At 42.9% G+C, this 70,428-nt stretch overlaps 4 protein-coding genes and 1 pseudogene across 6 annotated transcripts in view; 4 read left to right on the top strand and 1 right to left on the bottom strand.

The window, feature by feature from the left end:
* Nucleotides 1–8,327, top strand: part of DUXB (double homeobox B) — a 39,639-nt gene extending 31,312 nt beyond the window's left edge. The window contains 6 exon segments of the mRNA XM_024735713.1: nucleotides 3,973–4,130; nucleotides 6,026–6,131; nucleotides 6,503–6,619; nucleotides 6,622–6,653; nucleotides 7,746–7,958; nucleotides 8,112–8,327. Of these exon segments, the coding sequence (XP_024591481.1) occupies nucleotides 3,973–4,130; nucleotides 6,026–6,131; nucleotides 6,503–6,619; nucleotides 6,622–6,653; nucleotides 7,746–7,958; nucleotides 8,112–8,327 (842 nt within the window).
* A 5,102-nt stretch (nucleotides 8,328–13,429) lies between these two features.
* On the bottom strand, nucleotides 13,430–21,303 carry TERF2IP (TERF2 interacting protein). The gene is given in 3 exon segments (XM_024735617.1): nucleotides 13,430–14,647; nucleotides 15,961–16,085; nucleotides 20,509–21,303. Coding segments are annotated over 3 exon segments (1,197 nt in total). The 5' UTR covers nucleotides 21,185–21,303; the 3' UTR covers nucleotides 13,430–14,251.
* A 26-nt stretch (nucleotides 21,304–21,329) lies between these two features.
* On the top strand, nucleotides 21,330–35,769 carry KARS1 (lysyl-tRNA synthetase 1). Of its 2 annotated transcripts, XM_024735615.1 has the most exons (15): nucleotides 21,345–21,469; nucleotides 22,987–23,166; nucleotides 25,072–25,231; nucleotides 26,156–26,321; nucleotides 28,689–28,782; nucleotides 29,125–29,311; nucleotides 29,618–29,743; nucleotides 31,150–31,269; nucleotides 32,305–32,467; nucleotides 32,575–32,748; nucleotides 32,906–32,991; nucleotides 33,315–33,400; nucleotides 34,014–34,140; nucleotides 34,802–34,945; nucleotides 35,484–35,769. In XM_024735615.1, exons 2-15 carry the CDS (start codon nucleotides 23,021–23,023, stop codon nucleotides 35,580–35,582), a joined length of 1,878 nt encoding a protein of 625 aa, XP_024591383.1. In that variant the 5' UTR covers nucleotides 21,345–21,469; nucleotides 22,987–23,020; the 3' UTR covers nucleotides 35,583–35,769. The 2 variants fall into 2 exon arrangements, with proteins under 2 accessions (XP_024591384.1, XP_024591383.1); XM_024735616.1 differs by lacking the exon at nucleotides 22,987–23,166 and having other exon boundaries at nucleotides 21,330–21,469.
* A 4,099-nt stretch (nucleotides 35,770–39,868) lies between these two features.
* On the top strand, nucleotides 39,869–62,294 carry ADAT1 (adenosine deaminase tRNA specific 1). Of its 2 annotated transcripts, XR_003001915.1 has the most exons (12): nucleotides 39,869–39,979; nucleotides 41,303–41,420; nucleotides 42,047–42,237; nucleotides 42,505–42,573; nucleotides 43,538–43,592; nucleotides 44,263–44,393; nucleotides 47,281–47,884; nucleotides 49,650–49,795; nucleotides 50,327–50,426; nucleotides 58,540–58,626; nucleotides 61,470–61,831; nucleotides 62,182–62,294. XR_003001915.1 is itself a non-coding variant. In XM_024735645.1 (9 exons), exons 1-9 carry the CDS (start codon nucleotides 42,069–42,071, stop codon nucleotides 61,600–61,602), a joined length of 1,494 nt encoding a protein of 497 aa, XP_024591413.1. In that variant the 5' UTR covers nucleotides 41,448–42,068; the 3' UTR covers nucleotides 61,603–61,702. The 2 variants fall into 2 exon arrangements, 1 of the variants encoding a protein (XP_024591413.1); XM_024735645.1 differs by lacking the exons at nucleotides 39,869–39,979; nucleotides 41,303–41,420; nucleotides 62,182–62,294 and having other exon boundaries at nucleotides 41,448–42,237; nucleotides 61,470–61,702.
* Nucleotides 62,295–69,939: 7,645 nt separating this feature from the next.
* Nucleotides 69,940–70,428, top strand: part of LOC112393409 (growth hormone-inducible transmembrane protein pseudogene) — a 1,133-nt pseudogene continuing 644 nt past the window's right edge.

Raw genomic sequence — 70,428 nt, 5'->3', positions numbered from 1 at the left:
TCCTGCCATGATATGGAAGAAGAGGAGGGACACCGCACCCATTGAAACGTAGCAACAGCAAGATTCAGATGGGGGGATGTTTTGAGGAAGAGCTCCCTTTAGCTGAGAATGCTTTTCCCCCTAGTTAGGTCAATGTCTGATCCTAGATGAAGTCCCTACACCAGATACTCGGATGTCTTCTATGTTGCTTGGCCTCATTTGTAGGGGCATTAGAGGCTATAGCTCTTTGAGGGTTTTACCATCTGGATATAATATGAGCGGGTGCAGTTCACAAAATATTGTTTTTATCCAAGCTAAGTTTCTTTTAGTTAAAGCATGTGAATTTTCTGGTAATCCCACACGTATATGTCAACAAAGGAAAACACACACAATTAAAGATGAATTAACCTATCTAATTATATCTATTTCCAGGTGCAATTAGCCCATCCCCCAATTCATTGTGCCTAATTTTTCTGTTTCTCATCTTAAATATCTTGAGCTTATCAGTGTCTGTGGCAAAAGCACATACCATTTTTTTTCTGGTGACGGTTTATAGTAATGCTGTCTTAAATAATAGAAGAATGATTGGTAGAAGTTATAATGCAATCACTGCTTTAAACCAAAGGTTTTAAGCCACAACCCAGGTTTTATTTTTGCTTTTTTTTAACTGTGTAAACTTTTTGTTAGAAAATATGTCTCCAAGTTCGTATTTCCTCATATAAATGATACAAAGTCTGCTTGCACACGTTATCTTGCAGTTCATACAATCTTTCTATCCCCTTCCATTTTTCCTGTTAAGGAACACATTTCTTTCTGAGCTCATTTCTCTCTAGCTGTTCCCAAGGCAATAGTAGCCAAGAGCACATGAGTCTTGACAGAGATATTCTGTTGTCTTTAAGTCAAGGCATAGAGTATTTGTCGCATTTCCTGCCTTCCAGTTTTTTACAGCTGAGGTTTACCAGAAAAAATTTACAGCAGCAAAATTTACAGTTGCCATCTTTTCAGGATTCAATAAATTTTTCCATCACCCATGGTTTAGCCCCACGACAAATCCACATATATATTTTTTTTCTTGTTAAAGTCATCACTTCAAAGTAAATAATTTAATAATTGTATCAGATGATTGTATTCAACCAGAGAAGCAGAATCAGTGTGTATGTGGAGATTTATTGCAAGGAACTGGCTTATGTGACTGCAGAGAAGCCTTGGCAAGTCTAAAATCCGTAAGGCAGGTTAGAACTCGGGCAAGAGCTGATGCATCTATCAATAGGCAGAATTTCTTCCTCTCAGTGAAGCCTTCACTCAGTCCTTCTGGCCTCTCAGATGATTGACTTAGGCCCACCCAGATTATATAGGATAATCTCCCTTAGTCAAGTGATTATGAACTTTAATCACATCTACAAAATACCTTCACAGAAACTCCAAGTAGGTCAGTGTTTGAATTACTGGGCCTGTAGCCTAGCCATACTGACACAAAACTGACCAGCTCTGTCCATACCTTGTCAACCTGGAAACCATACACATCTCCTGAAACCATAAATAATTTCCAAATAAAGATAATAACGAAGTGGTATTTCTGCCTAATACGGTGCAACTATCATGCCTACAAGAGAAACATGCTAATCCTTTCCCCAAAGAGGATGCAACATCCTTGGCTGATGTGAATACTTCTCCTTTGATGCCCCTTAAATACGGTGATTTAATGTTAACTATTATTAATACATCTTATATTGGATCATCAGGGAATAAGAGCAGGAAGAAAGCAAAATATTTTGTTAATATTTATACAAACATATTCATAATGCAATCCTCATAATTAGTATATCCTCATTTATGCAAATGGTCACATGGTAATAGCTGGTATTGTAACTTTTCTTCTGTTAGGGAACCGTTGACCAAAACTGCCCGCCTTGGCCAGGTATGATGATAACCGCTTACCTGAGTTGTCTCACAACAGGAGGTCCTGATAAAGAATGAAGTGCAACTAACCAGAATTCAGGAGGGGCCAAAAGGAGGAGGGAGGAGATGAAGTGTCCTGCCAACCTCCCAAAAGCCCTCACGCTGAAATCCATCTTGACTGAGAGATGGGTGCGCCACCAGGAAGGACCCTGAGTCAGACGAAATATGGGCCAATCAAGATGACTGGCCAGAGACAACCTGGAAACTAACCCCATTACCATAAAACCTGAGACAGTGAGCCCCACAGGGTCCTGCTCAGTTTCAATACCAACATCTGTATCATTTAGTGTTCAATCAGAGAAACAGTAGCATTCTGAACTCAATTCACATAGGGAACTTGTGAAATTATATACATACTTGTGTGTGTACATACATACATACACATACACAAATAAAGACATTTATTAAATGGAAATGGCTTATACAATTGTGGGGACTGGCTAGGCAAGAATGAGATTTCTAGGGTAGGCTCTTTGGAAGGGCAGGCTGAAAGCCTCTGGCAGGAGATGAAGCTGCTGTCCATAGGCGTGATTTCTTTTCCTTCAGGAATGCACCCAGATTTGCTCTTAAGACTTTTCGCTGATTGCAGCAGCCCCACCCAGATTATCGAGGATAATCTCCTTTACTTAAATCCAACTGATTATATAATTCAATTTATAGAATACCTTCACAGCAACACCTAGATCAGTGTTTTTTTTTAACAACTGTGGAATATAGAATAGCAACAATAATGGAAAGAAATTTGTTTCAGTAAGGGCTAAGGAAAACAGGGAGCCTACAAAGTGAATAGGAATATCGATCTAATATTAAAATAATATCATCAAGCCAAAATAATTAAGAAACAGGAGTACTAAAAATTATAGAGAACAAAGCATATAATATATGTTGATACATACATATGTACCATGTAAAGTAGAAAGCACAGATTCTAAGTCATATTTGGGGAGATATTATAATAGATGCAAAATTAGAATCTGGTAGAATCTGTATTTCTTCTTAACCTGATTACTTGAAGTCTCTTCTGAAAAGTGTTAAATATTTAATGACGGGATTAAATAGGAGGGTATTTAAGAAATGGGTGGGTCACTCTGGTTGTTTTATAAATCCTGTGTCTTGCTTAGTTGTCCACTCATCTCTGCAGAATCTGGATACCTCTTCCCAAGATGGATTTGAACAGCACTGCAAGTGGTAAATTCTCATCTGTGTTTTGCTCTCTTCTTTGATAATGCCACATGCTTTGTTTATTTTCCAGAGTTTATAAAAAGTAAAATCCCAATTATGATTAGAGGAATAGGTTGTTGAAGCAGGGGCTGTTTTGCAGTGATAAGTTATCAGGGGATTGATGGGTGCTTTGAAGTGAGAGAATGCAATTTCAAATTTAAGAGACAGCCGTGAGTCCCATATGTGGGTTTTCAAAAGTCTTAAAGTTAACACTTTAAATGGAGAAAAATATATATGGAATACATAATATTTTACGTTTAGTTTATATCTAATAATTTAACATTTTATATTTATTTAAATGTATTTTATCATAAAGTATCAGTTTTGTGTATTGTATTTAATTTATCCTTTTAATGTTTTTCTTGTTTTTGTTTTAATGTTTTACTTGTTTCATTTATTTCCATTTATTTTCCTAACTCCTATTTTCTTTGCATGTAATTTTGTGGATTTCTAGTAACTTCTTCCTTTGGTAACTCAGAGATGACAGACTGTCATTTTTTCTATTATATATATATTTGACCTGTATGTCTCCAATTTTTTCTTTTGGCCACGCCTGGCTGCTTGTGGGATCTTAGTTCCCCAACCAAGGATTGAACCCAGGCCCTTGGCAGTGAGAGCATGGAGTCCAAACCACTGGACCACCAGGGAATTCCCATGTCTCCAATTTAGAATGACTTTAGGTATATCCCTAAAGTAAAAATACAGAATAATCATTGGATCGACAGACTTTCAACCTGAAGTAAGATATATGCTCACCCAGTTTTTAATCCATAAACATATCCTTCATAATTCTCCCCATTTTCTCTTCATCAGACATACTATTACAAAAAGAAACCTGGCAAGGCAAGATTATTTACAACCAGAGTCAAAAGAATATCCTCCAAGCATGGTTTGAACATGACCCTTACCCTGAAAAAGCTAACAGGAAACAACTGGCCAAGGAAATTGGCATTCCAGAATCTAAAATTCAGGTTAGTATCAGGTTTCTATTTCATTATCTGTCAGGTTCAAGGTAAAGAGAAAGGCCAAGCTTAGCACTGGCAGGTGATTCTCTTATGTTGGGTATGTTTCCTAAAGGTTTTTCCTGTTAAATAATATTTAAAACAAAATAAAAACAAGAATTACCTCTTTTACCAATGGTAGAAAACTGTTACTTCTTTTACCAATTGGTTGGGGGCATTCACTCTTGGAGAAAAGAATATACTGGTTGAGGCTCTCCAATAGGAGATAATTAAATCAACTTTTGAGATTTAGAGATTATAGGAAATTGGATCACTATGATAATGATATGGTATCAAGTACTGGAATATATACTGCAGAATAATGATTAATATATAATTATGAGGAAACTGTGGGGTAAGCACTCATGTAAATTCCCAATTCTCAAGCTAGTTTTTATTTTTTCACTGATATCTGAAATGTGATTCATTCACAGGAGTGTATGAAATAAAATCCCATATTGTATCGTTTTGAATAGAACTACTGATGTAAAAATAAAAATAAACTGGATTTCTTCAGTCAGCAAAGAGATAGCTGTAAATAATACAATTATACCAACTGAAACAGTATTGAAATCAATAAAGGTCAATAAAAAAGGTGCTTTCAGAGGAGAATAATGAGTTCAGATTTTTGTTATCAAAAATAGTCTCCAGGGGCTTCCCTGGTGGCACAGTGGTTGAGAGTCTGCCTGCCGATGCAGGGGACACAGGTTCGTACCCCGGTCCGGGAGGATCCCACATGCCGCAGAGCGGCTGGGCTCGTGTGCCGTGGCCGCTGAGCCTGCGCGTCCGGAGCCTGTGCTCGGCAATGGGAGAGGCCACAACAGTGAGCGGCCCGCGTACCGCAAAAAAAAAAAAAAATCTCCAATAAGTCACTATATATAAGGGCATCAGTCTGAGGGGACGCTGGGGAGAAGAAAGGTTCCCCTTTTCTTAATGCATTTGTTTTAGGTGTAGGAAACAGTTTTCCCAAATCCCAGAATAAATTGCACTTTGGGGGACTATCTAGTGATTAGCTGCATGAGAGGTACTAGGCCCATTTGAACTGAGGTGGAGGATGGCAAGTCCAGGAAACAATGTAGGATGAGGTTGGTTCTGCAACTGTGTTCAGTAACTTACTCATTAGTTTCCAGTTTCCACTTGGGTTTAAGACTTCTTATTGGAAAATATTTTTATTAATTAATTTAAAGAATAGATATAACCTTTTAGCACAATGCCTGGGATATGAGTGCTACATCAGATATTGGTTATAACTGACACCCTAATCTTACCATGAATTATCAAATTATCAAAATAAAACACTCAGAAATACTTAGAAAGTACCTTGCAATGTCAACTCCAGTAATGAGGAAACAAGCAGAATACAATTGGCTATGTTAGTGATAATAGTTTTAAAGCAAGATATATGGGGTCCCTAGGAGTTTCATTATCTATTGCTGACTATGGAATGAAATAAGTAAAAGTGTAGGTGAGTTAGCCCTGCTCTTGACTATGGCTAATTCTACTGCCCTACATAAAGAAATTCTTTTCTAAGATCAATCCCATATGTACTGTGTATTATGAAATGGTATTCTAATGAAAAGTTGATACAACACAAGGGAGAGAGAGAGATTGATTTCCTTTGAGAGAGCTACACTGTTTTGGATACCCTGAGGATGACCGTACAAGAAATGCTAACTTGAGTTGAGAGCAGATTGTATACCATCCTGAATTGTATGCTAATAATAGCATCAATCCCAGGATAATACATCATCTTTCTCTTAGGGATTTCATCCCAAGAGCAGTTGATCAATTAGTTTTAACTGCATTGATATTTGGAATGACACAGACTGAGTTACATGACTTTCACGTCGTCTTTTCCCACTCAGATTTGGTTTAAAAACCACAGAGCAAGACAGAGCCGATTGGGGTTCAGCTCCTCCTTAGGAGAAGACCAAACCCATGGACAGAACCAGCCTCAGCCTTATACTCAAGGTAAGAACCCACCAGTCCAAATGCAGCTAGCTCATCAGTGGGTCCCATTGAGAGGGGAATCAATTCTGCATGTTGTGCCCAAATTCTCCACAAAGATTCCTTAGTTTTGGAGCCACTTACAGCTTGTTCTGAGTAACCTAAGGTCATCAATATAAGCATGGTCCCACAGTGGCTGGGATAGACAGGTTCTGAGCAAGAAAGGCTTTGGACTTTTTGGTCCCACTGCTCTAAGCAGGGCAACATCCTCCTCTTCTGTCATCTCAGGGGGATTCAGAGGGTGTAAGAGGTCAGCACTATCTTCCCAAGTTTGAGTTTCCAGCTTGAATGCAAAAATGTCCTAAAAACCCTTTTGTCCCTGCATTCTCTTTTAGAATACTTACCAAAAGGAGCCACACAAGACCACACATCTATTCCAAGATCTCAATCAAACATTCTAGTTCAAGCCTTCAAGAGGAACCAATTCTTTGATATTGCAAACAGGAAAACACTAGCCAAACAGGCATTCCAGGATCGAGAATTCAAGTAAGTTTTATGTCTATGGCAGCAAATATCCCTAACCCATTAAACGATGTTACCCCGACTGGTTGCTGGAAAACCTTGACTAACCTAGATTACCACAGCAATCAAGGACAAAGGCCTGGGATAGCAAACACCTGGCATTGCAAGTCACATTCCTGCAAAAGGAAGAATTTTCTAATCAAATTGTCAGTGGTGCATCTATTCAGAATCACCAGCAGCAAAACTGTGGGAAAATGTGAAAGTTGATGTCTATTTTGAGAACACTCTTGTTAGGTTTTCTAAAGCTTGGCACTGCTGTCATTTTGGGCCAGACAATTCTTTCTTGGGACGGGCAGTCCATGCCAGGTATAGTGTTTTTCAGCATTCCTCGCCTCTACCAACTAGATATCCTGCCCATCTCTCCTTAGCCCACTTTTAACACCCCCCAAAAAATCTACAAGCATAGTCAAATAGGGGAACAAAAGCACCCTCATTAGTACCTTCTTCTACCTAAGCTATGGGGATAGTGGTTCCGTATACGTTCAACACTCATGACTAGGAAGCATGTTCATAGGTCTATCAGCACAATGACCCTCATAAACACTTATCTGTGTTTATTAATCCTTATTCAGATTTATACACGTTTACAAGGTATGTATTCCTGTGCAAACACTGATTAATAGGAGGAAAATGTCAACCTCATCAAGAGACCTTGTTCCCTGATCCATCATTGAAATTGAAGGGTGGATCCTAAAGCATATGCCTTTTTAGCCAGAGTTTCAATTCATCTATAGTTGATTGCTGAATGTGCTATGACTTAAATCTATGTGTTTGTATGTATGTATATGTATACATATACATACATAAACACATATACACACATACTTATGCATATATACGTGTCCACACACATATGTACATATATACACATACTGAACACATGAACAAGGGCAATTAATTTCATATATATATATATAAAATATATGTGTATAGACACACACAGACACACCCCTCTTGAGATTTGGGCCTATATAATAGCCGCTTTGCTTTACACAGTTTGAGAACAGCCAGAATCGCTTGTCTTATGATATCCATGTCTCCGTTTTTCTCACGGAGATGTGGTTTCAGGACCCAAGATCTCTGTACCCTGGGCAGAGCACAAGTGAGCCTGTGAATTCCTTGGTAGATGGCCCAAATGGGAGACCTGGTATGACAGCTCAGCAGCACGAAATTGACCTATGTACTCTCCCAGGCAGATCTCATCATTTTGCTTCCTCCAGTTCTTTCAGCAGGAACCAACCATTTCTACCTGTTCTTCTCCCATCCCACGTATCCTCTGTCCCTTGTGTGATCCAAGGACAAAGTGTCATGATGCAGCCCATGCAGGCTGTGCAGAGAGGAGAGAACTCTCCCTCTACTCTAACAGTTGGGAATTATGTGCTAGTACTGCTGACTATGGGAGGAGACCCAGACACTCAGTAGCCCTTCTGGCCCCAATACCAAGAACGCCAGGATCACCAAGAACAGACTGACATGGGAGTACTGCAGTTGGAAGACTATTCTCAGCCTCAAGATGAGCACAAAAAACCACCACCACAGGATCTGAGCCAGGTGGACATATCTTACTTTCTGCAGTGGTGGGATGAGTGCTGCCAGGCTCTGATTGCAGAGCGGGATCCTCAAAAAGGGACCCACTGAGACAGACTGGTGGCCACAGCACAGAGTCAGCTGGAGAACCATCTCATGCCCTCAGCCAACCGCACCAGCAATATATAGAAACCTCAAGAAGGCTTTAGGTCAACTCCTGCCATTCACAGATTGTCAGTAAAAGGTACAAACTTTTTTGAATCCTGATCCACAGGAAGAGGACCCTCCAGGATTTTCAGGTTCTTCCGAACACTTTGCAAAGCTCACCAGGACTTGAGCTTCAGGAGGAAGAAGATAGCATTCTGAACCTGATCCAGTCCTCCTTTCTTTTGATGCAGATCACAGCAATTTAAAGAACAATGAATAAGGAGGTCATCCTGTCAGAGGCAAAACTAAAGCAGGGGGAAGGAAAAACCACTTGGAAACCCACATGGAGGTTGTTTTTCTTGTGGGCAGTGGTTATCTTCTCTACTCCACTAAGTGAAGGATTGTTTCCAAGCTCTACACTGCCTATGGAAGCACCATGGGCACTAGGTAGTGGACATGTCTGCTGAATTCTTCCAGAAAAAAAGTATTTTACTCAAGAATATGACCTTCTCTCTGTAATCACCATGTCCTCCACGGTCTGGAAAACCCACAAACTGTAACCTAACTCAGGTGAGAATAGATCTCTGAGGGACATATTAGAACTTCTTTCCCTCCTGGCATCATGAGAGGGCAAACTTGAAATTAGTTCATTGTGTAGAAAACGAAGGGATGCTGTACTTCCTGATGATGTGAGCTCATAAAAGTGAGCTTTTCCCCAAAGCTCCGAGGGTTTAAACTGGGAACTAGATACTACCTCAGCATCCATCATTACGGGAATGATTAAATGGATTAGGACAAATCCATAATACTGAGTAATCCTCACTTAGAAGTGTATTTTTACTTTGACTATTTAAAACATACAAAAAATTACAAGGAAATTATAATAGCAATACCATATCATCACTGAACATAGTCTAATGATGCTAATATTTCCACTTTTTTAGTTTTTTGTATATATTTGCATATATGTATATATATATGTCCATAATATTTCTCCTCTTATTATAAATACATTATACATTCATCTAAAACCTGGGATAACCATTCTCATTCTCAGTCTTCCCCCTTCTTTTGAAAAGGTAAATTCTGAAAACAGATTTTGGTATATGTGGGTTTACCTTGGCAATAAAAATGTCTTTAAAAAATATCACTTCTGGGCTTCCCTGGTGGCACAGTGGTTGAGAGTCCGCCTGCCGATGCAGGGGACACGAGTTCATGCCCCAGTCCGGGAAGATCCCACATGCCGCAGAGCGGCTGGGCCCGTGAGCCATGGCCACTGAGCCTGCACGTCCGGAGCCTGTGCTCCACAATGGGAGAGGCCACAACAGTGAGAGGCCCGCGCACCGCAAAAAAAAAAAAATCACTTCTTTGTTCATTTTAGCAATTTGCTTTCTGTTTCGTCATATTTGCTTTGTTTACTTTCCATATGAAGGTGCTGAAAGAAGATCAGTACGCATACATCTAGTTCTACAAAGATACCAGTTTTGCACAAATATAGTCGTGAGGTGGACATCCTTCTGGTATCTGGGTGCGTTACATGCAAGAGTTCTCTAGATGTTTATACACTGAAACACAAGTGCCAGAATATTCCAACATCAGTATTTATGGCCAAATAACACTCAGCACAAGTTATTTTTCCTAATATGAGCTGTATCTTCATTAACCACATAGGGAAATAAAAGTCACATGCGTATGTGCAGGTATTAGTGGCACAAATCTACAAAAAGAATCTGATATATTTAACAGTGTTGATACCATGCCTAGTTTGATTTTTAAATTTCTCCCCCACATGATTCTCATGTGGTCAGAGATGAGAGGTCCTAGTGTCTTTCCTGTACTTCAAACACATACGGGGACAGAGTTCTCCAACTTATGAAAACAAGTCTGATTATTTGTGAAGGGAAAACTATACATTTGTGTCTATAATCTACTTCTTCATTTATATGCATATCTGTATCTCCATGTTTATATGTATGGATCTATGTAAATATATTATCTATTGTTCATCTACATTGTCTCTACAGCTCCCCTCCATACTCTTCTCTATGCTTATCTCTATATCTACACTTCTAACTATAGCCTCTGGAGGGAGACAGATGGAATGACCTTCTCTAGAGAAATACGTAAATTTTCACTTCTGAAGCAAGCAGTGGGATTAAGTCTCTAGAGAAAAATGTAAGGAACAGTATCTGACCAAGAGAACCACGTTGACCAGTTCAGAATCTCCTGTAAGTCAAATGTCCCTTTCACGGATTGGGTGACCAGACATCCTATTCTTATACCAGATTGAGGTGACCATGAACGTGCACTGGGCTCACAGCCAGTGGAGGCCTTAAAGGTTGTCATGGTTGAGGCCTCTACAGCCTGAAAGCAGGGCTGAGAACATGGATCCTGCAGGGTTTTGGCACAGGGTGGCAAGTCCAGTGGACCTTGCTTGGTGCCCAGGGCTGGAGCATCTGATTGCCCCATCCCAGCTCTGCCTCCAATAAAAGGCACCTGCCCTCTTCCTAGAGGCCCCTTGGGTCCCAACAACCTGGTCCCTTAGTTCTTGGACCCCTTGGGGCTGAAAACCTTTGGACGGGAGGGGCTGTGGATGAGGTCATGCATCTCGCAGGCCAGTCCTGGTCCAGGTTGTGTCCACTGTTTGGGTGATGGCCAAAGTGCAGACTTCACCTCTGGAGCAGAAATCACTGTATATCCTCTGGAGGGGGCATTGGGGATTTAGTCACTAGCTGTGCTGCCTGCTCCTGGGTAGAATATTCTTGCCCCTGAAGAAGGTGACTTGTCCGTACAATGGAAGTTCTTAGCAGACCCTAAACTCCCTGACTTTTATTTGGGTATACACCCTCCCCTTTCAGGCCACATTCCCAGGGAAGGATACACAATCCGCAGCCCAAGGAGTATAGATCTTAATCACTCTAAGTCAATTTCATTTACCCTGCAGAGAGTGGAGTTAGGAAGGGGCACGTGTCACAATTCTGGCCAGTGAGATGTCTATGAGGGGCTTCTGAGAAAGGCTGCCCACCAATAAAGGAGACACTTAGGAGGAAACCCTCCCTCTTCAGCTGTTGGAGCTGTAGCTGCCACCTTTCAACCACAAGGGGAGAAGCTGACAGAACACGTTAAGGATGGCAGAGCAGAAAACTAGAACCTTATAGCCACCCAACCTCAGGGCTTCTTGTTATATATACAAAATATAAATCCCCTTATTTATTAAAGTCCTTTAGAGTTAGGTTTTCTGTTACGTTCAATGAAATACACCTTATTGCTATAGCCAGGTAGGCATGATTCAGCCAAAAGCATTAGTCCAAAAGCAAGAGGATCAGAACAATTCAAACAGCAGCTTCAACTTTTAAAACTCAACTGCACCCACTTAAATGGAATAGGTAACAGAGGAAAATAATGAATAGCCTTATTGTTGCAGAGAAAGAGAAGACAGAATGTTTCTGCCACTAATGAAGTTTTATGGAGGTTATTTAAGGTTTAGAAAGATTTCAAAAGCTGGAGTAAGGGGGAGCCAAGGGGGAATAGTGAGGAAGGCCTAGAACTCAAGAGCTAAAATGAGTAAGAAATAACATATCCGACATCATAAGCAGAAAAGCCAAACTCACGAAGTCAAGGAAAGAAAACCCAAAGAACAAGAATCTGGCAGCACAAAGCAGAAGTATCTCAATTCAAGACTTGAACTGCTGGTCTCTGGAGTAGATACAGCCACAGCTCAATGCCATTAACCATTAAGATCCAACTCATTTTCCTTGCTTAGTTTTGTGCTCCCCAAAATATTTCTGATTAATTTGTTTCCCCACATATATCCCAGCCCAAGAGATGAAATGACCAGAGAAATTACAAAACCAGATATTTGAAAATTACTGGTTTATAATGAGCACTAGAAGTTGGTGTGTGTTTTGATTTAAACATGTCTTCTGGGAGTCTGGGTATAATAAATCAGACCCTTTTGCACATGACTGACAAAACTGGAATTTCTAGCTCTGTAAAGCCAATAGGCTGTGGTAACTTTATTGAGATACAGACATGCTAGATGACATTTCCATTTCATATCTAAAGCAATGATTTTCAACCACTCTAGGGTCACATCACAATGGAGGAGAACCCATTTTAAACAAATATCCACCACCCAACCCCTCCCAAGCCCCATTTAAGAATCAGTACTGTGGGGACTTCCCTGGTGGTCCAGAGGTTAAGACTCCATGCTTCCACTGCAGGGGGCGTGGGTTCGATCCCTGGTCAAGGAACTAAGATCCCACATGCCGTGCACCACAGCCAAAAAAAAAGGAACACTACTGTAGTGAGCTACGTTTACTGCTGGGTGTGTGTTGTATCCTTTCAACATTCTAAGGAGGAGTAAAAGGTTAAATGCTTTGCTTTAGGCTGGGTTCTCCCAGAAGCAGACTCTAAGGAAAAAATGTGAATTTAACTGATGATTCCAGGATGCACTAGTAGGGAAGTGGGTATGTAAAATAAGAGGAGGTCTATGCAGGTGCATTCATACCACTGTGGGCAACTATGCTTTCTTCTACTGGCGGCCTCGGATGGTATGGGGTAACTCCACTCGAGGGGTAACTCAAATATTCAGCTGTCATTTCTCTGGTGAGCAAGGAAGCTGGGATGCATCCTCTGATTCCTATTCACCATTAGCTGAAAGCTGCTCTCAGGGGCATTAACTCCACAGCACTTCAAGCAGAGAGGGAGCCTTAGGAAGGTGCTTGCAGTAGGACTCCTGATGGTGGCAAGTGCTGGAATGGTGAGTGCTCAGGCATTTGGGACAGGCACTGACACCTTCTATTACACACCGGATGGTTCCTTATTGGCTTCTCTTCCCTTTTGACTCTCAGCAGTTCACCTTGTTATGCCATCTTTCACATTCCCTGACACAGATCTTCTCTTTGCTCCACCCAGAAGAAACAGTTTCTTTCTAATAACCCATTAGTCTTAAATGGAACTCTTTATTGGTTCTAATTACTAAGAGCCAAAAATGTTAGTTCCTTTATGGTTTTTATACCTAAAAGGTTTTGTGAACACAATCAAAGAAAACACTTTGTGGAGACTCAAATACAAAGTTCTATTTATTTTCAATAATGAAATCAACACAACAAAGAGGAATTAATCCTCTAATTTTTAAATCTAACACTATTCTTAGCACAAAACTATCCTCAATAAATAAAAACACAATACTAGTAACCAAGTAAGACTTTTCCCAAGACTCTCTAAATTTTTGTGTTTTAAACAAAACTGGATGGTAGATAAAGAAACACATGCTAGAGACTTAACTGACAGACTTGAAGAAAAGAACAGCCAACGAAGAGGCTCCCCAAATATAAGTTGGCAAAAGGAATATGGGGTTTTCAAAGCAGCCCAGAAATCAGAGTTCACTGGGGGATGCAAGGGTTTGGGACAGTCCATGTTCCAAGGCCTTGTAATTAAATCTTTCCACATTCCTAGATTCTTGATTTGGAATCTATCATAATCTAGAGAAGCTTCTGCCAAAGGATAGGAGGCTCTTTATTTATGCTTTCTGAAACGACCCATCTAATTTTCTGCCTTTGACTTTGTCACTAGCTTCTCTCACCAATACAGCAGGGATTCCATTCCAGAAAGTGGTTATTACTATGTAAACCAACCTCTCTGTTTTTGATTTTCCTTTTACAGACACATTGATACTGCCAGGAACAGCTCTAAATATATCCAATTTCTTTTATTTTCATCCTCCAACTTTGCTTGGCTACAAAATCTAGGACTCACAGAGCAACAATAGCATTGGTCAAAAGATGAGTGTCAGTTCCAATGTAAAAATCTCTGAAGTTCAATAGTCACAAAAAAATTTTTTAATGCCTTATCTGCCAAACCTTTTTTTTTCATTATCTTGCCAATTATTTCTTTCGGAATTCAATCCTCCGAGCTACATTCTGAGCACCAAATTTTTTGACCAGTGCATCTCGGGTACCCTCATCATCTTTTTGCAAATCTAAGTCATCCTGTCGGGACCAAATGGGATACCCATCAGCCCTCTGACCAGACTCTAAAAAGGAGGAAGTAGCCTCCAGCTCACCACTATTTTTTAGGAAGGCCTGTGTAACTGTTGACAGATCCAAGTTAAACTTTTCCATTAACTGCCGGATGATCTTAATGGCAGCTCCCACCTCTGGTGCGGAAACTTTTTCTTCTTATTCTTCCTCATCAGGCTGTGTTTCTGAGTCTTCCTCAGGTGTGGGTGGATCATCATCACACATTGTTATATGTATTTCAAAATCAGGGCTCTCATCCACCTAGAGAAAGTGATGAATATGACCAGTTCCTAATTACCAAGTCATGAATACTTACTCTTAAAATATCTGGTCTCTCCCAGCTACCACTTCCTTGCCCTTTTCACCCCAATCACACTGGACTTCCTTCAGTTCCTCTTATGTGCTATGTTCCTTCTTACATTTACTCATATTGGATGTGTGCATATGTGTGTGTATGTGTATATATATGTATGTATATGATAGGGTAAGAAGTGTGAGTGTGGATGGGGTGTGTGTGTGTGTGTGTGTGTGTGTATGCATGTGTACATATGTACGTACGTGTAGGTATATGGTATTCCAACAGAACATTAGAAGCTACACTGAATGTGAAAAATAAATGTTATGTGCATACACATATATGTATACACATGTATGCACTAGATTATTTGTTAAAAATTTGACTTCACTCTCAGATTGTAAGCTCCATAGGGCAGGAAATGTTATGTTTTGCTCATCACTACATCCCCAGTGCCTACCAATGCCTTCACATGGTAAGTACTCAAAAAACATTGCTGTATGAATATATTAGGGTCTCCACACTACACTGTATTTAGGCACGTCACAAAGTGTGTTATGTGAGAGGAGACCTATGTAGGCCATGTTTGAGAGTTGTTGAGAGTATTTGAAAGTTTACAGAAAATGAACCAACTTTAAATTAAATGAATTTCAAATTAGTTTCCTGTTTTAGACTGATGCATAACCATTTTTCTTAGTGTTAGTAAGAAAAGTTAATTAACAAGATCCTTTTTCTTAGAGAAGATATGCACATATAATTTGGATTTTTTTATTACTCATTATTTTATGGTTGCCTTTCTCTATAACTATGATTAAATATGGGATTCCAACAAAGTTTTAGAACTTAACTGAATATGGAAGAGCTAAAAAATTCTAAAAAAGCTCTAAGTATACAAAAAGCTAAAATTGCTTGATAAAAAATTAACCTCTTTAAAAAATTACTTTTACCTGAGAATAAAAACATTTTAAAAAGATAAATCTGCAAACTTAACTTACAAAAACTTACAGATGAAAGTACTCAAAGTAAGATGCTTTATACTGCCTAAAAATAATTCTCCCCCATCTTTCTCCCTCCACTCCTCCTTAAATCATCCTACCAAAAACTAAAAGTACATGCCCAGAACCTTGATCAGTCTCACCTTCCATTTTCCTCCTCCATCTTGAACTTCTCTCTTACCTTTCTGGGCCTCAGGTGTATAAAAATAACAGATGGGAAGATCAATTTCAAAGGAGGAGAATGGACGTAGGAAAAAAACATGAGTTAAATCTAGTTAACATACCACAATCTCCTCAAACTCCCGGGTGGCTTCTACAAGCATCTTTTTGACTGCTTCTTCATTCTCCTTGATCTCTTCCTTTTCAAATTCTTCTTCAGGCAAGTCTGGAGTTCTCTTATTCTGTGGTTCTATTAAACAGAACAGCACCAGATTAGAATTAGCCTTTTTTACAGAAACCAAAAATATAGTAAATGCTCTGTGAGCTCTGGGCCAGAAGTGAGCCTGCACTTTTTTCCTATTAGAAAATGTTTTTGATCAGAAGGGTAAGAAAAACATGACATGCATGTTCAATAATTTCTACTCTTGCTTCTGAAAAGTTGTACAATAAAAATGGTGATAATTTTCCTAGGTTCTGATACGTAAAGTAAAAATACTCTTCAAGCTTAATTCATTTTTCGCTTTGTATTTATAGATCTTGCAAATTAACAAAACTGTGCCATAAATTGGGTTCTCTGGGAAGTAGGTTCTGAGATGGAGATTAACAAGTAAGGTGTTGATTAAGGTGTGTTCACTGGGCAGAAAGAAGCTGAGAGCTGTGAGAGTTCCAACAAGGCCGCAACTGAAACCATGCAGAAGTCTGGAGCTAGGAAGGCCCTACAGAGTTGACCAAGTTGGGGCAAGGGAGGCAAGATGTTATTTTAACCCCGCATAGATTAGTCATTGGATGCTAGCCTAGAATGACAGAACCTTGGGTAAGGCAGTTCTCCCAGGGGAAGACAGATCTGGGGGGGTCTACCACAATCCACCACATACCATCTACAGAAAGGAGAGCCTCCTAAAGCTAAATATCCTCCTATTTCCCTTTTACTCTTTGTTCTGAGGACTTAACTCTGCTATTTTCCATTTAACAAAGACTGACTACTAAGGGGCAACACGAGAGAGATTTTTTGTGATGGAATTGTTCTGTATCCTGATTTTGGTGGTTACATCACCATCTGTTGTACATGTGTTAAAACACCTAACTGGAAAACTGTATGGCAGTTTCTTAAAATATTAAACATATAATTAGGGCTTCCTTGGTGGCGCAGTGGTTGAGAGTCCGCCTGCCGATGCAGGGGACACGGGTTCGTGCCCCGGTGTGGGAAGGTCCCACATGCCACGGAGCGGCTGGGCCCGTGAGCCATGGCCGCTGAGCCTGCGCGTCCGGAGCCTGTGCTCCGCAACGGGAGAGGCCACAACAGTGAGAGCCCCGCGTACCGCTAAAAAAAAAAAAAAACATATAATTACCATATGATCCAGCAATTCCACTTCTGAGAATACACCCAAAAAAAAAAAAAAAGCAGGGTCTCAAACAGGTATTAGTAACCCATACCACAGCAGCATTATTCACAATATCCAAGATGTGGAAACACTAGGAACAAAATTCTCACACATGTTGCAACATGGGTTGGTGTTTAATGGGTACAAATTTCAGTTCTGGAAGATGAAAATGTTCTAGAGATGGATCGTGGCGATGACTGCATCACGATGTGAACATACTTAGTGCTACTGAACTGAACACTTAAAAACAGCTAAAATGGTAAATTTTATCTAATGTATATTCTACCACAATAAAAAAAATTTAAATACATAACTGCACACCAAAATAAGTCAATTTTATTTTACATAAAATTTTAAAAAGAAGCCTTATATTTTAGAGATACTTGCTGAAACAGATAAAAAAATGGGATAATGGCCGGCACTGGCTTCAAAATAATCCCAGAAGTCAGGATAAAAGGTGTAGATGAAAAAACTGGCCACAAACTATAATCAGGTGAAGTTGGGTGATGGGTACGTGCATTATACTATTCTTTCTACTTCTGTAAATGTTCGAAATTTTCCATAATAAAAAGTGTGAACAAATTATGGCTCACATAATGAAACACAATGCAATGAACAAGAAAGGAATGAAACAATGAGCAGACACACAAAAGCTTCAAGATCTATTAAGTTAAAAAAAGAAAGCAAACTGCAGAACAAACTTCTGTCTAGTGTCCTAGTGTTACTATGAGCAAAACGGACACAAACAAGGGACAACAACAGTGGTTGCCTCTGGGAGAGGAAGCGGGGGAAGGGGTATGGAGCAGTGAGACTCACTTTTCACTATGTACTCTTTTACACTTGGAGTATATCTGAGGATAAATTCCTAGAGGCAATAATTACCATGTTTAAGGGAACATGTATTTTAAATGTTGTCAGATGGTGTCAAAATTCCTTCCAAAGAAATTGTACCGATTTCCTTCTATTAATAATGTAGGAGTGTACTTGTTTTCATATACCTCGTTAACTCTGGGTATTACCCATTTTGTTAGTTATTGCCAATCTAACTGATAAAATATGACATTGCCTTGCTCTGATCTACTTTTCTAAAAAACACACCAGACACATTTATTTCAGTTTCCATGGGCAGAAGTCCAGGCATGGCTTGTACTGGTCCTTTCGAACCGTGCCCCCTGCAGTGGAAGCACGGAGTCTTAACCACTGGACAGCCAAGGAAGTCCCCTCAGGGTCTAATTTATTTTTATTCAGTAACAATATTTCTGCATTTGTTTATCTGCCATTTATTTCCTTTTCTGGAAACTTCCTGTTCCATTTCCTTTGCTCATTTTTCTACTCGTTTTTTTTTACTTACTAACTTCTACAAGCTCTTTGGACATTAAGGAAACTCACTCTGTTGCAATGTATTGGAAATATTTTTCCAGTTTGCCCTCTGACTTTATTTATCATGAGAAGCTTTACATTTTAAGTAATCAAATATATAAAGTTTTTTCTTAGTCTTCCTGGTTTCAGAACTATCAACATATAACTATTAAAAGGGATACTCCGGGACTTCCCTACTGGCACAGTGGTTAAGAATCCGCCTGCCAATGAGCGGACACGGGTTCAAGCCCTGGTCGGGGAACATCCCACATGCCGCAGCAATGAGAAGCCTGCACACGGCAATGAAGAGTAGCCCCCGCCCTCCGAAACTAGAAAAAGCCCACGTGCAGCAACAAAGACCCAACGCAGCCAAAAACAAATAATAAAATAAAATAAAATAATTCAAAATAAATAAATAAATAAAATTTTAAAATAAAAAGGATACTCGGGAATTCCCTGGCAGTCCACTGGTTAAGACTCTGTGCTTTCACTGCCATGGGCCTGGGTTTGACCCCTGGTTGGGGAACCCTGCAAGCCGCGGCCAAAAAAAAAAAACCACAAAAAACAAAAAAGGATACTCATCCACATTTTCTCCTGGTCATTTTATGATTTTAATTTTTACATTCAAATGCCTGAATATCAAAACACTGAGTAGGGTGAATCCAGCTTAATTTTGTCCCAAGTTCCAATTGGTCTACCAGCCATCTCCACACCACTGATTTAAAATCAGGGCCCTACATGATCTCCTTCACCCATACACACAGTCCAGTCTCTCCAAGAATTCTCCCTCTTGCTTCCTCCATCCCAGCCACACAGGTCTCTGTTGCTCCAAAAACACACCAGCTATACTCCACCTCAGGGCCTTTGTACTTAATACTCCCTAAGCCTGAAACACTCTTTCTCAGATAACCAACTGCTGAGTTCTTTCATTTCCTCTGGTCTCTGCTCAAGCATCAGCTTACAATACTTCCCTTCTCATCCTGTAGAAAACCTCCTCCTCTCCGGCCCTTACCCTGATTTATTTTTTTCTGTAGCACTTCCCGCTGCCCAGCTAGCATTTTAAACTCCATGACTGAAGGGGGTTTTATTTACTGTTATATCCCAGCAGGATAAATGTCTGGCACTCAAACATCTGTTGAATGAATGAATCTCAAATGTCACTTTTACCAAAAACAAAATTCCTACTAAGCATATTGAATAGGATTAACAGATTTGCCTTCCCAGATTTCAACTGTTAGGCAGAAGAGCCACATAGGAAAGAGAAGCTGAGGAAGCAGCATGACTCTTTAAACAAAAGGGTCTGTCAGTTTACGCTGTCAATACCCGTTTTATCAGAAGCGAAGCATCTCAACAGCTATGCACTGTGTCCTAACCGGCCCTGAATCCCAATATTCTGTTCAACTGCGTTAGAAATACACTTCACCCGAGCGAAACGTGGAAGCGACTGCCCACTGAGAACCTTCTTATGTGAATATGCAGTCATTTAAGCCAAGAAATTAAAATAAGCTGGTCTGGCAGGCATGGCTTTAAAACGTCTTATACGGAACGTACCTGAATACAGAAGAACTATTTTTTAAAACGAGTCTGGGAAATCTCTTAAAAGATACCCAAGAAGCTGGTTCCCCGTTGTCTCTGGGGGGAAAAAACTAGGTAGCTGGTGGGAAAGGAAAGGGGGGAGAATTTTCCACATACTCTTTCTGCACCTTTTGAATATCGGACCATGCCAATACCCCAGTTATTGGAAAAGTGAATTAAGAGAGACCTTAGCAAACGGCGCAATATTACCCGGATGTCAAAGGGGGGGGTGAGGAGGGGGCTGGACGATGCTCCCCAAGACGCCAACATGGACGCCCAACAGAAGAGGAAAGAGGCCGACGCCCCCGCCTCACACAGGGGACAGCAGAGGGCTCGCGCGTTCGCAGCAAGCCTCACCCCCGCTATCAGCATCCTCGGGGTCTTGCTCAGTTTTCCGCTTGAGTTTCTGGGAGGAGGGGCTCACTGGGGCCTCCCCCAACAGGTACTTATGCTCCTGGCCCCGCAGGCGCTTGAGGTAGCGGTCCTTCATGGACTGCCACGAGTGCTGGGTGAGCGAGCTCTTCTCCATCGCTTTCCACAAGGCGTTGCCGGTAACGGAGCTGGGCGAGCGGGCATGTTCCTTCACGTACGTCAAGATGGCCACGTCGTCCGCGTCCGTGAAGACGATCCGCCCCGCGTGCGGCTGCAGCTCGGGCTCCGTGACGGCGGCGCCCCCAGCCTGAACCCCGGGCTTCGTCTCTGGGGCCTGGTCGGCCCCTAGAGCCGGGCCCAACCGGTAGGCCTCCAGCTCGAGCCTCTCGTTGCGCTCCACGCAGTCCAGGATGTACTGCGTGGAAATGAAGTCGCCCGAGGCCTCGGCCGCCGCCTCCCCAGGCTGAGCCAGCAGCACGGCCCCGGGCTCCTGCACGCGACACAAGGTGCCGCCGCCGTGCAGGATGAGCGTCGAGAGCCGGCGCTTCGCCGGGCTGGGACGCACGTAGAAGGACATGGAGCTGCCATCCTCCCTCACGAACAGAGTCGAGGAATGGGTTGGCCCATTGGGGTCTTTGCCCAAATCCATCGCCTCAGCCATAGCTCACGCCGAGCACCAGAAGAAGAGCGGCGTACAGAGCCCCAGTGCCTGAGGTAACGCTTCAGACGCCGCTGCCGCCGCCCCACAACCCCGTACTACGCCTGCGCCGCAGTTGCACAGAGCCGTGCCCGCCCCCCTTTCCCCGGAAGAGGCGGGGCTTCTGAGCGTGACCTGGAAATTGCCGTGCGACCCTCGTCCTCTTTAGGTCCGGCCCTCTGGGAAGATGGCTGAGGTGCAGGGACCTGAAGTTAAAGTGGACGACTGCGAGCCGAAACTGAGCAAAAAGTAAGTGTCGCAGCAGGTCATTAAAACCTTTGCTGTCGGAGAGTCTGAACTAGGAGGCGCCTCCAGGCTCCGGCCGAGGCGACTGTGCCTGGGGCCTTCCTGCTGGTTCTCGTGGGTATGAACATGCTGGGACGTAGTCGCTGCGCCCCGAAACTACATCCCCCAGGATGCCCGGGGGCCCCCCGCTGGTTGGGTCCTTCCTCCTTCTCGTACTCTTGGAGTAAGAATGCGGAGAACTGGGCGGGGACAGAGAAAAGCGAAATTTACTCCTTCCCTTTTCTCCGAGAAATGCGTTACTGTGCCACACCCCGGTAAAGAAGTTGGGGAAATGTTAAATACCCTAGCTTTTCAGAAGCACCTTCAATGTTCGAACTTTATGTATCAAAGGCCATTCAGAACCCTTTGTATTAAAGGGATCAGTTCTAAAACTGTGTCGTACACCTCTCCATATGGGTTAGAGCATTGTGAGTATGTCTGGCAGTAGGGACTGTTTTATTTAGCCGGGTACACCAAACTGCACTTAGCACAGCTGGCTGTATCTTTGTTAATCACCCCAAATCCTTGGAGTATGAAGGTGAATATAAATAAGTTAAGATTAGCCGCCTTTTCACTGACTGTGTCTTGTATTCTCTTAATACTACACTCCTTCTCAACCGGAGTTCTTCATAGAACGTAGGTAATGATCTGAGTGACTAGTTCCTCAGTACTCCTAAGGATGGTACATAAATATAGTACCGTTCCAGAGGCATCGGAGAGAAGTTAGTTTATTGCATATAATGCCTGCTTTAGTGCAAATTTTTAGTTCTGTTTCTTAATTGTTATTGGAACTTCCTTGGTGTAAATCTTTAGTGAGCACCATTGTATGCCAGTTATTTTCTCCAAGTTTAAAAACAGATAGGCTCCCTGCCAGGTGATTCATTCAAGGCCACATTTATTTTAAGGCGATAAAGAACATGATCTCTGTCGTTCTGTTGCCTTCCAGTGTTAATGTATAAACTTAATGTAGTCTAAGACTCTTTCTGAATTTCTTCTTTCCTCCCTGTTCCTGGAGCTCCAAACAAGGCTTGTCTTTGATTCAGGTGCTTTTGTGTGGCTTGTTTTTAGCTTCCTCTAGAGTTTGCAGTTGATGGTGATGTTTTGTACGCTTCCCATTGCCATCTTTGTGGACAGGTATTTCATCACCAAGAGAGAAACTACATGTCAGGGGCTTCAGAAACACTCCCATTTTCTAGACTGTTGTGAACATTTCTACCCATAAACCATTGACTGACTTGCTGTTGACCCCAAATAAGCACCATCTTACCATAGCCAGGACTGAGAACATTGTCAGTTAATTTGCAGCACAGTGAGTGTTACAGGGTTGATGTCAGTTGAGAGAGTCTTATGTAAAATGGGACACTAAAAGGTTTCATAACCTCGCCTTCTCCCCGCACCCAACCCATAAGAGTAGGAGTGCTGGCTGGGAGTATGTGTACTGTCTGTCCCATCTGACACCACATCTCTGTGTTTCCTGTTAGGTGGTGGTAATCATTAGTTCCAGGGTAATCTGCCATGTTGACGCAAGCTGCTGTAAGGCTTGTTAGGGGGTCCCTGCGCCAACCGTCCTGGGCACAGTGGGGGCAGAGGGAGCTGCGCCTGTGTCAACTTGCTCGTTTCACAACGATTCACAAGGACAAGCCACTTTTTGATAAAAGAAGGTTGGTGCCCATTACCTTCTTTATTGCTCTGGGAGCAAAAATCCTTCCCTTACTTGGTTTCTTATCTGTTAAGCCTCTGGCTAAGTCTTTGGACTTGCTAATGAAACAACCCTGCTACCTACCAAAACCAATAGTCCTTTCTCAGTTTCTCTTTAATAAATTCAAATTCTCACTCCATAGATTCTTGAGATGACTTTTAGGTCTTATTCTAGAACAGTGCTGAGAACAAAACCCTTTATGAATAAAGAATTTCTAATGCAGGTTATTGTCCCTTCCCCGTCTTTCTGGAATTTCTTTGCTCCTGAGATTAACTTGGTTTCTAGTCTTAGTTCTTACTCCTAGGACCTTTTTGGATTATCTTTATTATTGATTTGACTTAAAGAGCAACAGCCAGTTGAATGGAAAACAAGTTCATTATGTTAATGCCAGGAAGAACCAGAGAGGCTTTGATGCCCACTGACTGAATGACAGCACAATAAGTCTAGCACTGTTCTAGAAAGGTGGCTTCACAACTGCTAGAAAACAGATTTTATCCAGAGACACTTACTTTGAGGCCCTCAGAGTCAGTTTTCTTACTTAAAAGATAATCATTTCAAATCTCCAATTAAGTTTTTTTAATTGAGTTATTCTAAACTCATAGATAATTTTAAATGGACCCTGAAGCCAAACAGTATGCAAGCCTAAGGATCATTTGCCATGGTTCGTTATGACAGGATATTCAGTTAACATTGGTGGTTTAAAGGAATGATCAAGTCTATTTGAATAATGAGGGTATCCCTCTCTACCCAAATCTGTTTGGTTTCTGGGTTCAGATAGCAAGTGTTCAAGTTATTTAAGCCAAGTTGTACCAATCGCTTTAGTTTTTGAGTCTCAGGTGACGAGTATGAAGAGTTTGAATAGTGAGAGATTTGACAAGAAATTTATCCACATCTGTAAAATTTCTGTCCTTGAGGCAGAGTGCGAAGGGTTAAGATAGGGATACCTAGAATGGTTCACATTTGCATGGTTACTAAAATGCTAGGGGTGGGGTCATCTCTTTATGTATATTATCTCAATCCTCACAACATCTGGGGAAGAGGGTGTCTATTATTATTTTGCAGAAGAAATTAAGTTACTTGCCCAAAGTCACATAATTGGTAGGTAGGCGTGTCAGGATTTAGCCCCAGGCAGTCTGGCTCCAAAGATGGTATATTATCCCCTGTGCTATGCTGCTTTGTACACTATTCTACCCAATTTGTTGTCAAAGTCAGGCTCCATTGTGGAGAGTGAGGCCAATGCTGAGGGCCATTGTCAATGCATTGATCAATGCTGGGGGAGAGATTGTCAGTGGAGTGTCTCCCTGAACTCTGAAGAGCCCCCTCTTCCTCACCCCACCCCAGACTAACCCACTCCTTTCGGGAGGGGAGAGAGATGACAGACAAAGCTAGAGATGTCACGTTATCACACATCAGACCTGATGCTCTAGGAACTTCCGTGTTCTGCAGAGGAATCCAAACAACTAAGATTCAGTCCCTGGCCTCAAGGAGCTCCCAAGCCTAAGTAGCTTGAGAAAGGCCTACCTTGCTGATTTTCTGGAAAACCTTTTTTCCTATTCTAAATATAAATTAATATGTAGGGTTTTCTTTGTCCTTGTCTATCTTGATTTTAGTTGGGATCTAATGCCAAGGACCTCAGACTGGAAAAAAGAGACTGAGAAAGATCTTACACATCTTTATTCTAAGTTTTTTTTTTTCCCTTGTCTGTTTCACATATAGAGTTCAGTGACTGAGAGACTAACAGTGGGCATGTAGAACTGGGCATGAGTGTTTCCCCAGGTTATTCATATTTTTGATAAGTAGCTATGGGGCAGAACATAGAGGACTCTTCAGGCACCTGTCACGTTGAACATTTTCATCTTCCTGACAGTGAGCTAAAGAGACGCCTGAAAGCTGAGAAGAAAATAGCAGAGAAGGAGGCCAAGCAGAAGGAGCTCAGTGAGAAACAACTAAGCCAGGCCGCTGCTGCTGCCACCAGCCACACTGCTGATAATGGTGTGGGTGCGGAGGAGGAGAGCTTGGACCCAAACGTGAGTCTTCGGGACCACTGCCCTGGCTGGGCATAGGGAAGCTTCTAATGCGGATTATGGCAAATTCCTTGGGACCAGTGATTAAGGAGATTAATAGGAACTGAAACAGGCACAGGGATGGATGAGGGTGGGCCCACCACTCCATCTGGTTAAAGGCACAGGCCCTGCGCATTCTTCTTGTCGACTACTTACAGATATTTGGGAGAATCCAGTACTTCCAAGTGACTGATCTTCCTTGGAGCTCGCTGGGCCTTATAGCAGCCCCAGAGAAAATGTCTCCCTAAAGGTGGGCTGGGGTTTACTTTAGCCCAGAGATTGGCCAGCTATGGCCCACAGGCCAAAGCCACCACTACCCCAATCCCTCCTCCCTGGTTTTATAAATAAAATTGTGTCGAAACACAGCCATGCCCATTTGTTTATATATGTCTAAGACTGCTTTCACACTGCAATAGAGTTGAGTAGTTACATCAGAATAAGTTTGCTGACCCCTGATATAGAATATTCCTTTTACACATCCTCCAGGCCCATGGGCCTGCCTTGGGGAAAAAGTCTGGTGTGTGGCCAGGGGCAGGAAAGTAGGAAGATAAGTGACTCACCATGCAGATGTGTCTACAAAAGTGGTAACCAGGGCCATCTGTACCAATTAAACATCATTTTAGGCAGAGATTTGATTTTTCTTTTTGTTGAATCTTGTATTTTGGAATTCTGGCCTTTATTCCCAGCTGTGGATCTGGCCACCCTGCATATTTAAGTGCAAATCTCACTCCATATTCCAAGCCTATGATTTCAAGGATTCAGGGGGGTTGGTTAAAGAAACCTCACTGTATTGGGGCCCCTCTGAGGCAGAATACAGAACTCCGTTAGACAAGCCTCTGGATTGACCATGTTCAACTTCTCAAAAGCTCTTTTGTTTTTTTTTAACAGCAATACTTCAAAATCCGCAGCCAAGCAGTCCACCAGCTGAAGGTCAATGGGGAAGACCCATACCCACACAAGTTCCACGTCGACATCTCGCTCACTCACTTTATCCAAGAATACAGTCACCTGCAGCCTGGGGAGCACCTGACTGACATCACCTTAAAGGTGGCAGGTAGGAAGATTCCCTGGCAGTTTGCTGAGCTCCCACAGCAGGCAGGCCTCTCCAGTTGCACAAAGGAAGGTCTGGGGTGGTCTTGCTCTCAAAAAGCTTAAGTCTGAGGCTACATTACTAGAGATGGCACCAGTATGTCTATTCACAGAAAGTAGAGCAGCCCTGAGGCATGAGGTCACATTCCAGTGGTGATGCTACAGAGGAAGGGGCATTCTTTGTGGGGGACTCCTGGCCTGATACTGCTACTCATTCACAGTCCTTTATGAGGACTTCCCTTCATCAGTGGGAGGCATGGCCCTGAGCTCCTAAAAACTGCAATCTGTGTTCCTAGACTACTTTACACTAGGCTGTTTTTCTAGAGCACTGTTATTTTGGAGTTTACTGTCTTGTGTGGGATCTTCTTAATTTAAAAGATAATTAAATCCTGTCTTTTGTTTATACCTTCCCCCCAAAAAATATATAAAACTATTTGTTGTAGAAAATTTAGAATGTTGAAACATTCAGAAAGGCAAAGAAAGAAAAGTTTGATTACCCATAATCCCACCACCCAGAGAGAACCCCTGCCAATACTTAAATGCCCCCCAAATGTCTTTTTCTTTAAAGTCCAGTGTTTTCACTAAAATATGCCTTGATGTTAGTTATTCTGGGTCAGTATTCTCAGGTACACAGTGTGCCCTTTTTTTTTTTTTTTTTTAATAAATGTATTCATTTTATTTATTTATCTGTGGGGTCTTCGTTGCTGCACACGGGCTTTCTCTAGTTGCGGCGAGCGGGGGCTACTCTTCATTGCAGTACGCCATCTTCTCATTGCGGTGGCTTCTCCTGTTGCACAGCACGGGCTCTAGGCGCATGAGCTTCAGTAATTGTGGCACGAGGACTCAGTAGTCGTGGCTTGCAGGCTCTAGAGCACAGGCTCAGTAGTTGTGGCACACAGGCTTAGTTGCTCCGCGGCATGTGGGATCTTCCGGGACCAGGGCACGAACCAGTGTCCCCTGCATCGGCAGGCGTACTCTCAACCACTGCGCCACCAGGGAAGCCCCTGGGGCTCCTTTTTATCCTTTTTTTGTACTTTGATTTTTAAATTGTATCCTCCTTTCCAGTGTAATTCTCTTAAGGCATTATTTGTTGTATTTATTCACTCTTATTTCCTTCTAATTTAGGCTTCCTTTCTGAGGTGATTTTTTCTTTTATTTCTAATTTTTTCAGTGTGTCGTCTCATTTCTTAGTTTCTTCTAATTCTAATTTGTGTTCTTTCACATTTTGTGTCATATTCTTAATGTCTTTCAGCTCATGAAATAGAATGTTTTGCTTTTTCCTGAGCATGTCTTTCTAGTGCTTTTGTTGCCTGTGATGATGTTATTCTCCTTATTCTCTTTTTTTAATTTAATAACTTTGGTATTTGACCTCATTACTTTTATGTTGTTTATTTTCATGTGAGATTAATTTTCTTCAATGTTAAAAGGAAGCTTGGTTCAGATAGCTTTTCCACCTTCACTGAGCTCCCTCTTCTGTTGTTTTTGTGGAGCATTCAGAAATACAGCAGCTTGCTTTCTGGGATTTTCAGGCTCTTCTCCTTTCTCGCTTTTGTTGGACCTTCTCTTTCCTTTGTCTCTGTTTTCTTGGTCTTGTTCAATTTTGTGGGGCCTTGTCCTCGGAGAGATCCCTTGCTGTTAAATTTAGAGAGTTCTTGGGGGCTACACTAAAGGACTTCATCCCCTAGACCTTCTTACTGCAGCCAATTATATTGACTTGTATGACAGTAAGCTGCTATCCTCCCAGTGTCCGCTGCTATCCTCCACTCAGCCCTGCCACATTTTCCAGTGAATACGTATGGCTTTTGGGGAGACTTCCAGTTCTCAGATCTGCCAGAGACTCTACTGCTTCCCATAGCTTTTTCCCATATAGAGGTCTTGGGGCCCTTAGTGGTTTTCCCCAGTGCTTGTATTTGGGGATTCTTGGGAATATCTTCCCACATAATTTTGTTGTAAATTTTGTCCATGGCTTTTTGGCCTTGCCTGTCTATCCCTGCATTGGGAGCACAGAGTCTTAACCACTGGACCACCAGGGAAGTCCTTGTGCTTTCTATTTTTATGTAAAGATATAGGAAGATCCCACAACTATGCTGCCACCAACATTCCAGGAATCCATTGAACACCTTTAAAAGCCAGATCTTCCTGCACATCTTTTAACTGGTTTAAATGGGGAGCCAACTTTGTCATGAAGAAAATGGCAGGGCTTAGGCCTCAGGCTAAATCAAATTGTTCTAGTTTATATTCTGCCTGGATGTAAAAACTGCAGAGGGAGCTTTTTTGGCACTGATATCATGAAATAGCTTCTGCTTCTGTCATTATTTTTGCTGTTCTCTAGGTAGGATCCATGCCAAAAGAGCTTCTGGGGGAAAGCTCATCTTCTATGACCTTCGAGGAGAGGGGGTCAAGTTGCAAGTCATGGCCAATTCCAGGTATATAGAAATATCCAGTTACAGGCCTTTCTAGTTTGGCCCAGAGCAACATGACTGGGGACAAAGGCCCATATAGTCTTCTTTTCCCATAGGAAATTAAAGTTAAAGGGAGTGGTATATGGTTGGGAAAACAAAAGGGCCATCTGGTCACCTGAAGAATAAAGACTGATCTTGGGTTGTGGAGCAATTAAAAATAAAAGATAATACTTTTTAACAGTTGACCTTGAATCTGAGATTCTTCTTGGGTACACATTAACACTTTAGTGAGGGTTCCACAGTAAAACCAGTGGTCAGTTTTAATTTGGGATATTGTATACTGAATTATGTTTTCCATTTATTCAGGAATTATAAATCTGAAGAAGAATTTATTCGTATTAACAACAAACTGCGCCGGGGAGACATAATTGGAGTTCAGGGCAATCCTGGGAAAACCAAGAAGGGCGAGCTGAGCATCATTCCCTATGAAGTCACACTGCTGTCTCCTTGCTTGCATATGTTACCTCATCTTCACTTTGGCCTCAAAGACAAGGTAGGGGCTTCCCTGGTGGCGCAGTGGTTGAGAGTCCGCCTGCCGATGCAGGGGACACGGGTTCGTGCCCCGGTCCGGGAGGATCCCACATGCCGCGGAGCGGCTGGGCCCATGAGCCGTGGCCGCTGAGCCTGCGCTTCCGGAGCCTGTGCTCTGCAACGGGAGAGGCCACAGCAGTGAGAGGCCCGCGTACCGCAAAAAAAAAAAAAAAAAAGACAAGGTAATTTCTTGTGGCCCCCTGGCTCTGGTTTATCATACCATTGAATCAAACACATCAGTGATTTCTATCTGTTACTTTTCATTTAGGAAACAAGGTTTCGTCAGAGATACTTGGACTTGATCCTGAATGACTTTGTGAGGCAGAAGTTTATCATCCGCTCTAAGATCATCACATACATAAGGCATTTCTTGGATGAGTTGGGATTCCTAGAGGTGATGGAAAGTTCTTACCTGACATGATGAGCTGCATTCTGTGCTTGCCTCTTACTCTTCTTCCCTTCCCTTCTCCACAGGCACATCCTGTGTCAGTATCCTTCATGCTCAGTGAAAAGTCCCCTTTCTTGCCAGTGTCTTTGTTCCACTTGTTTATTTAGTGCCCTGATTAGGAAGGTAGGACAGGACTTCTAAGATAATGGACAAAGTAGAGGGCCATCCACATGCTAACAATGCCATGTTCAATGTGTTATCAACTCATTTTGTTTTTTTGTAGCATTAAAAAATATTTTTCTTGATTTTTATTCAACTTATTTAAACTAAAAGTTGTTTAGGAAAATTTGTAGAGCAAAAAAAAAAATTTTTTTTTTATTTTCTAATTTTATGAGAAAGGTGAGTACCTATTACCATAAAACAAATTCAAACAATAAAGAAATAAATAGAAACAAAACTGAAGGTCCCCTTTCATTTTTTCCCAGCTAATGTCTCTCTCCAAACTTGAATTTGAGGTGGCACAGTGGTTAAGACTGCACTCCCGATGCAGGGGGCCAAGGTTCAATCCCTGGTCAGGGAACTAGGTCCCACATGCGTGCCGCAACTAAGAGTTTGCATGCCACAACTAAGGAACTCTTGAGCCTCAACTAAGGAGCCTGCATGCTGCAACTAAGACCCAGCGCAACCAGATAAATAAATAAATAAATATATTTTTTAAAAAAACAACTTGAATATCCTTCCTCGCCATTTACTCTGCATATTCATAATACCTCCACTCCTATGCATGTTGCAGGTGGGGTACATGTGTAAGTGTTTTAGAAGGGTTTTATTTTTTGCTTTAAACATAAATGAAGTCACATCGTATGTATTATAATGGACCTCCCACACACACACACACACACACACACACACACACACAGGGGCCCTTTGCATGTCCATATATATGTGTATGTGTATTCCTTTTTGATGCTTTATAATTCTTTCCCCTATTGATAGTTTAAGTTTCTGATTTTCTTCAGTAATGTTTTAGTGAACATCTTTGTACACATGGACATGTGTTTCTGTAAGATGGATTTCTAGAAGTAGAATAAGTCAAAGGGTATAAGCAGTTACAATTTTTAATAAATACTGCAAACTGAACTCAAGAAAGGCTGTACCCATTTAGAGTCCCACTAACAGCTTATGAAAGTTTATGGTACTGTGTTAATGGTGTTTGGTATTAATAGAGACTCTATTCTAGAAAATCAAGCTATCTCTACTTTTTTTGTCAAGCACCTACGCATTATTATTGAACTTAACTTTTACTTGGGATATAGTAGGCTTAGCCTATCACATTTAAAGTCTGAGCCATTCCCAAGAACTCTAGTTTGAGGACCTCTGTCCGTGAACTAAATGTTTTTCCTCTCTTTTAGGTTGAAACTCCCATGATGAACATCATCCCAGGGGGAGCTGTGGCCAAGCCTTTTATCACCTACCACAACGAGCTGGACATGAATTTATATATGAGGATTGCTCCAGAACTCTACCATAAGGTAGTCAATAAGAAGATGCCCTGTGTCCTTAGAGAAGTAGAAGGCTGAAAAATATTGGCTAGACAGGTACAGTCAGAAATAAGAGGAACATTGAGGGTAGAACAACCAGGAGAGTATTCTAAATTGTCAGGCTTCTGAGTGTTACATTTCTGGAATTTATCTATAGGATCAGTAGAGTATTATAGGGCAAAGGGGGTATCTTTCCTAGGTGTACCGATCCTCCTAACATACTTTGTTTCCCATAATCTCATAATACTTTTAAGTTTATAATCCTTGGATTAAATTTGATTTTAGTCTTTTGTAGAAGAATGAGTTGAATCTCTGTCTGAAAGTTGGAAATATCGTCAAATCACCAGAGTAAATATGGAAGACTGTGTCATTTAAGATTCTTACTTGCAAACGACAAAACCTGTTAATGGTGTTTAAGCAAAAAAAAAAAAAATGTATTCAAATATATAAGGAAGCTCACAATTTCCAGGAAGATCAGAGAATCAGGCTTGGAGGCCACACAACTGAAACGATTCTGCATCATATCACTGGGCTGTTCCCATGAAGAACCCAGTATCTTCCAGTCAGCACAGTTACCACAACTCATAAGCTTGGCACTAGGCACAGGTCATTGCCATTGGGACTTCTGCAGTTACTGCCTCTATAAGCCAGTATCTCTGGCCCCTTTCACCAGAAGGGATTCTGTGCAACACCTGCATCTTCTTTGCATGTTGAAGTCTCACAGGTTGGGCAACTTATGTCACATTCCTACATCTTAACCCCAGAAGAGGCTTCTTTCTTGGGGAGGCTCACACTCACAAGATGGGGGACACCCCAGACAAAGGACGAGAGTTCAGTGATCCTGGACAGCCAGAATGATGACTATCCACGAAGGCCTAAAGAGAGTAGGACACTCAGCATTTGGCTAGAGACCTGAAAGCATGCCTTGAGCTGTGAAATCCAAGTTACAGCTTTTGTAGGCACACACTTTCCCTAGCCAGTAAAACAAGATTAGCTGCCATGACCACAGCCGTGTGTTGTTATTAGATGCTGGTGGTTGGTGGCATTGACCGGATTTATGAAATCGGACGCCAGTTCCGGAATGAAGGAATTGATTTGACTCACAATCCTGAGTTCACCACCTGTGAATTCTACATGGCCTATGCAGACTATCATGATCTCATGGAAATCACAGAGAAGATGATTTCAGGTGACCCCTCCTGTCCCTTTGTCTTTCACATGTGTCTGCAGGGCTGGTGTGCCACTTTCACTTGGACTTCCTGTTGGTCCTCTTTAAATGACACATTTCTTTCCCAGGGATGGTGAAACACATTACAGGCAGTTACAAGGTCACCTATCATCCAGATGGCCCAGAGGGCCAAGCCTGTGAGATTGACTTCACCCCACCCTTCCGGAAAATCAGCATGGTCGAAGAGCTGGAGAAAGCCCTGGGCACGAAGCTGCCAGAAACTAAGCTCTTCGAGACGGAAGGTAAAGTGATGCACTCCTTCACTCTAGGGCCCTCCTTCCTGTTCAGCTCTGAATTAGATTAGGTCAGGGCTAGAATCTCCCATGTTATTCTCTTTATATACCTCTTAATGGGGTAGTGTGATGTCTTCTGTCCTAACTTGTACGTTTGTATTTACAGAAACTCGCAAAATTCTAGATGATATCTGTGTGGCAAAAGCTGTTGAATGCCCTCCACCTCGGACGACAGCCAGGCTCCTTGATAAGGTGAAAGGCCGTGCACTTCTAGTACATGCCCTCATCCAGTGGTAACGCCCCTCCCTCCCTATGAAGATGAACTCCACTGTAGAGAATGAACTTCTACAGCTTCACAGAGGAAAGCTCTAATGAGAGAACAAGTTTTGAACTCCTGCTGTACTAAGCTCTGTGCCAAATAGTTATGTTCGTTACCTTATTACTAACCATTGAGAAGCTTAGGATAAACCCCTATAGCATCAGGTATAGGGTTAGGGTCCGAGGCCTCTACCACCAAGACGGAGACGATCAAAATGCCATTTAGAAGGGCTCTCTAACTCTGCTTTCTCCTTAAGCTTGTTGGGGAGTTCCTGGAAGTGACGTGCATCAATCCTACGTTCATCTGTGATCACCCGCAGATAATGAGTCCTCTGGCCAAATGGTAAGATAAAGCACGGTGTTGCAGTTACCTGTTGCTGCATAACCTCAGAGCTTAGCGGCATAAAACGGTTTATTCTCAAGAGTTTGGGTTCATTGGGTAGTCTTTCTGCTCTGCATGGTGTTGGCTAGGGTAACTCAAGTGGCTTTTTTCAACTGGAAACTCTGCCAGGGCACCTTGCATCTCCTCTACATGGGATCTCATCCTCTGGGGCCTCTCTGACAGCGTAGCCAGCGTTCCAAGTGGAAGCATTCCAAAAGAATAAATCCTGATGTGCAAACACATATCAAGCCTCTGCTGATGTCCCATTGGCCAGAGCAAGTCATATGGGCAGCCCAGAGTCGGTGTGGCAGGGACTACAGAAGGGCATGAATACAGGGGGTATGGTTCAGTGTATCAGTCTATCACACACGCCTGTTGTGAAGATAATTAAAGCTGCTTTGTCTCTAACCCTCCTCACTAATGTACCAGATGATTTGGTGCCAAGAATGCATGCAGGCTATGGGTCACAATCAGTAACAATTTTGAGTCAACTAGATTTCAGGAATCCTTGTTTGTACCAGATGTTCTTGCTGAACCTGCATATTCACCCTCCCCTTTGGTCTCCTGTCCCCAGGCACCGCTCTAAAGAGGGTCTGACTGAACGCTTTGAGCTATTTGTCATGAAAAAGGAAATATGCAACGCCTACACTGAGCTGAATGACCCTGTGCGACAGCGGCAGCTTTTTGAAGAACAGGCCAAGGTAAGGAAGGAATATGTGCCCACTCACCAGAAGATATCAGCCTTAACCCTGGTCTGTGTCTTGTCTGCAACTCCTGGTGACTTCAGCACAGTGAAGGATGAAAGCCACAGGCTTCACTGGAGGAAGTCACATTTCAAGATGGAGAACTTGACTAGTTTGGGCCCTAGAATTTATATGTAAATGGAGCTTAGGCGTGAATATCTGTTTGAGGAGTGTGACACTTGACAAGAACATAATTTTTCTTAGATGGTACATTTATTGAGGTGGCGTGAGGATGGGAAGCCACAGCACCCACAGGCTGCCTCTACTAGCACTGCCACTGATGGGTGGTTCAGGAAGTGGGAGAAAGACTGTTGGGAACCATCAGAGTCTCTGAAAGAAAATGCGTTTCACTGGACTCGAAGAGCCCCAGGCAGTAGAAGTATTTTCATTTCGCAGAGGAATTTGCATGTGTTCTGAGGTAGAATTCATCAGTCCTGACTTCCAGGTCTTTGAAAGAAATGACTCCATCCTGGAGTTACTGGGAAACCAATTCCCAGCAAGTGCTGGGTGTCCAGAGCATCCCTGGAATGATAACGCCTCTGGACCTTTTCACGTGCTCACTCAGACGCTGAGAGAGCACAGCCTAGAACGACGTCACTGTGTGGTTCTCCTCTTCCAGGCCAAAGCTGCTGGCGATGATGAGGCCATGTTCATAGATGAAACCTTCTGCACTGCCCTGGAATATGGGCTGCCCCCAACAGGTGGCTGGGGCATGGGCATCGACCGCGTCACCATGTTTCTCACAGACTCCAATAACATCAAGGTACGAGGAGACCCTGAAGGAGCACCACTGTGTTGGAAGCGGGGTGTGGTGGGCCTGGAGCATAAAGAGAGGGCTTTGGGCTAGGAGGAGGGGCAGGCAGAGAAGTTACAGGTGACTTCACAAGAGGAGGGGCAGAGCATCTGACCTTACAGAATTTGGGGGAGTTTCAACCTCAGGCAGAAGAAATACTGATTGTTCATATTTCTTAAGGATCCAAGGAACCTGCTAAGCCATCTACATGCATCACCTCACTTAACTTAAGTCAGCTTACGATGTGTAGAAACTGTTGCTATCCCATGTTTATAGTTGAGGAAATCATATTTGAAGAGAACCTCTCTGTTTATTCCTTCTTTTGACATTGTACCCTAGGCAGCGCTGCGCATTTCTTCTTTTCCATCCTCTGTAACTGAGAGGGACTGAATTGAAATAAACACAGATCTCCGGGTTTTGGTGATAACAGTAATGAGGGGAGAAAGGAGTAGGTGGATAGCCAGGAAAAAGTGTGCCTTAGCTTCAGAATGCATTCTCTCTCCTGTAGGAAGTGCTTCTGTTTCCTGCCATGAAACCCGAAGACAAGAAGGAGAATGTAGCCACCACTGATGGACTGGAAAGCACAGCAGCCGGCACTTCTGTCTAGAAAACAATAACAGCAAGTCGTATGACTTGGGCATCTTTGCGTTTGTGCAGAAGATCAAGGACTGCGAGGGAATTCCTGTGTGTGTTGCTATCCGTTTGACTATCACATTTCATGTCAGCCATCAAGAGAGAAGAGGAATTAAGAATTCCTTTTTACTCCTTGTTACCAAATAAACCATTTGTCTCTACTCCTGTCTCATCACTCTTTTTACTTTTGGAATGTCATCTTATTTCTCAGACAGCTGATATAATGAATGTTTAGGATTATACCACTTTATTCATTGAACAAATTTATATTAATGTCTGCTCTGTGCCAGCCATTGTTCCAAGGGATTGGGGACACACCAGTGAACAGAAGCCAAGTTCCTGCTTTTGTGGAACTTACACTCTTGCTTTAGGGGCAGGAGTTTGGGGGGCAACTAAACAAATAAGAAACAAGTAAATCCATATTTGTGATAGTGATGCATGCTAAGAAGAAACATGAAGCAGGGAAAGGGGACAGAGGTGCTATTATATTTTATTTTAAAGTCTTTATTGAATTTGTTAACAATATTGCTTCTGCTTTATGTTTTGGTTTTTTTGGCCACGAGGCATGTGGAGTCTTAGCTCCCCGACCAGGGATCCAACCACCCCCTGCATTGGAAGGCGAAGTCTTAACCACTGGACCTCCAGGGAAGTCCCCAGAGGTGCTATTTTAGATAGAAGTGATGGAGGTAGTGCTACGTTGCATATGTGGTCAGGGAAGACCTCTTCTAGGTGACATTTAAGTAGAGATCTGCAAACAGAGATCTGAGTGGAAAAGGGGTGATTCAGACTACAGGGCTGCATTTTTTTTTTTTTTTTTTTTTTTTTTTTTTTTTTTTAGGGCTGCATTTTTGAGGAACAGCAAAGGGGTCTGGTTTGGCCGGAGAGGAGAAAGTAAAGATCAGTAAGGGCCCAGATCATGCAGGCATCTGTAAGCCATGCAAAGGAGTGTGTATTTTATTATGAGTGAGGTGTGAAGCCATTGGAGGGTTTTGAGCAGTGTTGTTTTGTTTGTTTGTTGGCCACACCACGTATGGCATGTGGGATCTTAGTTCCCCAACCAGGGATCGAACCCATGCCCTCTGCATTGGAAGCATGGAGTCTTAGCCACTGGACCACCAGGGAAGTTCCCTTGAGCAGTGTTTTCATTTTTATTTATTTATTTTTTTTGAGCAGTGTTTTTAAAAGATTGTTCTAGTTAGCATGGGGAAAGCAAGAGTGAAAGGGAGACAGTTGCACTGCAGCAGTGGGCTGAGGAGAGATGATGGCTTAGCCTTGGGTGGTATAAAGTGATGGAGATGGTTGAGCCATTGGACTTTGCCTGTGTTCCTGAGGTCAACAGAATCTGCTGTCAATGTGGGTTATAAGAAGAGGAATCAATGATAATTTCAAGGTTTGGGGCCTGACCAACTGGAAAGTAGAGTTGTCATTGACTTGAAATGGAAAAAACTTGAGGAAGTGCAGGTTTGAGAAGGAAGGTTGAGTGTTTGGTTTTGGACATAATTAAATTTAACATGCTTGTTAGACGTTGAGTGGGAAGAGTGAATAGGATGCTGAATAGTGAGTCTGGTGTATTCTCATTTTCAGCACAGTTCAATTGAGCTAAGAATGTGACAAGGGTATGGCTGGGGACCTGCTGTTAAAAGAGAGCCCATGACACAGGGAGGCAGCTGGGGGAAACTTTTCTCCAATGAGACGACAAAGGACTTGTCTTTTGCACTTCAGCAAAACCTCTGCAAGCGTCTCGGCTTGGGAGTTGCCAGTCTACTTTCACAGAGCAGGTTTTTACTTTGCGGTTGGTAAAACGATCTAAGCCCGCAGAAATTACCTAACTGGGAACTACAGGGAGTGCTGAGAACCTCAGTCCTTGCTGGTGTTGAACATAGGCTCCAGGAGCACTTGGCAGTGCTGGTTAGATGACCAGGTGGTATTTCAGAAGAAACACATCATATGGCATATCCTTCAGCAAGGTGGTTAATTAAAATGAAAAGTCAACTCACCAGGATAAGGGACTGGACTTCAGGCACCACTGTACCGTCAATGTGGACCATTGGAAAAGGCAACAAGGATTAATGAGGTCACAAGTGATCTTTCAAGAGCTGTTTAGTAGTAGGCTGGGGGCAGATGCCAGCTGTCTGGCCTCAAAGAGCTTGGGGATAGAGGAACTGAAGCAGCAGTAGACATCTTGTCTGTGCGGTTTAGCAGGAAAAATGACAAACAGAATGAAAGCTGGAAGGGGACTTACCTGGTAGTACAGTGGTTAAGAATCCTCCTACCAATGCAGGGGGCATGGGCTTGATCCCTGGTCTGGGAAGATGCCACATGCCGCAGAGCAGCTAAGCCCATGTACCACAGTTAAGCCTGCGCTCTAGAGCCCCTGTGCCACAACAACAGCCCACGTGCCTAGAGCCCGTGCTCCACAACGAAGAGTAGCCCCCGCTCGCCACTAGAGAAAGCCCGCGCGCAGCAATGTAGACCCAACGCAGCCAAAAATAAATAAAATTAAATCTTTAAAAAAAAATCCTTTAAGAAAATAGATATTTAATAAATCATCCCCCAAAAAAACAAAAAATGGCAACTCTGGAAAATGCTTTGAAGGAGAGATCCATGGGGTATTGAGAAACTCTAACAGACCTAGTTAAGGAAGGCTTCCCTGAGGACATCAGATCTGAGATCTGAAGGAAGATAGAGTACTAACTAGTCAAAGAAGGGAAGGAAGGGCTTTCCATAGTGTGGCAACAAGTGCAAAGGCCCTGACGAGGAAAGAACAAGGAGAAGACCAATACCACTAGATATAAAAACCCAAAGAAATATGCCAACAGATGAGGCAGGAGGGTGCTGGTCATACAGGGCTGTGAGCCCTACTATGGGACTTTGTCTGCATTTTAAAAGTGCTGGGAAACCACTGAAGCATTTGAGCAAGGGAGTGACATCATATCTGCGTTTTGAAAACATCAGTCTGGCTGCTCTGTGAAAAAGAATTGGAGTTGGGCAGAAAGAGGTTAAAGTCCAAGGTTAACAAGCAGTCCAAGAGGGAGACAACAGCAGTTCACACTAGGGTGTTGCCATGAAAATGGACAGAATTGGATGGACTCAAGAGATAGAAAGCTCAACAGGACTTGGTAATGGATTATATATTGGATTATATTATGGGGGTGAAGGGAAGGGAAATGACAAGGTGATTCACTTTTCAGTTTATGCAACTAGACAAATGGTGGTACTAATCCCTGAGATAACCCTGGAAGATGATTCCCCCACCAGGAGTCTTTAAAGACAAGGAGTCAGTCGCAGATTAAAAGTGCTGGAGGGACTTCCCTGGCAGTCCAGTGGTTAAGACCCCGCGTTTCCAATGCAAGGGACGCAGGTTCGATCCCTGGTCAGAGAACTAAGATCCCACATGCCGCACGGCCAAAAACAAAACAGAAAAAACTAAACATGGAGAGAGGAACGAGGATCAGGGTCCTGACACTTGGAGGAGGCCTGTGGCCCTTTTCCTCTGATCTAGAGAGAAAGATGGGGGTCAAGTAAGTTGCACTTCTTCTCTAGCTTTTGAGGGGTAGTAAGAAAAGTGAATTCTCTCATCTTTAGTAATTGAGGTATAGAGCTGCTGAATGGTACAGGCTCCTGAACTATCCAAGACAGCTATACTACCTATACCTGACAATCTGAAGGTTTAGAGCTGTCCAATATGGTAAGCCACTAGCCACATATGGCTATTGAGCGTTTGAAATGGGGCTGGTCAGAACTTAGATGTAGTGTAAGTGTAATATACACACCAGATTTCTTAAACTTAGTATGAAAAAAAGAATGTAAAATATCTGAAATTTATTTTAAAAATATTGATTACACGTTGAAATATGTTGAATATGCTGGGTTAAATAAAATATATGGTTAAAATTAATTTCACTTATTTCTTTTGACTTTTTAAAATGTAGCTACTAGAAATTTTTAAATTACGTATCTGGCTCGAATTATATTTCTACTGGACATCGCTGTTTCAGACAAAAATTCAGACTAGTGTTCCAGGATACGAAATCATTCTACTATTTGAATCTATCCTATCGGGGAGTCAGCTTCCCTGAGCCGTTTAACCGCTACCTAAGCACAGCGCCGGAAGTCGCTAGACTCTAAGGATCAGCCCAGCCGCCCCTGGCTCCGCCCCCTGAACGACTACAAGAGCCAGCGTGCACTGCGCGCCTCCGGAGACGGACCTGAAAGAGCCGCCTCTTTGTGACGTCACGCCCGTTGCGCCGCGCGGGTTCTGTTCGTTCCCTTCGAAAGCTCGCGTTGTGGAGGTGGGAGGGGAGCGTCTGTGAACGGTGTGGCGTCGTGCGGCCGAGGGCGCGCAAATAAGGGGGACCTTGGGGGTCCTGGGTGAGGCACCCTCTGTCCGACTTTCCGAAGCCCTTTTTGTGTGGGGAGAGGATATCAGGACCGCGCCTCTCGCACCGCGCGTCCGGTGGGAAAATGCGGCTCTTTTCAGGGAAATGGCAACGTCTCCCCGTGCAGAGAGCTCCTGCTGCGGACGAGAGCGGGGCGCGTGGCCTCTCGGCAGCATCCCACAAAGCCCAAGGGGGCAGGCACGCACGTTGTCCCTGCTGCAGGGGCCTGGAGTCTCCTAATGGGCCCCACCCGGGCCCCTGGAGGATACTGAGGAGGGGGTCTAAGGGAAGTAGGCTTCACTTCCATCTCCTCTAAAGCCTTTCTCCTCTGGCAGCCGAATTACCTTAACTTTTCTTTTTTTTTTAAATTTAATTTAATTAATTTATTTTTTGGCTGTGTTGGGTCGTTGTTTCTGTGTGCGGGCTTTCTCTAGTTGTGGTGAGCAGGGGCTACTCTTCGTCGTGGTGCACGGACTTCACATTGCGGTGGTCTCTCCTGTTGTGGAGCACCGGCTCTAGGCGTGTGGGCTTCAGTAGTTGTGGCACACAGGTTCAGTAGTTGTGGCACACAGGTTCAGTAGTTGTGGCACACAGGTTCAGTAGTTGTGGCTCACAGGCTCAAGAGCGCAGGCTTAGTAGTTGTGGTGCATGGGCCCAGTCGCTCCGCGGCAGGTGGGATCTTCCCGGACCAGGGCTCAAACCCGTGTCCCCCGCGTTGGCAGGCGCATTCTTAACCACTGTGCCACCAGGGAAGCCCAACAGGCTTAGATGTTGGTTTGCTTAAATAGGCCACCACAGCATTAGAGCCTCATCAATCTAATGGCTTCCTTGTTTAATTAATTTAACACAACGCAATTTTTCTCGTTGTAGAAAAGTCAGTTGTCTGCTATGTGCATTGGGGTTCAGTAGAGCCTTTTTTGTTTGTTTGTTTGTTTTTGGTGACATGTCTGGCTTTGTCCATCACCATATGATCTTATTTTCTACTAGGAAGCTTTTCATACATTTGAGTCCAAATGAGGTCACTGAGTGAGCATCCATAGAGTCAAGAGTGAGAGAGTTTCCAGGGAAGTATTCTAGGCCTCTTTTAGGTCTGATCTGCTTCATGGTTTCTTATTCATGGTTTTACGTGTCCATTACAGTTCCACTACCTGATAAGGAGCCCAAGGCAAATCAATCAGGAAATTCAAGTGTTCTTTTTTGTAATATTAATCTCAGTTGACATTAATTATGCCCAACGTTGTACCAATTGCTTTTTGTAATTATTTAAGCCTCGCAGTAACTCCAGTGGATTACATACTACTGTCTCTATTAGCAGATGATACAGAAAGGTTAAGTAATCTACGCAGTATCGCACAGTTACTTTGTAGCAAAAGCAGGATGAGAATCCAGAAATGCTAACTCCAAAGGACTCTGAGAAGCAGAACACTTGACTGGTGAGAAACCACTAGACTCTTGTCACTTCTCCCCTCTGCATCATAAAACGCTGTAGAAGAAATTAAATGGTTGCTTTCCTGATGGGGGCATCAGTGGAGGTTTACTAGAGGGAGGTAAACTATCTGCTATGACGGAATGACAAGTAAAACGTCTGAAAAAGAGGACGGAAAAGAAAAATCTTCTCCCCGGAAAGATAAACTTTGTATGGTGAGGGTCTGTCCAAAGCAAGCTGAGGTCTGCAGCCTCAGCTATTTTACATGCTATTTCCAAATGAAAATTGGAGTAACAAGGATACTTCCCTCTCATATGCTTTCATTTTGAGCAGTTAGGTTCAGATTCATTAGAAACATGTCAAATATATAACATTAGAAGAAGAAAAAAAGCAGCTTGAAGAAATAGGATATCTTCTGGGGTTGTGAGATTTGGGACTTCTTTAGTCTTTCATTAAAGATGAAAAGAAGGCAGAGGGGTAGTAGAAGATGATACATAGGGTTCTGAACTGAGAAACCTCAGTATGAACATGAATGGGCTACATCTGAATGCCTGTTGAAGCACCGGTGCAGGGTTGTAGCATCTTGCATTCGTTCTCCTTTCTGCCCTTCTGATGGTTGTGGGTTTTGATCAGGGCCTCAGCACCAGCTCACACCATGTGGACCGCGGATGAGATTGCGCGGCTCTGTTATGAGCACTATGGGAGCAGGCTGCCCAAGCAAGGGAAGCCTGAGCCCAACCGCGAGTGGACGTTGCTGGCAGCTGTGGTGAAGATACAACCTACAGCTGACCAGGCCGGCGACCGCCCTGACAGACCGGTGCAAGGTGAGACCTTTTCTCCCTGGAACGCTGTCTCTCCCTGTAGGAGATGGTAGAACTACGCAGGGCTAGACAGGGACGATGGCGGTTGGGTGTAAACTGCGATGTTGGGCACCCCAGGGGGCGGGGTACCTCTGGTGGTGGTAGATGGCCGTGCCGGAACCGCAGTGCACAGTTAAGTCAGCCTTTGGGGGACTCAATGTGCAGACTTATTAAACCTATAGATCATTCAGATTCTGAGAGCACACGTAATGATTTTTTTTTCCCCCTCAGTGACAAAGGAAGTTGTCTCAGTGGGAACAGGAACCAAATGCATAGGCCAGTCCAAAATGAGGAAGAGCGGTAAGCCCCGGTGGGGTCTGAACGGGGCCTGTTAGGGAGCTTTTGGAAACCGGTGTGCATGTCATCCGTTCCTCTTCTCGGCAGAGCAAAGGGGCAATATCGCTAGGTGGCTGACCTTTCAGTTCCCACTGACTGTCGCTCCAGTTGAAAGGACAGAACTCATTTAAAGAATGGAAGTAAGCTGTGGAAGCAAAGGCCACCAAGAACATCTTTCTGAGTGGCTTGAAAGTTGGCCAGTATTTTCATGCTCAAACCAAAAGTTGCCTGGGCTTAGCTATTCCATATTAGATCTGAAGCCCCACAAAGCAATCTTTAATTAAATGGAGATTTTGGCACCAGAAAGAATATGGAAATCCCTTAGAGGTCTGGCATCTTCACCTTCTGGTTGCCAGTTAACAGATTCCTCCTCCAGTTTGCTTTCCTCATTCTCCTAGCCTTTCCTCCTGGATATGGTGAAGCTGTTCCAGGACCACTATTGATAGAATTCGATGGAATTTTATCACTATGAGCACAAGTATGGCATGAGGGTACAAAAGATCTGGACTCTTCTCCTCCATATAAAGATTTCCCTATAAATCAGGAGTTCTCAGCTAGGGGAGATTTTGCCCTCCAGGAGACATTAGGCAATATGTGGAGACATTTTGATTGTCAAAACTGGGGAGAGGGGAATATGCTAGTGGTCTCTAGTGTGTAGAGGCCAGGAATGCTGCTAAACATCCTGCAAAGCCCAGGACCGCGCCCCTCTGCCCCATTCAACAAAACATTTTCCAACCCTAAATGTCAGTAGTTGAGGAAACCTTGCTGTAAATGCTTTGCCAGTAATGATTGTAAAACTTTCAGGCAAAGCCCTCCAGGAGCTACGTGGTCATTCTGGGTGCTGGGAGAAGCTACTATGTTCTGCTTTTAGGAACCAGGGAATCTCCAGGTTCCATATGTTTTCACTAATGTCCTGTCTTTGCCGCAGGAGACATCCTCAATGATAGCCATGCTGAGGTCATAGCCAGAAGGAGCTTCCAAAGGTAAAGCTATATCCCGAAAGAGTCTGATTTAGCTTGGGTGGAGGCCCCAGAATATGCATTTCTAATAAGCTCCTAGGTAATACTGATTATGTAGGCCTCTGAACTGCACTTAAAATAGTGCTCATCTAGACAGTGGTTCTCATGCTTGATGTGCATCAGAATCACCTAGAGGGTTTGTTAAAACCCAGGGCTTCCCCGGTGGCGCAGTGGTTGAGAGTCCACCTGCCAATGCAGGGGACGCGGGTTCGTGCCCCGGTCTGGGAAGATCCCACATGCCGCGGAGCCGCTGGGCCCGTGAGCCATGGCCGCTGAGCCTGCGCGTCCAGAGCCTGTGCTCCGCAACGGGAGAGGCCACAACAGTGAGAGGCCGCAAAAACAACAACAAAAAAAAAACTAGATAGCTGGGACCATCCCCAGAGATTCTGATTCAGCAGATCTGGGTGGAGCCTGATAAGTTGCATTTCTAATAAATTCCAGCTGATGCTGATGCTGCTGTTTCAGGAACCGCATTTTGAGAATCACTGGGCTAGGTCATTCTCATAATTCCAAGTCGCTACCAGTCCCATTGGTCTGCAGTATCTCTTTCTTTCTTAGTAATCATGCAGCCAGAGTCTTTCCCTTTACCACAGAGACTGGTTGTTCGTTCTGATAACATCCTGCACCCCATTAGGTACCTTCTCCATCAGCTCCACTTGGCAGCCACCCTGAAGGAGGAATCCATCTTTGTCCCAGGAACTCAGAGAGGACTGTGGAAACTCAGACCAGACCTCTTGTTTGTGTTTTTCTCCAGCCATACACCCTGTAAGTATATTAATGCCTTTGGGTTCATGTTACATTGTCTGCTTCCTTATTGTTGTCTTATCCATAGTTTCTCAAAAAAACACCTTAGATGAAGTGTAGCTACAACCATTGATAGTGCCTCTTTGTGAACAGCCCAGTGTGCCTCATCACGTCTCTACCAAGGAAAAGTGGAGGGAGCTTCACTCATACTATTATTCAGTTCTCAGTTCCCAAGCAGGATTTGCAAGCTTAAAGCTGAGACCCCACAAGGTCCAAAACCAACAAGAGGGCTTAGAGGTCCAAAGCCCTGAGTTCTGTGGTGATTTATCCTGAAACTCATTTCATTCATTCATTAAACATAAATTTTCTACTCCTTGTCAGGCAAATGTGACATACTGGTTATGTAGCAGTGAATAAGACTAGTCCCTTGCTTACCCTTTAGTTTTTTAGGAAATGTGGACTGTCATGGTTAGTTAAGGTAAATTTTGATGAGTTGTAAGGGGATGTTCAGGTGCTCTGGTTGCATTAGGCAGGAAGACCAGACCTGGCCGATTTTCTATCCTTTGTTTTTCTGTCTTGAAAATTGGGAATAATTCCTACCCCTTGTAGACAACAGTTCAGGGATAGTAGTAAAATTTCCTCACCCTAAAAACTTTGAAATAAGGATATAATATTGTCCCCTGAGTATTAAATTTTAAAATTAACTATGCAATTAGAGCAGATAGGTAATCACTCTTAAGAGACAGTAACTGAAGATCATAACTCAAATCAAAAATATAATATAGCTTATGAAAGAACAGGAAAATGACATACAGACGGAGGCAGGACTCATCCATACCCTATTCTTAGCAGTGCCCTGATAGGTTGTTTCCTAACTCAGTGCTTATCAAACTGTAATATACATATAAATCACCCAGGGCTCTTGTTAAAATGCAGATTCAAATTCAGTAGGTCTGGGGTAGAGCCGGAGGTCTGCATTTCTAACTAACTCCCAGGTGGTGCCAGTGGTATTGGCCCATGTATCACATTTTGAATAGCCAGGGCCTGGCTGATCCCAGTGGGAGGTGTAGCATTCCTGTGGAGAGAGATACATCTGGAGATCACAGCTGGCCTGACCACCTAATCAGACAACATAAATCAGTGGTCTACAGGCTGGTACTGCTTTGTGAGAGTGTACTGGTCCATGGCCAGATGAGAAAAATCAGGACTACTCAGTGAGTTTTTCAAAACACTAATTTCTTTCCATTTTAAGGTTATGAGATTTTTATGCATTTTTAAAATAATGATAAATAGGATTTTTTTTTTTTTTTTTTTTATAGTTTTTTTTTTTTTTTTTTTTAAATTTTTTTTTTTTTCGGACCGGGGCGCGAACCCGTGTCCCCTGCATCGGCAGGCGGACTCCCAACCACTGCGCCACCAGGGAAGCCCGATAAATAGGATTTTTAAAGATCTTACTTGGTGGAATAAAAAGTTGTCGACACTCTAGTCGTCTTAAAATCTTCCTGAGATTTTACTGGTCTTTGAAATCAAAATTTAGAACCACTGATCTAACTCCCAGGGTGATGGGTAATCTTTTACAGTGTGATGTCCACCGATGGTTTGTCTGCAGGGAGAAAGAACACTACCTAGAGAATGTGACTATTTGGCGCCCTTGGCATTTATTCCTCATTACTAATTGATAAGTTGGTGCCTGGATTGGCTACTTCAGACTGGTACTTGTGAGCTGTATTAGCATGAGTCAGCCTCTTGAGTTCAGGCATCTGTCAAGATCAAATCTCTGAGCCTTCAGAGTGGGAGGTGGGCCCTGGGGAATTCTCCAAAGTCACTGTCACCTTGTGAGGTCTCTGGAAGCCTGCCAGCCAGCCTCTCTGGCAACACTCCCAATTCTGCATCTCTTGCCTTTCCCACTCTTAGGTTATAAAGACCACAGACGTATTATTTACACACTTTAGAAAAGCAATACACATTAGTGTTTGAAGAAGAAGCTCCCTTCTCACAGGGGCGGTGTGCTTTTTACTGACCTCTGGTTTTCTTTGATTACCTGTAAACACAGAGTGGTTCAGAAACCTCTAAACCAGCTTGGGGAAACACCAGTTGTGTAATTTACTGTGAGTCTTTACTGTGGGGATATGCAAGATGGGGAAATTGTGAGCATTATTTGCCAAACTTATTTAACCATGAAATCAAACATCCACTTTTGTTTTCCAAGGCATCTTATGGAATAATATTCCACAAAATGCACTTGAGAAACTGTGCTCATTCTAAGCCAGGGGTTCTCAACTCAGGATCATTCTGCTGCCCAGGGGACATTTGGCAGCATCTGCAGACATTTTTCATTGTCAGACTCAGGGGTGCTATTGGTATCTAGTAGGTAGAGACCAGGGAGGCTGCTAAACATCCTGTAATATATAGGGCAAGCCTCCATGGCAAAGAATTATCTGGCCCAGAATTCAACGTGGAGGTTGAGAAACCTTGGTCTAATCTAGTGTTTCCAAAACTTCTGTGGTAAGAATCACCTGGGATCTTTGTTAAACAATTCAGTTTTCAAGACTCCTCCCACTGAGAGAGTCTAGCTCACTGGGTCTAGGATACGGTCTTCAGCAAGAACCTCAGAAAATTCTTGTTAGGGAAATTTGGCCAAGTGTTCTTAACTCATCTCAGGTAGCTGGGAGAATAGAATTAAGCTTCATTTAAGTCACTGGTTCTCAAACTTGACGTTGCATCAGTATCACCTGGAGACCTTGTTAAAACAGACTGCTGGGTACCACCTCTAGAGTTTCTGATTCAACAGGGCTACTGTGGGTCCCAAGAATTTGCATTTCTATCAAGTTCCCAAGGGATGCTTATGTGACTGGTCTGGTGGCCTCACTTTGAGAACCACTGGTTTAAGTGATTTCTTCTCCTACAGGTGGGGATGCCTCCATCATTCCAATGCTTGAGTTTGAAGATCAGCCTTGCTGTCCTGTCAGTAGAGATTGGGCCAATAATCCATCAGTAGAAGCTAGTGGTAACCTAGAAGCTCCTGAAGATAAAAGGAAATGTGAAGACTCAGATAGTCCTGTGACCAAAAAGATGAGGCTTGAGCCCAGGACTCCTGATGGTATGGCTCACCATCAGAGTTTTGGCAACCAGGAAAGTGGCCCTAATTCACCAGATGTCAGCAGCTCTAATCTCACTGCAGAGGAACTAGCCACTGTCACTGGAATGGCCCCCGGTGGCGCCAAAGTGGTGGACGTTTATAGAACTGGAGCCAAGTGTGTGCCTGGAGAAGCTGGAGACTCAGGGAAGCCTGGTGCTGCCTATCACCAGGTGGGGCTGCTCCGAGTGAAGCCAGGCCGGGGGGACAGGACTTGCTCCATGTCCTGCAGTGACAAGCTGGCACGGTGGAACGTCCTCGGATGCCAGGGGGCACTGTTGATGCACTTCCTAGAAGAGCCCATCTACCTGTCAGCTGTGGTCATTGGGAAGTGCCCGTACAGCCAGGAGGCCATGCAGAGAGCACTGATTGGGAGGTGAGAGGGCAGGGAGGGAACAGTCTTTCCAAAAAGCAGTCTGAGAATATGTCCAGAGAGCCTGGACATACATACATACGTACAAAGAGTTAAGAATTTGTTTTAAGGAAATAATTAAGAAAGTGCTCAAATATTTAGCTTTGTGTGTACTAATTTAAGGAAAAAAAAAAAAAACCACTGAAATGGCCAGCAATAGAAGATTGTGATTTTTGTTACAACTAATATTGATGAATATTTAACATGGAAAGATGCTCATAATGTTTAAAGAGCAATTTAGAAGGTAAAACAAGTTCGTTTGGGTCTTGAAGTATATATGCCCATAGAAAAAATTTATAGGAGGATATACACCAAGGTATTAATGTGATTACCACTGAGTTGTGGTATTATGTGTGATTTTTTTCTTCTTTGTGATTATTCTATTTTCTAATTTTTGTGCAGTGTGCATATATTGCTGTTACAATGTTTAAAAACCTTCAGACATTAGTGTTAATTTTTTAAAAAGAAAAAAAGACAAATGATGACCACTCAAGCGTGGTCTCCCTGAAGAAGGGCAGCCAAACCTGATTAATGCTGTAGTAACTGAGGGCAGATAAGGCCATGACCAGGGGAGGTCTGTGGGCCCTTGTCAAATGTACCACTCCTAAAGCTGACTGTTGGAAGCAACCCCAGGATATGACCCACTAATTCCACTCCCGGGTACATACACAAGAGAAATGAAGACATACATCCACATAAAAGGTGTACATGAATGTTCATAGCAGCATTAGTCATAATAGCCCAAATGTGCAACAGCCCAAATGTCCATCAGCTGGTGAATTGATAAACAAAAGGTGGTAGCTCCCTGCAGTGGAATGTTACTCAGCCGCAAAAAGGAATGAAGGACTGATACATGTCACAACACGGATGAACCTTGAAACTCTTATGCTAAGTGAAATAAGCCACACGTTTGTATGGTTTCATGGAGTGGAATGTCCAAAACAGGCAACTCCATAGAGACAGAAAGTAGATTCATGGGTGCCAGGAGCTGGAGAAGGGGATGGTGAATGACTGCCGTTAGGTGCAGGATTTCTCATTGGGGTGACGAAAATGTAGATTGCAGTGCTTGTTGCACAACTCTGTGACTATACTTAAAAAATTGAATTATAACTTTAAATGGGTGAATTTTATGGTGTATAAACTATGTGCCAATAAATATGTTAAGAAAAAAAAGGCAATCCTAGGCACTGTGCCCAAGACATTTTCTGTTTTCCATGTTTTCTTGATTCCAAGACTTTAAGTTGCTGTCTGCTCTGCTCTAGACCCACTACATGTTGGCATCTAGTTTGTGTGAAATATTCAAAACAAAAAAATGAAGCTTTTATATTATAGTATAATTTTGGTTTCTGGCCTGTTTTAAGGACTCCCTAGGAAGCTGATGCCGACAGGTTAGTATTTCTTCTTAAGGTTTTCAAATCTTTCACAGCCAATATGAGAAATGGAGTTCGGTGTTACTGAAGTCCCTGAGGGGTGGTGACTCAGTTTATAGCTGTCACTTCAGAGTGATGGAAGAGATCTTTCTTCAGCCATAAGGTTCATAGGATCTGGATTCTATTCTGTCACAACCTCCTATACCATCCTCCCCGTAAATAAATAAATAAATAAATCCACACACCTTCTAAGGCCTTTGCCTCCCACTGAGACATGGGTGGTGATGTGGTCCACAGTCCTAGACACTCTCTTTCTCGACGAGTGAGCCTAAACTACATGCCTTTCCCCTCACGTTTAGGTGTCAGAATGTCTCAGCTTTACCTGAAGGCTTTGGAGTTCAAGAAGTGAAACTGCAGCAGTCAGATTTACTATTTGAACAGAGCCGCTGTGCAGTACAGGCAAAAAAGGCTGAGAACCAAGGCCGACTTGTTCCTTGTGGGGCAGGTAAGGGATCCATGTTCGACTTGCTCTGGAGTAACTTGTCCCTGAACATTAGAGTGGCCTGGAAGGGACTGCATCCTCCCAGCCTGGGGTAGCAGTTTACCACTCAAGTGGTCAATAGCATGGGCTCGGGAGATACCCACACTGGGTCAAGTTCACACTCTTTATGACCCTGGGCAACTTGTCCTCTCTTAGCCTCAGTTCCTTCATCTTTGGATAAGAATATCATTTGTCAGGGTTGTTACGAAGAATAAATGAGAAATTCTGTTTCATGCATTTACTGTGTTCATCATGTAATAAATACTCAATGATTGTTAGCTATGATGATGATGATGGTGGTGGTGATGATGATGAATCATGAACCACTTATACTGTTGTATTCTGGAGGCCAGACATCAGAGTGGCAGCCACTGTCTCTGGCATCATATCCAGCTCTCATGAGTCTTCAGTGGTAGGGGAATATTTTTATTAAAATACCTCTGACATTTACAGAAAACTGAACAGTTTTAACCCCAGAATCTTATCTTTTCATAGCCATCGGCTGGAGTGCAGTTCCTGAGCAGCCACTGGATGTCACCGCCAATGGCTTTCCGCAGGGAACAACAAAGAAAGGAATCGGACGCCTTCAAGCCAGGTATAGCATATTGGGGCAGGAGATGGTGGCAGTGCATTCACACCTCACCACCCTCTAATTCCAGAACATTTTCTTTTTCTTTCTTTTTTTTTTGGCTGCATTGGGTCTTCATTGCTGCACGCAGGCTTTCTCTAGGCGCGCAGGCTTCAGTAGCTGTGGTTTGCAGGCTCTAGAGCGCAGGCTTAATAGTTGTGGCACATGGGCCTAGCTGCTCCACGGCATGTGGGATCTCCCCGGACCAGGGCTCAAACCTATGTCCCCTGCATTGGCAGGCGGACTCCCAACCACTGCGCCACCAGGGAAGCCCCTATCTGTTCATCCTTTGTTGGGCGTTTGGGTTATTTCACTTTTTGGCTATTATAAATAATAATTCTGCTCTGAACATTCATATACAAGCTTTTGGGTGGACATTTGTTTTCAACTCTCTTGGGTATACCTAGGAGTGGGATAGCTGGGTCATGGGATAACCTTATGTTTAACTTCTGAGGAACTGCCAAACTGTTTTACATAACAGCTGCACCATTTTAAACTTCCATCAGCAATGTATGAGTATTTCAATTATCCTGCATCCTTTCCAACACTTGCTATTGTCTGTCTTGTAATCATTTTAGTGGGTGTTAAGTTCTATTTCATTGTGGTTTTGATTTGCATTTCTCTAATAACTAATGATGTTGAGCATCTTTTCCTGTACTTATTAGCCATTTGTATATCTTTTTAAAGAAATATCTGTTTAGATCTTTTGCCCATTTTTTAAATTGATTTATTTGTCTTTTCATTGTTGATTTGAGAGATTTCTTTATGTATTCTGGATATGAGTCCTTTATCAGATATATATTTCAGATAATTTCTCCAGTTCTGTGGATTGTCTTTTCAGTTTTTGAAAAGTTTCAAATTTTAAGGAAGTCCATTTTATCTATTTTTGTATTTCGTGGTTTGTGCTTTTAGTATCATATGTAAGAAACCATTGTCACAAAGATTTACTTTGTGTTTTCTTCTCATGGTTTTAGCTTTTATGTTTAGGACTTTGATCCATTTTGATTTAATTTTTTATAAGGTGTGAGGTAGGGATCCAACTTCATTCTTTTGCACTTGGATGTCCTTGTCTCAGCATTTCTTGGAAAGACTGTTCTTTCCCCTGGAAGATTTTGAAAGGAACACTTTCTTGGGCTTTACCACTAGAGATTCTGGTTTAGTGGGTCAAGGCTGGAACCCGAGAATCATTTATGAAGCTGCACAGTGATCAGACTGGCAAGAAGGGTGCCATGAAAACAAGACTTTGTATCTTCAAATTGGCTTTTATTGAAATGTGGAGCATATGATCTGTTGGACATGAGACTTGGGTTTCATGATTGTGTGTTTGGAGTTTCATGCATCTGCCTTATTTGTTCTTCTTTTGTTAAATGTTCATCTTGCCCCCTCTGCTTTTCCCTCCCAGTGAGCCACAGAGGGTCTGCAATAACACGAGGGTGGGTGGGGCTATGGGGTAGCAGCCTCCCCGCCAAAGGCACTTCCATCTGTTTGGATTGAGCTGCCTCTGAATGACTGTTGTAGGACTCCCACAGTTTATAGGTAGTTCTTTTCATTCTAAGTGGCTTTTCCATTTCTTTATTGCGCCCTTATAAAAAGTTGTATTGGGGCTTCCCTGGTGGCACAGTGGTTGAGAGTCCGCCTGCCAATGCAGGGGACACGAGTTCGTGCCCCAGTCCGGGAAGATCCCACATGCCGCAGAGCGGCTGGGCCTGTGAGCCATGGCCGCTGAGCCTGCGCATCCGGAGCCTGTGCTCCGCAACGGGAGAGGCCACAACAGTGAGCGGCCCGCGTACCGCAAAAAAAAAAATAAAGTTGTATAGTAATTAAAGTTCAGAGGTGGATTTGTTTCTTTTCTTTTTGACATGCTTATTTGTCTCCCTCAATGGAAATAATAATAACTTACATCTTTTTAGACTTAAAAAAAAAAAAGTTTTTTTCTTCAGAGACACTAAGCAGGGTTCAAATGGCCTATACAGCAGACCCAGCCTGCCTCTTGGTGGCCTAAGCTGTTGAATTGAGTAGTATTTACAAAATTGTTAGGGGTAGAAATTTTTTAACCAGTTTTGTCTCAAGGGCCTCCCTGCTTCAGGCCATTGTCTGCATCTCTCCGGGGACCAGCAGTTAGCCACAGGCCACGATGTGTAAGCAGAGCAGGTCACAAGGGACAGGGAGCACACTTCCTGCTGAGCTCTGCCTTTACTGTAAGTGACAGGCTAGCAGCAACCCATACTGGCCCCACCCACCTGCCTGTGGCTTCAGTTTGCTGTTTTGCTCAAGTCTAAATGCTCTTCACTGTGAACCTACACCATCTTTTACCTTAAAAGCTTTCCTTACGACTTCTTTCTGGCTCAAAATTACCAACTTTTCTCCAGATTCCTAAAGTGCTGTTTTCCAGTTTATCCCAATATGTCAGTGTTTTATGTGTGATTGGGAGTGCCCCGTGTTCTCACCCTGGCTCCGTCTCCAGTTGTCAGGTGACTCTGGACAAGTCCAGTAGCTCTCTGGACCTCAGTGTGTTCGTATGTGTAAAACAAGGATATTGGAGTAGATGATCTGAGGTATCTGACATGTTGTGGGTGTCTCTCCATTTAGAAGGCAGACTCCATACAGGAGGAAGTTCATGGTGGAAAGAGCAGAAGCTTTGCAGTTCAAGAGACTGATATTTAATTCCTGGCTCCCTTTCCCCCCAAGTGTGTGAACTGGGCAAATTACTTTACCTGTCTGGGCCTCAACTTCCCTAACAATAAAGCAAGGGTAACTCATAGTATCTGTCACACGGGAGTGTTGTGAAAATTGAATGAGAGAGAGTGCCTCTAACATGGTACAGGGCTTGCAGTAGACATCTTGTTAAGATAGATTTCTTCTTCAGTCATCAAATGAATCTAAACATTATGTGTTTTGGTTTTTTTTAAGACACTTTTTTTTTTTTTTTTTGGGCTGGGTTGGGTCTTCTTTTTTGTGCGGGGGCTTTCTCTAGTTGCGGCAAGCGGGGGCCACTCTTCATCACGGTGCGCGGGCCTCTCACTATCGTGGCCTCTCTTGTTGCGGAGCACAGGCACCAGACGCGCAGGCTCGGTAGTTGTGGCTCACGGGCCTAGTTGCTCCGCGGCATGTGGGATCTTCCCAGACCAGGGCTTGAACCTGTGTCCCCTGCATTGGCAGGCAGGTTCTCCACCACTGCGCCACCAGGGAAGCCCCTGCACATTATGTTTGAAAGGGCCAAAGTTACTTTAATTTTAAAGACCAACAGCTGCTGGGGAGAGTGGGTTTTTCTCACTTCTCATTCCTGAGTGCTATCCTGGAGCCACCTTTTTTAGAATGATCTGGAGTATGAACTCAAGACTGGGATGTTAGAAACATTTAAAATACTAGTGCGACACTCAAAGGTAATATTTTATTAAGTCTTTGTGTTTATTGCAAACAATGAGATAATAACAGGAATAAGATAAAGGACCCTCATTTTCAAGAAGCTTAATTTTTTTTGCGTTACGCGGAACTCTCACTGTTGTGGCCTCTCCCGTCGCGGAGCACAGGCTCCGGACGCACAGGCTCAGCGGCCACGGCTCACGGGCCCAGCCGCTCCGCGGCATGTGGGATCCTCCCGGACCGGGGCACGAACCCGTGTCCCCTGCATCGGCAGGCGGACTCTCAACCACTGCGCCACCAGGGAAGCCTGGCAAATCCTTTTAAATTCTCTTTTCCCTGAAGAGGCATATTCTCTTCCCTTCCCAGATGAGCTACTAGAGCATCCTGGAGAGATCATTACATGGCTCATTGGATTATAAAAGAGAAGGGTAAGAGATTAAAAAAACAAAAACAAAAAAAAACAAAAACTAAGCGTGTCTAAGTATGTTAGAATAAAGATAGGGCTAGGTTAAAATGTGAATGTGTACTCTTTAAAAAATTATGTATGGATTGCTTTCCTAGCTCTTTGATACACCAACCAGTAGTGTTAACCAGCTCACCAGGAAGACTAATATCTAAGAATGTAATCCTCACTGTTAAAAGGAACTAGGGCTTGTTGGAGCATAGCAGCTAGCAGCCACCAAGATTATTTTGCTCCACAGATGACATCATTGGTTATTATTGGGTGGGCCTCTTTGACAGAGGAATTACTATTATGGTCACTCTGTTCTGCTGTTGAACAAGTCTTGAGAAAGGTCTTACTTCTCTGGAGGGAGATATAACACCTTAACATTACTCATGAGGTGACTTAGACCAAAAGCATTCATAAGAGAAAGTGCCATTTGCTCCTCCAGAGGGAATAATGTTGAAAACAATTTTACAGATCTGGTCTCAAGAAGCTGTTAAGCTGTCACTGATGGCTTTTCACAGTGACACTGGAGGCCTTGACATTTCACCCAGTGTTGGTAGTAAATAGAATCCAGTTTGCCACCTTCCAGTGAGGTTTAAGCGTTGTGTTTCTTTAATGAACCTTGAGTGGATCCCATCTCCAGACTACAGATTGTGGCATGATTGATCACTAAGGCTTGTGAATGAAATGCCTTGACATATTTCATTAATGCTCTGTAATAATATAGCCAAATTTTCTCTCATAGTTGTACGTCGGTAGCCACTGGGTTATAGCAAAAATCTCATGGGCTCACCTATCAGTATTTCAAAGGGAAGTGTGAGCATCCCGGGCAAGATATTAGTTTATTTTTTGATGTTCCTCTTTTGCTGATTCTGAGTGACCTGGACAGTGGAAATGTTGAGTCTGTAAGACTCTCTGGACTTCTTGAGCAATAAAATGTGTGGTCATGTCACCAGAAATTTCAGAGTCTTAAATCTGGAGATGAAATCTTTGATTCTAAGTAACAGTGAACATATCAACTTATCTACCTGAAGACATACATACAATAAAACATAAATAATGTTTGTTTTCAACTGGGTAAAACCAATCTTGATATAGTGCTAGTTGTCTGAAAAGAAAAAAATTCTAAGTCTCCCTTTTTTGAGGGTCATGGCCTCCTGGCTTTACTGTTAATATGTTTCTATTAGCTATAAACTTCATTGTCTCTCTTTTTATGCTTAGGCCTAGAAAGCATAGGGAGCTGCCAGAGAGCCTCGTTTCTTTGTCCTGTATGAGATTTTCCAGGACCATCACTTCCCTGCTCCAATATATAGAATAATTTCTCTTCAAATTGCCCTGGTTCTTTCACAGGAGAATAACATCAGCATCTAAACTCCATGTTCGAAACATGTATGTTCGATGGTTTCTTACAAGTCCTTGAGGTGTTAGCTTCATATAAGTAGTTGGTGCACCAGTGAATGAGCTACACAAAATATTATGTAAAGCTGTAAGGCTTGGCTAAAAGTAATTTCTTAATTGTCTAATCAGTCAATATGAATTAGTCAGTATTATTCACACTTAAACTACTAGATGAATAAAAGATTTAACATTAGAGTCGCCTTTGGTGACCACCCTTTGGGTATATTTTCACTAATATTGAACAGTCAGATTATTTTCTTCTTGAGTAATAATTTTCAGTTCTAGTGCAGTCATATAAACACTTGCACAGTATTTTAGTTCTATAATTTAAGTTCAGTTCAAGGGGATTGATATTTCAATCTGACAGTTCTTACTTAGTGGCAGCTTTAGCTACAGCTCCTTATTAGCTTTACCAGGCCACTTTATTAATTGAGTGGAAAAAAATATGAGAAATATTTCTCTAACATCTTTCTAGTCCACCCAGACTAGACCCAATGACCCAATACATAGTATGTATAAAAGACTCTCATATACAATACAAGCTCCCTGTCAGAGAAACTCATTTTATTTTCTAGTCTTTATAGAAAAAGAAACTGTAGTAATTTTATTGAAATCTACATGTTTTAAGTGAACACATATCAAATGTAGAACATCTGTATGTATCTGTATTATATAGAATATCTGTATTTTATAGATAGATAGATAGATAGATCTGTTTCTGGGCATTCTGTTCTGTTCCATTGGTTTGTTTGTTTTTCCCTGCACCAAAACCATACTCTTAATAACTCTAGTTTTATAATAAGATGATATCTGTTAGGGGAAGTCCTCTTGCCTTGTCTTTCAAGAGTGTCTTGGCTTTTCCTAGACTTTTTTTTTTTTTTTTTTAGACTTTTAAATTTAAAGTTCAGTTTGGGGAGAATTGACATTTTTCATTGTTAAGTCTTCAAACCAGGAATATGGTGTATATCTTTTTATATAATGCTGGTGCCAAATTGGCAGTTGTGCCCCAAATTTAAAACAAGCAGTTTTGAATGTTCACTTATTTAGGTCTTCTTACATATATTTCAGCAAAGTTTTATGATTTTCTTCACATAAATTTTCACATATTTTATTAGATTTATTTCTTGAAGATGTATTAGTTATCTGTTGCTGTGTAACAAATTACACCCCCCCCCCAAAAAAAAAACCTAGTGGCTTAAAAAAACAATTAACATTTATTATTTCACAGTCTCTGTGCGTCAGGAATTTGGGAGGAGCTTAGCTGGATAATTCTGACTCAGGGGCTTATGAGGTTGCAATCCATTATGTCAACCAAGACTACAGTCATCAAAGGCTTGACTGGGGCTGGAGGATCCAGTTTCAAAATGGCTCACTCATGTGGCTGCAAGGTCAGTCAGTGCTGGCTGCTCGCAGGAGGCCTCAGTTCCTCTCAATTTGGGTCTCTCCATAGTCCTACAAGTATTCATCTTTACAACATGATGGCTGGTTTCTCCCCAGAGCAAGCAATCCAAGAGAGCAAGGCAGAAGCCACAGAGTCTTTTGTGAGTAGCCTCAGAAGTCACACTCCAACCCAATCTCCTAATGGTTATTCAGATAACCCCTATTCGGTGTGGGGCGGGGTTGCATAATGGCACGAATTCCAGGAGGTAAGAATCACCATTCAGAGATTGGCTACCACAGATGCTGTTTTAAGTAATTCCTTTTCATTTCATTTTCTGGTCATTGCTACTGCAATCAACTTTTTTGTTGTTGTTTATTTCTCTCTTACAATTAATGTTTGTATCCAGCAACCTTGCTAACCCTTATTATTCTACTAATGTATCTGGGCATTCTTTCGGAATTTTTGAACATAGTCTATCTTTTGCAAATAGTATTTCCTTTCCAAACCTCCACTCCTTTTATTTTTTTTTCTTGACTTATTGTGCTGACCAGAACTGACAATATCACAATCATCTACGAATAATGACTTGTTTTTTGCTTTTCAATCTTTATTCCTTTTATTTCTTCTCTTACTGGCCAGACCTTCTGTGTAATGTTGGATAAAAGCAGTGATAGCAAGTATCCTTGTATTATCCCTGATTTTTTTTTTCTTGGCCACGCCATGTGGCATGCGGGATCTTAGTTCCCTGACCAGATATGGAACCTGTGCCCCCTGCAGTGGAAGCGCAGCCTTAACCACTGGACCGCCAGGGAAGTCCCAAAGCTTTGTAAGCATTGTTACCCAAGGGGCCAGCTCCCTTGAAAGGAGGAAGCCAAACATAGCTGATGGGTATCCTTGGGGGCAAAATTTAGTAATTCCCTCTGTCTTTACCCCATTTCAGCCCGTCACCTTGATGATTTCACTGCTGGTAACATTTCTTGAGAGTTTTGGGGTTTTTTGTTTGTTTGTTTGGGCTGCGTTGGGTGTTCGTTGCTACACATGGGCTTTCTCTAGTTGCAGTGAGCGGGGGCTACTCTTTGTTGCGGTACTCAGGCTTCCCATTGCCGTGGCTTCTCTTGTTGCGGAGCATGGGCTCTAGGCACGCAGGCTTCAGTAGTTGTGGCACGCGGGCTTAGTTGCTCCGTGGCACGTGGGATCTTCCTGGACCAGGAATGGAACCCATGTCCCCCGCATTGGCAGGTGGATTCTTAATCACTGCACCACCAGGGAAGTCCCTGATAACATTTCTTAAGATGAGAATCAGTTTTGTCCCTCAACCTAATCAGACTCTTGGGTCTGGATTTTTCTTCTTGCCAAGTGCAAGAAGGTGAAAATGGGGGCTCAGGACCTTCAGACCTAAAAAGATACCATGTGAAACCCAGTATCTTTGATAGGGGCCTGATACATAGTAAACACTTAATAAATCTTCTTGGTCTTCTTTTTCCAAACAGATCCCGAATCAGCAAAGTAGAGCTCTTTAGATCATTCCAGAAGCTGCTAAGCAGTATTTCAGAGGACAAGTGGCCAGACTCCCTCAGGTGATGCCATTGACCTATGTTTTTTCATATTTAGGAAGACTTCTGGTTTAATTCTGCTTATGGATGGCAGGAAGCTTTGGCAGGAATGGTGGTTCAGTAGGCGAGTGGGTACTTATTACTAACACATGCTCTTCAATCCCCATGGCCCCATTTGCAGATATGTGTATGATCTGAGCCGTGGGAGATGGGTAGTTGGTAATACAGAGAGTCACACGAGCCTAAGGGCAGAATTGGGGCCTGGGCCATTACAGGCCCTCCTCTTGTTCCACCTCCAGATGGACAGCATTGTGGAAATGTGAGTGCTTGGGGAGCAATAGATTCTGTTGGGAGTATCATTCTCTTCTCTTTTTCTTTTGTTCACATCACTGCTTGTGAACGGAAGCTCGAAGACTTAAATTACTTTCCAAACAGGAATGTAGAGAACTATAAAACCACTTCTGGGGTGGGTGGGTGGAATTCAGATACTGACTACCCAGAGTTAGGCCAAATCTCACAGGGTAGGGGCACAGTCCCCACAAACTGACCTCACTTCAGGACACCAGCCACATACTGGGGTGCGGGGGGCGGGGCAAAGCCACTTACACTTCTGACCAACTGACTACAAACTCAGGTTCCTACTTACCCCTCAGGTTCAGTAATTCACTAGAAAAACGCACAGAATTCAGGAAAGCACCATACTTACAATTACCTTTTATTATGAAGGATACAAATAAGGACCAGATGAAAGAAGGGACACATAGGGCAAGGTCTCCAAGGGTCCCCAACCTGACACTTCTGTGTCCCCAGGATGCATCACCCTCCCTGCATGTCACTGTCTGTCACCAACCAGGAAGCTGACCTGAGCTTCAGTGCTCACCATGTTTAGTGTCGTTTCATCAATAAGCATGATTAATAGAATTGTTGGCCACATGATGTGGTTGAACTCAGACTCCACCTTCCAGTATCCCCACCTCAGGAGGTCAGACTGATATCAGATGGCTCAAAGCCCCAACTTTCTAAACTCATGGTTGGTCTTTCTGGCATGGCCAGCCCATCCTGAAACTATCTAGGGCCCACCATGAGTCATCGCGTTAAGCAAAAACTTAGGTGTGATCTGAGGGGTCCACCATGAATAACAAAGACATTCCTATCGTTAGGGGAATTCTAAGGGCTTAGAGGCTCCCTGCCAGGAACTGACAACAAAGATCAGCCAAATTCTTTTTTATACAACAGTGGGGAAGCGAAAGCGTAGCTATATATGCTTCCATATGAAGAGGCTACCACCTGTTTTCACCATCATGCATCCTACAGTCAGTATTGATGCCCTCCCGTCATCCATGGTCAGTTTGCTTGTTTCTTGTCTGGAAGAATGAATCAGACTGGAACTGGGTGGGTTTCCGTACATTCTGTGACTTAAAAACAAATCTGGACTTAGGTAAGGAGAGACTTCATTCAAAAGGATTATTGTAATAAGAGAAAGGGCCTGTTAGAATAGGAGGAGGACTGACGCAATAGCAAGGGCACTGCAATCTTAAGATCTGTAAGCCTCTCGAAGAGCAGGTGCAAAGGGATTTTCTTTTATACGGAGAGAGAAGCAAAGTTAGACAGAGCTGGGAATGGGGGAGTAGGACGAGCCGGTAGTGTGATGGAACAATTGAACAGGAAGTATTGATTCTCAGGAGGGGCTGTTAAAAGAAGGGCTTGTTACACATGCTGATGCTGGCTCAGGCTGAAAGTGGCTCAAAGTTCAGGGGTCTGGGGGAAGGAGAGAAGCATAACTAATATTTGGTCAAATTAGCAGGCATGTGGTCGAGGTTTTGTCAGTGGGTACAAACAGTTCAGCTAATCGTTATGAGGCAAAGAATGGGGTCTGTGTCTGGCCTTGTTAGAGGTAAACCAGGGGGGCATTCATGAGTCTGTCTAAGCCATGAAGAAGGGTGGTTCTTTGCAGTCAGCCACTTCCCACAACACAGAAGTGTGGGAGGGAGATTTTTTAACCATAGCTTGTTTGGGGAACTGAGGGCTCAGGTAAAGTTTAACATTGTCATGTATGTGGTTCCCATCCATTAACCACCAAAAAGCTATGGGAAATTGATCAAACAACGAACTTTAGCAACTTTAGTTGCTAAACTAAAGTTTAGCAACTTTAATCTTTGCTGAAGTGAGTGAAGAAACAACTTGGGTCTCCTCAGATCTTGGCAAAGAACGAAAGAGTAGAAGCAGGATAAAACCTGAATCAATGAGACATGAGGCTCAGTTTCTTCAGCTATGAGATGGCAAGGACAGAGCTCAAGGTCGGGGCTGAATCAAGAAGAGGGCTCAGAGGAGCCTGACTCAAGTTTGATCAAAGGAAAGAATCTTTGTCACAAGAAAATCTTTTGATCTGGGAGTGAGTATTATAGATATTATTCAGCACGTCAGCCATTCTTCAGCAGTCAGAGACACTAAGGGATTTGGGAAGGGGTGTTGGCTGGCAGTACATAGGAGAATATGATTAAGATGGAAAGTGCTTTGGGAAAATGCAGTTGAGAAATTTCTAACAGCTAGATCCTTATGGTGGAAATTATAGACACATAGAAAATTTTAAACCAAGTAGTAGATACAGTTATTCTTGTTTTATCTGATTCCACCAGGACCAGACAAAACTAGCATTCTGTTTATTCTTACCTGTTTTAATCCATGCTGTTTTCTAGTGAATTCCCTACAAAGGAGGTAAGAGTCAGCATAGGACAGCATAACAAAATCCTCCTGCTTCCTAAGTCTCTTGTAATAAATCCGTCCAGCCTATTGCTGAGGTGTCTTGCTGGCCGCGGTGGTGAGCTGTCCAGTGAGAACTTGTGTGCTTGGTGGTGTGTGTGCATTAGGGTGCAGAAGCTAGTGACGTACCATGAGTACAAGGAGGCCGCATCCACTTACCAGCAGGCCTGGAGCGCACTCCGAAAGCAGGCATTTGGATCCTGGATCAGAAACCCACCGGATTATCAACAATTTAAATGAGCAAAGTTTACTGGCAGCAGGGTGTTTTCCATTCATTCATTCTGGACTGCCTTTTTCCTACGTGCTGGATAAGCCTTAGCTTTTCTTGTGGCTGATCAGGAAAAAAAGACTGCTATCTACCAGAGTAAAATATCTCTTCTGTGTGAGATGGATGGAATTCTGGACATGGAACAACCTATACTTGACTGAAGTAGCTCGCTGCTAAAACAGCATCTTGCTAATGACCTTGGTATGTGTCCTGTGTTTTATTGCTTCTCTAAGAATAAGAATTTGGAATGTGATGCTTTAAAAGTACTCTGCAATAGCTCCATTTTGTCTGTTCCTACATTGATTTGGCAAGTACTTATTGGGCTGAGATGATCTTTGAATCTCTGCAAGTTTTAGAGTTTTGCCTGTCATAGTGGGCATGTATTTTGTATATCCAGTCTTTTTTCCTTTGGAGAACCACCCTTTCCTGCTTTACCCATGCTTGGATGAAGTGAACTTTACTCCTTGGCTCCAGGAATGTGAGCCAGCCCTGAACAGTCCTGGAACTAGTGCCAGAGTGATCAGGTAAGATTCTCTCTCCTCTTGTATCAGGAACTATAAACGCTACGTAATCTTGGGATTGCCTGTGGCTGCCGTTGCCTACTACATAGAGACAGCCAGCTTGAGAACAAAGGCAATGAAGGAAACAGCTGAGAGAATCAGAGCTCTCGTGACCTTGTCTGGATGCCTGAAACTAGTGCCTACTCTGGACTTCAATTATGTGAGATAAATTCCTATTGTTTTGAGTAAGCCTGTTTGAGACTGTTTTCCTATGACTTTGAATGGAAAGAGTTCTGTCTAAAAGGCCAAAAGTCCCTATAGTAATTCAGCAGCAGAGCTAGCAATCAATGCTGTTTTTACTAACAACTAATGTTTAACTTTCAATCTCTTCACACTCTAATTTATTGACTAAAAGTGGAAGTTCTCCATGTTGGGATTACTCAAGGTCATTGTTGGTTCTTCAGTATTTCCTTATACCTTTAAATATTTTAAATAACAGCTTTATTGACATATAATTCACATACCATAAAATTCACCCATTTAAAGTGTACAGTTTGGTGGGTTTTAGTATATCCACAAAGGTGTGCAAACATCACCACGATCAATTTTAGAACATTTTTGTTCTCATCTGGGGGAGGCGGGGGGGGGGGGATGCTGTTTGACCCAGTACAGTATCCATTAGCAGCCGCTCCTCATTTCCCCTCAACCCCCTCAGCTCCAGGGCAAACAGTAATCTACTTTGTGTCTCTAGGGATTTCCCTGTTTTGAACATTTCATATAATGGAATCATACAATATGTGGTCTTTTGTGACTGCCTTCTTTCACTTAACATGATGTTTTAAGATTCATGATGTTATAACGTGAATTGGTAGCATGAGTCAGTACTTTATTCCTTTTTATGGAATAAAAATAATATTCAGTTCTATGGATATACCACATTTTGTTTATCTAATCATCAACTGATGGACATTTAGGTTGTTTCCACTTTTTGGCTATTGTGAATAGTGCTGCTATAATCATTCATATACAAGTTTGCATGTGAACATATGTTCTTAATTTTTTTTTATTACAGAAGTAATACGTAAATTTTTCTTTTTTTTTTAAATTTACCATTGTAACTTTTTTTTTTTTTTTGGGCTGTGCCATGTGGCTTGCGGGATCTTAGTTCCCTGACCAGGGATTGAACCCAGGCCACAGCAGTGAAATCACCGAGTCCTAACCACTGGACCACTGGGGAATTCCCCCATAAGTTTTTCATAACAAGTTATCCTTGAACTTTTTTCTATAAGGAATCCTTTTAGATAGCAGGAAAGAAAGACAAAAACATCACTACCTGAAGGCCAGACCCCTACCATATGCTGCTTTAATCAGAGAGATCCTTTTGCCTGACCCCAAATCCTATGATATGAGAGCAGTTAAGATACCTCGATTGGCAGAAGCTTTTATCCACAGAAAATTATGCATCTCTCTCTCTCTCATGAGATTCTTTTTTTTTTTTAATATTTTTTAATTTTGTCTGCACCAGTTCTTAGTTGCAGCATGTGGGATCTTCATTGTGGCATGCGGACTTCTTATTTGCAGCATGCAGAATCTTAGTTGCGGCATGAGGACTTCTTAGTTGCGGCATGCGAACTCTTAGTTGCGTCATGCATGTGGGATCTGGTTCCCCGACCAGGGATCAAAACCAGCCCCCATGCATGGGGAGTGCGGAATCTTACCCACTGGACCACCAGGAAAGTCCCGAGATTCTATTTTAAAGGATAAAGATTTATATGAGAATGTAAGGAGATAGTCTTTTTATTCCTAAATTTTATAGTGTTCATCACATGTGCACCCAAAAAACGAAATATTAAAAACACTCCTGAATTTACACTTCAGAACAGAGACTGGCAAAACCCTGAATGATAGAGACCAGAGGCAGCTTTACCTTGGACTCTGCCTGTTTTCTCAAGAGCTAAAAGGGGAGCTTAGACAGCCAACTTCCTACATTTTGCTTTAATCTCTTAAAACCCAAGTTTAGGGACTTCCCTGGCAGTCCAGTGGTTGGGACTCCATACTTCCACTGCAGGGGGCGTGGGTTTGATCCCTGGTCGGGGAACTAGATCCCACATGCCACGTGGTGCTGCCAAAAAAAACACCCCAAAAACAAAGCCAAACAAAACAAAAACCCAAGTTTAGAATCTCACCTATGCCTTAAAATCACATCTCTGCAATATTGGCAGGTTCTCGAACTTCATACATTTAGATCATATGTTTTTACTGATAACTGCTTCCAATTTTTAAGTACCTTTTTAGACACTTGTTATAGGACATCCCTGGTGGCGCAGTGGTTAAGAATCTGCGTGCCAATGCAGGGGACGTGGGTTCTATCCCTGGTCTGGGAAGATCCCCCATGCCAGGGAACAACTAAGTCCATACGCCACAACTACTGAGCCTGTGCTCTAGAGCCTACGAGCCACAACTACTGAGCCCATGTGCCACAACTACTGAAGGCCCCACAATGAGAAGCCCGCTCATTGCAACGAAGGGTAGCCCCTGCTCACTGCAACTAGAGGAAGCCTGCATGCAGCAACGAAGACCCAACGCAGCCAAAAGTAAATAAGTAAATTTATAAAAACTTGTTATAGAAGTTTTTAAATAGACAAAAAGTAGAATAGCACAGTGGGCCTCCATGTACCCATCACCCAGACTTAACAATCATCAGCTTTATGCTGTTGTTATCTAATCTATTCCCCCCTCCCCTCCAATTTTGTTTTTCTTGGAATATTTTAAAGTGAATTCTAACCATCATATTCTACCCAACAAAATTAACAATCATTCCTTAATATTTATTATGCAGGCTGTGTTTTATTTCCCCTGTTGTCTCAAAAATGTCTTCTGACTATTTTGTTGAAATTAGGATCCAAACAATGTCCACACAATGCATTGGATTGATGTGTCTTTTTCTCACTAAATCTGTAGCAGTTCACTCTCCAAGTTTTGTTGTGTTTTGTTTTGTTTTTGCGGTACGCAGGCCTCTCACTGTTGTGGCCTCTCCCATTGCGGAGCACAGGCTCCAGACGCGCAGGCTCAGCGGCCGTGGCTCACGGGCCCAGCCGCTCCGCAGCATGTGGGATCTTCCCGGACCAGGGCACAAACCCGTGTCCCCTGCATCGGCAGGCGGACTCTCAACCACTGCGCCGCCAGGGAAGCCCCAAGTTATTTTTTTTAAGGTACATTCAGAGAGGTCTTACATCCTTGTCCCCTCACCTCTGTTTCTTCCTGCCCCCAGCAGTAACCATTTTTATTAGTTGGTGGACATTGCATATTCTTTCTTTTCGAAATACTCTGTGAATAGCCTACATAGAATATTTTGTATTTTTGCCAATGTATATTTTGGATAGATTCTTAGAGGTGGGATTCACTGTGTCAAAGGGTAAATGAACATATAATTTTTCTTTATTGAAATGTCTTCTAAATTCTGTTTCTAAATACAATGAAGTGCAAAAAAAATAGCAAAATGTAGGGCAGCATTATAACATTCCATTTCTAAAAAAAAGAAGGATGAAAGGTATATATCTATGTTTTGCTAAACTAGCTCTGAATAGATGCACAGGAAACCACTAACACGGGGCCTATGGGGTGGGAAAGGGAATGGCTGGGGCCTGGGAGTGGGAGGAAGACTTTTCTTATTTTTAAAATTTTGAACCATGTTAATATAGTATCTATTTTTAAAAGTAAAATTTAGAAAATGAAAAAAATAGAAAAAGTTTAAAATATCAATAGTTTTAAACTGTAGAAAAACCCCAACATACTCAGAAGTGACATTGCATAGGGAAGAGGGATTCAACATGCTTTAGGCAACTAATTCCACAGAATTCTCTCTTTACTGACAAAATGTCTTCTGAAATTTGGCTCTTTCAGAGAAGTTTACTTCTCTGAAAATTTTCAGCATTGCTTCCTCTTTATTCTGTGTTCACAAGTGGGTTCCAATGTTGTGACTATGTGTGCATAATTTTTATTCTCTTAGAATTTTTAAAAGTTGTCTTGATTTAAATAATTTTGTGTATATATTCCATTTAGTCATTTCTGCCTCAAAACATGGGGTTAAATGCCTTTTTTTTTATGGTGTTCTTTGGTGCCAAGCATTAGCTCACTGTCTGGGGAGACAAGCTGATGTGGAGAAAATGATCCAGGCTGGCCGTCAGCGCTCCGCTTAAAAGAGAAGCAGGCCCCGTATGATTTGGTCGTGTCTGTGGCTGGTGGAAAGCTGCCTTCACCTGGACCTTGCCAACACTTTTTGGCCTTAAGACAATGTTCTGAGCAAGCCTTAGCCAAAGTTTTCCAGTTTCTAAAACCCAGATCCCTTGCTGACTAAATAGCTCAGGACAATGTTAGGTTTTTAACTGCCTCTGCCCTCCTGTAATGATGTCTGGGGAAGTCAGAGGAGCTGCGAAGAGGAATCCCACTGCAGCAGAAGGTTATCGAAACTAGGAAACAGCTTCCAAGTAGAAAGATAATGCATATGTGCTCACTTTCAAGGGCTCAGGCAATTCTTTCCATAGGAACAGAGGCAGCTACTCTAAAGGAGTGGTGTGTTACAGAAAGAGCCAAGAAGGCAGATATTTTGGAGATAGCAACTTTATTTTCCAGAAGGTAGAGTTCTTTTTATACCACATATTGAGGAATCATAGTTGGCGTTTGCTTCTTATAAACGTGGATGCCTTTAACCCTAAATATGTCTGTGCTGGGGCTAAGGCTGACTTTCTGGAAGAATGTCCAGATGGATCCAAAACAAATCTTAAGTAGTACTTGCGGTCCAAAAGGGAGAGGAAAATTCTGCAAAGAGACATTTCAGGGCTTCAGGCAAATTCACATGCATTCAATTTTTATTTCTTAAAACTGGAGCCCCGAAACTTAGTCAAAAGGGATGGAAATCAGAGCAGGTGTTGTTGCTGGGTGCAGGAAGATGGGACAAGGGAGTTGAGTGGAAAAAGGCCCAAGGGAACTTTCTAGGATGATGGAAACATTCCATGTTTCGACTGGAGTTTTGATCACGTGGGTGTAAACATTTGTCAAAATGTATTAAGCTCTACACTTAAGATCTGTGCATTTTATTGTGTGGAATTAATATCAGTATAAAAATGTTAAAAAAAAAAAAAAAAACCCAGTCCTTATTAGTGACTTGGCATAGTAGAATAAACTTTGGTCTGGATATTCAAGTAATTATGTTCTAGTACCAACTCTGCCACTACTTCCTATGTGGATGTGGGCAAAGCATTTAATCTCTTCATTCTGTCACCTGACCTAGAAAATGAGGCCTCAGGATTAGGATGCTCAATTTTTTCCCACTTGTATTAGGATTTCTTATAAAAATTCTTAACTCAGTAGATAATACAAAGAGAAATTTTCTCCAGGAAACTAAGCCCATTGATGCTATGAGATATGTATGCCCTCAGTCGTGTTGGTAACAAGGGAGGGATGGAAATAATTTTTGTCTTTGCAACCTGGGCCCTGGATTTTGGTGTGAAGTTTTTGTCCCTCATCCCAGTGAGCTAGCAGGATGAGGAACCAGCTTTTAGAACTAAGCGTGTTCAGCACTGCTCTTCAGTCTCCAGATTCAGGAACTGTCTTGATGGGAAAAAGGCAAAGGCAGAAAGTCGCTCCAAGTGGGGACCCAGGCTGCCAAATGTTGGTCGCAAGCACATGTTCCATGAACTTGGGCTTGGCTCCAGACGGAGAAGAGCTCACAATGGAAACAGTGATGGCTGTTTGCTCAGGCAGCCAAGAGAATGAAAAGCACATTGAAACCCAGCAGTGTCTCCATGGGGAGAGGCACGGTGGGCCCCTGGGTGGTGAAACCACCCTGACAACAGAGCAGGATCAGAGAGCCTATTCCCAGCATCTTTCTTCAGTTCAACAACAGACCTTTATGTGCAACCTCTCAGGAAATCTCCGAGAAATTAAACCGTGGGCCATGCCACAACTACTGAAGCCCACGTGCCTAAAGCCCATGCTTCACAACAAAATAAGCCACTGCAATGAGAAGCCCTCGCACCGCAACGAAGAGTAGCCCCCACTTGCCACAACTAGAGAAAGCCCGTGCACAGCAACGAAGAGCCAATGCAGCCAAAAGTAAACAAATAAATTAAAAAAAAAAAAAAAACGGAACTAAACTGTGGGCAACCCGAGCTTTGCCCAGCAATAGAGGCACCCTCAATCTAGTCTGCCCCAGTTTTAATTGAATTAGCTTCTATTAATTGAGAGAAAGCAAAGAGCTCTTCTCAATGTATGTTCCCTGTCCCTCCCCCCAAAGATTTCATCAACTTCCTTTTTTATTGCTGCTATAGTGGACTATTTTGACCTCTAGTGAGTCCCTTTTCAGTTGGTATTTTCATGCTGTACTTTTCCTCATTTCCCCAGTGGTATGTGAATGCCCTCCTATCCCAGCACATCAGTAACTGCTGGGCTGAGAAAACAGCTGGCAGCGGGAGAAACCGGGCTTCGGGGCAAGGGAGCAGGAGTACAGTCTCAACAGGTCCGGATGACACCGTTTGCTCACCTGTGCCGACACAGGCAGATCGTGCAGCCCAGCTCTTTGCCTCTCCCATGAAAGATGGGGTTGACCAATGGGGGTTAGTATTTTGCTTACATGTACTTTGGAAGAATTCTGTTCTAAATAAAGGATGGCACATAAACTATGGTGCAAAGGTTGTAAGCCCAAAGATATCCAGGAGTAGGAAACGTTTAAAAAGTAGGTGGTGTGAGTGACTTCCCTGGTGGTCCAGTGGGTAAGACTCCACGCTCCCAATGCAGGGGGCCCGGGTTCGATCCCTGGTGGGGAACTAGATCCGGCATGCATGCCACAACTAAGAAGCCCACATGCCTCAACTAAGACCCAGTGCAGCCTAAATAAATGAATAGATAAATAAATATTTTTTTTTAAAAAGTAGGTGGAGTGAACTGGCAAGTTCCTTGTCCAAAGAGGAGCCATTATTTTGTTCTGGCTGATTGTTGCCAGATCTTCAGAATTTTTTGAAGAGAAGCAAGAAAGTTGTGTTTTTACATACATGTCTAGGGTCCATGTAGACACAGGCCTTCAGCTTCTAACCTCTGGTCTAGCAGAACAAGGATGGACTTTGGCCATAGACTTGAGTTTGAATTGTGACTCCAGAATGGACTGAGTGTGTGATCTTCGGTGGGTAAGTGCATTTTCAGAGCGTCAGTATCCTCACCTTTGACATGAGGGCAACACCACCCCGGCAGTGGGGTTGTGGCGATGAGATGAGATACTGTTCAGCACAGGTATGAGGAGGGCTGCCTACCGCGTGTGCAGTTCCTGCCTTGGTCTGTCACTGCCGCTTATAAGGTACTCTGCAGTTTACTGATCCTGATTTCCAGAACTTTTGCTAACAAACGTTAAGAGATCGTCCTTAGGAGAAGCGTGTTGGGCAGATGTTTGTGGAGCCCCTTGCTGCGCACCAGGCGTTTGCTTGCGTGCACCACCCCATCCCGCATCTGGAAGCAGCAGCCTGTCTCCAGCAGCTAAGGAGGTGAGGAAGCAGAGCTGTTGATCACAGAGAAATATGTAGATCCTCCTACCTAACTCCGTGGCCTCGCCTTCCTGATGTCAACCACCAGGATTGTTTTTTTCTCCCTGAGGAAATAAAGATGAAAGGGGTAATTTAAAATCCACAATTGAGTAAGAGGTGGGCGGAGGGCACGGGAGGTGGTAGTCGTCGTGTTTCGCCGGCCGGAAGGGGAACTGCGCGCTTGAGTTGACCAGGGACTGAGTGTTTCCGATCTGCTTGGTAAACCTGGTGCACCACCATGCTGGCCGCAAGACTTGTGTGTCTCCGGACACTACCTTCCAGGGTTTTCCACCAGCTTTCACCAAGGCCCCCCCTGTTGTGAAGAATTCCATCACGAAAAATCAATGGCTCTTAACACCCAGCAGGGAATATGCCACCAGGACAAGAATTGGAATTTGGCGTGGGAAAACTAGCCAAGAACTCAAGGAGGCAGCTTTGGAACCATCATTGGAAAAAATACTTAAAATTGATCAGATGGGAAGATTGCTGAAGGGGCTGCTGTTGGTCTTAGAGCTTTGTGCTACTATGGCTTGGGAATGTCTAATGAGATTGGAGCTATTGAAGAAGCTGAAATTTGGCCTCAGTATGTGAAGGATAGAATTCATACCACCTATATGTACTTAGCAGGAAGTATCGGCATAACAGCTTTGTCTGCCCTGGCAGTGAGCAGAACTCCTGCCCTCATGAACTTCATGATGAGAGGCTCTTGGGTGACAATTGGTGCAAC

The sequence above is a fragment of the Neophocaena asiaeorientalis genome, unplaced genomic scaffold (assembly GCF_003031525.2).
Source record: "Neophocaena asiaeorientalis asiaeorientalis breed wild unplaced genomic scaffold, Neophocaena_asiaeorientalis_V1.1 scaffold40, whole genome shotgun sequence".
Classification (NCBI taxonomy): Eukaryota; Metazoa; Chordata; class Mammalia; order Artiodactyla; family Phocoenidae; genus Neophocaena; species Neophocaena asiaeorientalis.
The sequence above is the reverse complement of the archived record's forward strand: the minus strand, read 5'-3'. Positions and strand labels throughout refer to the sequence as shown.

What these genes read in the sequence shown, in the direction of transcription:
- ADAT1 (XM_024735645.1), top strand. Translation starts at nt 42,069, where the DNA reads ATGTGGACCGCGGATGAGATTGCGCGGCTCTGTTATGAGCACTATGGG. An exon ending in CCCTGACAGACCGGTGCAAG is followed by an intron (nt 42,238 to 42,504) that starts GTGAGACCTTTT and finishes TTTCCCCCTCAG; the next exon opens with TGACAAAGGAAGTTGTCTCA. An exon ending in TTTCTCCAGCCATACACCCT is followed by an intron (nt 44,394 to 47,280) that starts GTAAGTATATTA and finishes CTTCTCCTACAG; the next exon opens with GTGGGGATGCCTCCATCATT.
- KARS1 (XM_024735615.1), top strand. Translation starts at nt 23,021, where the DNA reads ATGTTGACGCAAGCTGCTGTAAGGCTTGTTAGGGGGTCCCTGCGCCAA. An exon ending in CTCCAGAACTCTACCATAAG is followed by an intron (nt 31,270 to 32,304) that starts GTAGTCAATAAG and finishes TGTTGTTATTAG; the next exon opens with ATGCTGGTGGTTGGTGGCAT. An exon ending in CACAGAGAAGATGATTTCAG is followed by an intron (nt 32,468 to 32,574) that starts GTGACCCCTCCT and finishes TTTCTTTCCCAG; the next exon opens with GGATGGTGAAACACATTACA.